Genomic DNA, 72,089 nt, shown 5'->3' on the forward strand with positions numbered 1-72,089 from the left:
ACCCAACTAAGGCACCCACGCGCCCCAAGAAATACATTTTATATGATAAAGACTTTACTTAAATATATTCTGGCTAAATGGTATCTGGACCGTCAAAGTACCATGAATTGTCAGTCTGCTTTATATTTTGTTCTCAGTTCATTTTGTTACACTTCAATTGGAATACTCAGCTTCTTATAAAGAATACATTTAAGTTCCTTACTGTTGATGATGATTTTTCTTATTCAGATTTCAGTTGAGAAAAAATACAATCAATAAACATTTAATTTAAGATCATAAAAGTAATAAAGTACATTATAAAAATTCAAACAGAAGAAATAGAGTAAAAAGTACAAGTCTCCCTTCACTCATATCCTAGCTTTCTCTCTCTTCCCTTGCAAAATTCCAGTCTCCCCAACATGAACATATAGAATTTATTGTGATACTGATTTACGTTTTGTTCTTGTTGCCATTTTTTTTCTCCCTTGCCTTCAGAAATGTTTACGTGGGTAAAGCAACAGAAGGGTTTGGGATGGGACGTGGAAGGAATGACCAAGTGGTTTCTTTAGGAGGATAAAACCTTAAACCCTGGTGTTTCCAGCCTTAGTATATTTTTTCAGGCTCAAAAATCGGGATTTAAGAGACCACCCACACATGGACAATAGGTATCTCAAGGTCAGTGAGACTGGAGGGCCTCCCTGGGAACATATGCTCACGATAACACAATGGATATCCTATCAGCCCAATGGGTAGGGGACCAGAATTAGACTGGAGATTATCCACATACAATTTTAGATACAACTTCCACGCATAGATCTATTTGTGGAGATGGATTTATAACCATACTAACCAATACTAGTAATACTTTAAATTTGTTTACCTTTACATTTTATTAAGGACTTTTACATATGCTCTATGCTTGATCCTCAGACAACAATTTCACAGAAGAGTATACTATAGCAGAGGCTGAGGCTTGTGCCAGAATACATGATTATTAAGTGACAGGACAGGTATTCTTAAAAAAAAACTGGATTCCTTCCCTTATACTTATTTGGGATGTATACACTTGACATGTATAGGCCTGATGCCTTTTTTGTTTTTTAAATGTTTATTTGTTTTGAGAGAGCGACTGGGGGAGGGGAAGAGAGAGAGGGAGACAGAGAGTCCCAAGCATGGGGATTGAATTCACGAATCATGAGATCACAACCTGAGCTGAAATCAAGAGTCAAATGCTTAATGGACTGAGCCACCTAGGTGCCCCAATGCCCTTCTTTATGCCACGTATATGTGGTACTCTTAGGATAATGCAGCCATGAAGGCTCTAAACACGAGTGATACTGTGTATATTCAAGCCAAGGCCTTGAAAGTTTCAAGGAGGTGAAGGTCATTAAAAGCTTGGGATGATTAAAACCCTGCACAGTCTTCTCTGAAAAGATTTTGGATATTATGAAATTATCAGTATCTCTCCCACCCTCCCTCTTTACATTTAGAGTCGGTAACTTCAAATAAAGAGACTTCTGCCTATGACCACGATGCCTGAGATGGGGCAGATCTATTCTTCGACCTGAAACGACGACACAGTGGAACCGCGTGCATGCTCTCAGACACTGGACACTGGCAGCACAGGACAGCTCCTGAAGAAGGAGAACAAACGAGGCGAGGTCTGCAAAGGCCCAGCTTACTGCGTGAAGGGAGCGTCCTGGCTGCAGTGCGGGGAGGGAGACCCCAGTGGAGCCCGCAGAGGAGACAGAGGCAGGACAGCCTGCGTCCGAAGAGGTTGAGGAGCTTACAATTCACAGAGCAGAGCATGAGAGAGCCGCACGGGGAGTGCCACAGACCTGCAGAGCCCCCCCCCACGCCCCCTACACCTCACCTCTTCGTGAGTACAAACCATCGGAAGCATGTGAGGGGAGTATGAACCACCAGAAAGGACCAGAAGGAACAATCGCTGGGGCTCACAAAGGGCTGGGAAGTTTGAGTTCCACTAGTCAGAGTGTAAAACCTCAGGATCCGGCAGGTGTCAGCTGGATTGCCCAGAATGTACTGCTTGAGTGGTGAGGCAAAATTAGTCCCAGAGAAATGCTGCTCTAAAACCTCCCCAGAAAGGAAGCCTGAAATGATCAAACTGTTTCTAAGTACTTTTCAGGTAATTTAATTGCATTCCGTGACACAGCTCGTATTGATAGAAATGCAAACGGTCTGGCACTTCATGAGGTAGAACTCCCCTCATTTGGGAGCTAATAAAGAATCATGAAGCACACTAAGAAGGCAAGAAAATATCATCCTTAATGAAAAGAGAAATTAACTGATAGAAACAAACCAACAAATGACAGAGATGATTGACTCAAGAATATTACAACTGTTTTTTTTTTTTTTTTCCAACGTTTATTTATTTTTGGGACAGAGAGAGACACAGCATGAACGGGGGAGGGGCAGAGAGAGAGGGAGACACAGAATGGGAAACAGGCTCCAGGCTCCGAGCCATCAGCCCAGAGCCTGACGCGGGGCTCGAACTCACGGACCGCGAGATCGTGACCTGGCTGAAGTCGGACGCTTAACCGACTGCGCCACCCAGGCGCCCCATTACAACTGTTTTTTAATTATGTCCCATATATTCAAGAAGGTGGAGAATAAGCACATTAAATATAAAATGCAACAAATAAAAGAAAATAGAACTTCTAGAGATGTGCAGTATCTGAGGTAAAAAATAAAGTGGATAGGATTAATAACAAATGAAACATTGCAGGACATCAATGAACTCAACAACACAGCAATAGAAACCATCCAAAATGAAATGCAGAATGAAAGAATGAAAAAAAAAAGGAAAACAAAAAAAAAAAAGGAAAAGGGAAGGAAAAAGGAATAATTATCAGTAAGCCTGAAGTCCCCAAAAAAGAGAAGAGCGAGAGACATAGATTTGAAAACGCTGTGGCCAAAATGTCTCTAAATTTGATGAAAACTATAAATCCACAGATCTAAAAAACAGAAACTCAACAAACTCCTGACACAAGGAAAATGGAGAAAACAACACCAAAGCGTGTCATAATCAAACTGCTTAAAACTAAAGATAAGGAAAATTATAAATGCAGCCAGGGGAAAAAAGATTAGAAAAACAGCAGAAGGGGCGCTGGGGTGGCTCAGTCAGTTGAGCCTCTGACTTCCACTCAGGTCATGATCTCACAGCTCATGAGTTCCAGCCCTGCATCGGGCTTTGTGCTGACAGCTCAGAGCCTGGAACCTGCTTCAGATGTCTCCCTCTTTCTCTGCCCCTCCTCCACTCACACTGTCTCTGTCTCTCTCTCAAAAATAAATAAACATTAAAAAAATTTTTAAAGAAAAACAACACAAAAAAATGCAAACTAGAACACAATAATGTAAGATCTTTAAGGTAATGAAAGTAAGGGGCACCTGGGTGGCTCAGTCAATTAAGCATCACGATCTCACGGTTCATGAGTTTGAGTCACGAGTTGGGCTCTGTGCTGACAGCCCAGAGCCTGGAGCCTGCTTCGGATTCTGTGTCTCCCTCTCTCTGTCCCTCCCCTCTTCTCTCTCTCTCTCTCAAAAACAAACGTTAAAAAAAATAATAATAAAATAATGAAAGGAAAAAAAACAAACCACCCTGTCAAACTAGAATTCTATGTATCTTTAAAAAACTGTAGGCAAAATAAGACTTTTTCAGCCATACATTGAAAGAATTTAATAGTGGCAGACCTGCATTATCATAAATGTTGAAGTATTTCAGGCAGAAGGAAAATGATAGCATATGGAAATCTGAAACCACATTAAGGAATGAAGGGCACTGAAGAAAAGTAAAAAAGAATGAAAGAAAGGTAAACCTCTTTAAAGGATAATTTAGTGGAGCTTCCAGCCACTGACATAATACAAGGAATGAATTTATTCTTTCATCTGAAACAACCAAAAGAAAAAAAAAAAGCCAAAATACTGGAAACAAACTTTTTCAAAATACTGGACATCAATCAGTAAAAGACGGTGTTCTCTGACAGAAAGGGAAGGAAACGAGGTGAGCTTTACAGATGGCCCCCGCTTGTTGCCTTGAGAGAGTTCCCAGGCCACAGAGCTGAGGGGGTGGAGCTTGGAGGACTCCTATGTTGAGAAGCAGAGCTAAGAGTCTGAGTAGATCAGCTTGGTTAGAGTTTGTAAGACAGTGTCCCAGGGAAGAGTACGTTACATGGAAGGAGAACTCCAGAGAACCAGGGATGGTGTACCTGGTTACTTAGAGCACTAATCACGACATGCATGTGAGGAGAGTATCTGAAACGAAAGAAACACCCAAAAAGATTAGAGGGAACCACAAGGATAAGAAACATGAAAAACCAGACCAATATATATCACAATCAAATTGTTCAAAATCAGTGATAAACTCTTAAAAACAGCAAAAGTAAAAAAACCAAAAAATTAGATGTAGAAGAACAAAGATAATAACAACAGATTTCCTGTGTGAAATAAAGTTAGCAAGAAGATAGTGGAACACCATGTTTAAAATACTGAAGAAAAGGGGTGCCTGGGTGGCTCAGTCGGTTAAGCGTCCGACTTCGGCTCAGGTCGTGATCTCACGGTTCGTGAGTTTGAGCCCTGCATCGGGCTCTGTGCTGACAGCTTGGAGGCTGGGGCCTGCTTTGGATTCTGTGTCTACTTCTCTCTGCCGCTTCCCAACTTGTGCTCTGTTTCTCTCTCTCTCTCTCTCTCTCTCTGTCTCTCAAAAATAAACATTAAAAAAAAAGTTAAAATACTGAAGAAAAAAATGTTAAGCCAGAATTTCATACCCAGTGAAAGTATCTTTTCAAAACTAATGCAAAATATAGGCTTTCCTAGACATATAAGCTGAAAGGATCCATTGCCAGCAGATTTGTACCGGAATTATTTAAAGGATGCCCTTCAGGCAGAATGAAAAGGATACCAGAAAGACGTATCAGCACAAAATAACTGCAGAGCACTGGAAGTGGTAACTACACAGGTATATATATAAGATTTTTTCGTCATTATTTAGGTTGATTTAAAGGAAAGCTGACTTTAAATAAGAGAGTAGTAATGTGTTGTGAGATTTATGGTACATGCTATTTATAAGTAAAGTGTGAAAAATAGCATAAAGACCAGGAAGGGGAAAATGGAAGGTTCTTGTACTAAGTGTGAGGTGTTTATAATAAACTCGTAGGTACACTGTCAAGAGATAAAAGAAATCTCCAGGCCCAGAAGGTTTCACTACAGAATTTCAACAAAAATTTAAAGTAAAAATTAATGCCAATTCTATACAATTTCTCCCAAAAAAACAGAAGAGGAGAAAACACCTCCCAATTCATTTTATGAGGTCAGTATTACCCTGATACCAAAACCAGACCAAAAAATGTACAAAACAAATTAAATAGCAAAACTTCAAGCCAATAACCTTCATGAATACAGATAAAACAGTAACACAAAATATGCTCTCTGGCCACAATGGATTTAAATCAGGAATCAATAATAAACACATCTAAAATATTCCTGAATATTTGGAAACAAAATAGGACACTTGTAAATAAAATGCCATGTTAAGCCTTTTCATGTTTTCTCATTGCTCTTACTTAAACCAACTTTACATTATTTTTAAAATTTAATCATTTAATTACTTAAAAGGTCTCCAAATATTTACAAATGTATCTGAAAAATAACACACAGATGTCTGTCTAAATTAATATTTACCATGAATAAGATGATGCTACTCTCTGTGGTGCTAAGCATTTCAATAACCAGTAAATAAGTCAGTAAACTTGATATTGTTTACTGATAATAATATTTTAATTATCACTTATCAAAGCATAATTTGGCAGTAAAAACCACTTTTCACAAAGACATTACAGGTAGGTCAACAAATCAATCTTGATTCATTCATTTTGCTTCTCCATTTCTCCTGGAAGCTTTTGAAGTATCCATGACTTCAGTTTTTCTAGCTCAGCTTTGCTTAGCTCATGGTAAACACCTGGGAGACTATGAAACTTCGTGCTCACTCTTAGGGACTTTAACACGGAGTTTGTCTCTTCACCCCAAGAATGAGGAACTAACTCATCTGCAGTGCCGTGACACTGGAATAATTCAGGGAGTACGCCATCACTTTCCTGAAGAGCCTGAAGAACAGGATGTACAAATGGAAAAGTTTAAGAAATTCATTGATGAACATCATTCTTGGAAATCAGACAGGGCAGAAAACTTCCAATATTTAAAGGGAAAAGAGGCAGTGGTGGTGTGGTCTAAGGTGCACACTGGTGGTCCTGGACTGGGGGCCCAGCTAGTCGCTGGCACCAATGAGCTATGGTTGTACATGACCAGCACTGACTCCATACAGGACCGTCTCAAACACAGTCGAAGCATTTCCTGAAGAAACCATGTGACTCTGTAAGACAAACTTCTTTACATAGAGAGTGGAGAGAGGGAGGAATGCAGGCACCATCAAGAGAAAAATTACATTCTAGTTTTCATTTCTGTATCTGCTGCTTCTAATTCTGGTATGAAGTTACAACACTATAGTATCGTTTCGTATATTAGCATATTGCTATGAGACAGGTGTCGGGAATGTAATTGGTCATTTGTTTCGATTATGTTCATGACATAAAAAAACAAAGCCTGGCTATAATCATCTCTATTTTTATTATGTGTAAGGGATACATATGATTTTTATCCTTTCCTCTTGGACACCATGCTTAATAATATTCTTTCTATGGTATTTCCTGAACATTAATGACCAGCTGGAATTAATATTCATTATGACTAATTGGGGATGGATTCCCAGGAGTGCTCTGGGCATCGATGCAATTGCTTCATGATCAATTTTGTTTTAGTTTCAATGTGTGATTATTTCACGCTTTTTTTTGGTTTTGTTTTGTTTTTAAAATCTGGAACTTACCTGGTACACAGCAGATGTTTTATTCAGAAAACTAGAAAGAGCAAATACTCCTGCCACATCTTGATGATTTCTGTACACTAAATGCATTGCCATGCACCCTCCCATAGAAAATCCTCCTAAAAGAAGCAAAAATTCACTTAATCAGAAAAAGCCAGAATCTATGCAACAATAATTCAGAACAAGATACATCTGGGCCAATATTCCATGCATGTTTTAAAATATTTGGAGACACAGTGCGAAAAAGAAATTTAGTCTACTTTAGATCTCATTAAAAAAAGGACCTGCAATGCGTAAACGACACGGGCTCATCTGTCATCACTGGTAAGGAGACTTGTTATAAAAAGAGCTGGAATTAAACAAAGAAATCATGTTCAACGAGTAAAAATATTTACCATAGTTCAAAATATGAGTCATAGTGCAAGTGTTATTTGTTTAAACATCTAGTGTCTACTTATATTTTGCTTATACTTGTGTTATAGGAGTCCTCACTGCAACTAGAATTAATAACATGCATCTTTCTGTCGTTCTTGCCAAGCCCTGAGCCCCATGAGGAGTTAAATTTCCAGTGTCTGCCATATAATAGGTGCTTAGCGACTTTTTAGGGAGGATGATCAAAAATCTGGTGAGCCAGTTAAAACATCTCTAAATTACAATATCGTTTTGGAAACTGATTTGTGATGGTATAATTAAAAACGTACTTACCTATATAAACTTTCTCAAAGTTAAAAAAATAATTTACTCATTTAACAGACTTTTATTGTCTTTTATGTGCCAAACACTGTGCTAGTCACTGGAGATATGCAGTCTAAAATACACGGTCCTGTGCTCCCTCCGGTAGCACATATATGAAAATCCACGGGCCCTTCTCCTCAAGGGGGCACCAGAGACGTCACAGGATATGGAGACAGGTACGTGACCTGGTGACGCAACTTCAGGGGAGAGACCAGGGATGCTAGTCCCCAGTTTGAGTGAGACTTAAAAGGCATCTTATTTACATTTTGTGAGAAATAAATATAGAAAGTGAATCACACAGCCACACTCTTATGGAAATACAAGAATATACACTGGTGCAGAATCCAGATCTCGCTTCCAGCCTCCTGCTTTATTTCACTTAACAAAGTGTAAAGCTGAGTCCTTAGAGACTATAAATTTGAATTTACCACAATCTACTTTTACAGATGAAATGAACGGAGGCCCCAGATTAGGTGACCTGCTTAAGGATGCACCCCTAATTTTAGTTGTAAACCAGGACTTTTGGAATCTAGATTGCTTGCAACAGACTTTAATGTGCTCTCTACTATCTTCTGGTATTTATTAGAATAGAACGGCTTTTAAATTTTATTTATGTATTTTTATATTTTATTTATTTACTTAATAATATTTAATAGTATTATTGGGCCAACTGACAGTATCATTTTGGACCCAGGATACAATGTGTGAGTGACGATTACGAGGCTTGCAAAGTCTAGATTTTTGAGAAGCACATAATATGTAAATAATTACAGTGTATGATAAATATTACATCTGTGGTTTTCAACATACCAGAGGGAAATAATAGGGTCTCGTCAGTAGCAGAAGTGCACCATGGATGAGAACCACTTGAAAGGCTCTTTCAAAATAGCCCCCACGCCAGCCACAGATGCAGATATGGTTAATTAGAGATCACAAATGGGCTTGGCAGGGGCAGAGGCAGCACGCACATTTTAAAACCGACTGTGAAAGTTGCATATGTGCCTCAAATTCCCAAAAAGGTTAAAAACCACTGGGTTCCGGGGTGCCTGGGTGGCTCAGACAGTTAAGTGTTTGACTCCTGATTTTGGCTCAGGTCCTGATCTCATAGTTCACGAGTTCAGGCAGAGTTGGGCTCTGCACTGACAGTGCAGAGCCTGCGTGGGATTCTCTCTCCCTCTCGCTCTGCCCCTCTCCTGTGGGCGTGTTCTCTCTCTCTCTCTCTCTCTCTCAAAATAAATAAACTTAAAAAAACAACACTGAGCTCCATTACCTACGAACGTGCACATTAATGAACCTTTGCCATGCTCCACGTGGATATGAAGACCTTACCACAGACAAGACTAGCGTTTCCGGTGAACATTCACTGTTAAGTAAGCAGAAAGAATTCTAAACTTCCTGGGTTGTGCCACCGTTCAAGTTACAGACTTGTCTTTGCTTCTCAAGATTTTCTATGTAATACAGTTACGTGGGTTATAAAGCAAACGCTTCTTGAAATACAACTGCTATCACGTTTTCATTTATTAAATATAAATTAGTTCTCTAGATTGGGCTTCATTAAGCATTTGCATATTACAGATTGAAAAACTGGTGGTGCAATCTTTGAGGGTAAGAAACGGTTCTTTCTTCCAGCATGACGTGGTGCTTGCGAGCTCATGAGGGAGATCAGCAAAGTGTCTCCACCGTCTGGTGCACACGTGCTGACAAGCTGGCCTCCCCACTGCACGTGCCCCCGTGGTGAGTACAGTGGCTGCTACATAGTGACAACTCAATAAAGTCTGTTCAGTTAGAAACCATGTATTACGGGGTGAAAATAATACAAAGTTTACACACGTCTCTTAAATTTATCGTATTTAAAAATTTGTTTTTAATGTTTTTATTTATTTTTGAGACAGAGAGAGACAGAGCATAAGCAGGGGAGGAGCAGAGAGAGAGGGAGACACAGAATCCGAAGCAGGCTCCAGGCTCTGAGCCGTCCGCACAGAGCCCGACGCGGGGCTCGAACCCACAGACGGTGAGATCATGACCTGAGCTGAAGTCGGACGTTTAACCGACTGAGGCACCCAGGTGCCCCAAATTTATCGTATTTAAAAGGACATGATGCATTTTCTAATTCAAAGTCTGGTGGGAGAGGACCACGTGGAAGTAAAGGAAACCGAGTTCTAATCCTACCAGTGACACTCTCGCCGAGTGTCTTTGGGTAAATTATTTAAAACCCAGGATCTCATTTCCAATAAGATTAGATAATTGCACTAGATGATCTCTAGGGTCTCCACCAAGTTTTTAAATCTATAATATGCTTCATAATCACGTGTAAAAGTCAAAACAGCAAGGACTTTCAAAGTTTACAGAGCTTCTGTAAAAACAGACGCCTACTTTAAGTTTGAGAGTAAGAATCCGTATCTTCCAGAACACAATTTCAGCCTTCTGTAAAGTTCACAGAACCAGACTTAGCAAATGCATTCTTTGCTTCATCCCTTCAGATCCCCCCCTTTCTCCAATTTACTTATAAAATGAAATTCAAGGTTGCTTATAATCAAACCCACTCTTAACAATAAAACTGCATCTCTAAAATGAGGGCGGAATGTGAGGGAGGCGAGATGGGGCTGCTGGAAGAATGAGAGATCAAGAACAAAAGAGAAGGAGGGACACAGACCGTGGTATGGGGGAGCAGCAGCAATTAGGGGAATGACTCGACTTCCAACTGCTCCCCTGTAGCAAGACAGCATTCTTTAACAGAAGCGATCATGCCAAATCATACTAGAAACTTTTCCTAGCACTGAACTCCTGGGTGGAATTTGTCAAGTAGGTCTTTATTGAACATAAAACTCAAAACCAGACATTTTACATACAGCCACTTCTGCTCTTGATTCTTTTATAAAAAGTCCGGGACATAAAGAAAACATTCAGTAGTCTAATAAGGTTCATGTGAACAGGGTTTTGTGTCTGTTTTATTCACTGATGTACCCTCCCTATGCTTAGAACAGTGCCTGGCACATAGTAGGCACTTAAATATTTTATCAAATCAGTGAATAAATGTAATTGTAGTCCCATAAGAATATTTCTGTAAGGGGACAAATTTATATCATCAGGAAATGTAGCTATCTGGTGACCGGACTTGATATAAAAGTAAAGCTTAGAAAATGCAGGAGTGAATTGTTAGTGCGCCCAGGCTAATGATTCCTAAATCTGGCTCCTTGAAAACAGAGATTCCCAGACTCAGCCCTAGACCCACTACCGCAATCCCAAAGCCTATTTCCAATTTTTAAAAGCTCTTATACCCATAAATCAAATGTATGAGAATCACAGTCTTAGAAAAAAATCAATAGCTGTAAGGCAGACCATTCAGCCTTAGGTAAAATGGGTAAGAACAGAAAGTGAAAATATGGCCACGATTTACAAGAAATCCCTATGTTATAGATACCAAGGCTGTAGGAACAAAGTTTTTATTTTTTGGAGTAATCCAAGAGCTTGAATTATATTTTTGCCAAATGTACCTAAGGAACGTATTAAATGTGACCAGCGTGACTAAGGAACTAAATGTTTAATTTTATTTAATTTTAACTAGTTTAAATTTAAGTTTAAATAGTCACATGTGGCTAAGGACTATCATATTGGACAATGAAGTTCTAGGTAATCTCAGCTGCACCAACAATCGAAAAAAGCTTCAAAATTCATAAATGGAGCAAAAAGAAAATATTTCATAAAAAATATTGAGGCTAGGATCATTAAATGTGAACTTTTAATATGATAAAGATTTAAAAATCACATCACAAGAAGGGTGCTTGTGTGGCTCAGCTGGTTAAGAGTCCGACTTCAGCTCAGGTCATGATCTCATGGTTTGTGAGTTCAAGCCCCGCATTGGGCTCTGTGCTGACAGGTTGGGCCTGGAGCCTGCTTCGGATTCTGTGTCTCCCTCTCTCTCTGCCCTTCCCCTGCGTCTCTGTGTCTCAAAAAATGAATAAACATTAAAAAAAAAACCGTTTTTGATAACAAAAATCACATCACAAGATAGAATTTGAACGTATGATAAGCGAAAACAACTTCATTGAAAAAATTTTACAGATTAAATTCCCCCCTCCATCATTTCATTTTTATTGATCAGAGAAACCTAATTACTTTGTGTGGTTTCAGAGCCCCCTAGATGAAACCAGTCTAGTAAGAATAAAACCAAAAGTAAGAAAGAAAACATTTTCTCACATATGATATATCATTATGAAGAAATATAAATGCATCCTGCAGACATTTAACCTCATGTTTAATACTCATAATTTACAATGAAAATAAATGTACTCATTGAAATCTTATTATTTAAAGATTTAATCTAAGTCCTTTACCCAATTATAATCTTGTGAGGTAATCTGCAATTTCTCACCAGCCATCTTTGACAATACAATCACCTTTAGCATCACATTTTACTATGAAAAGGGACTTTGTGTATTTTTTCCTAATAGAAGGAAATTTAACACAAAAGACTAGTTATTTGAATTCAATTTCCATCTAAATGACTAAAATGCAATATAAAATATACTGTTCAATAAGTAAATACCAAATAGTAAACTCATTGTAGGTAATGGTTATAATGTATATTTATAGTTGCTGGCAAGGTATTAAAACGTCAAGAGTTAACATTTCAACATACATTTAAGATTAACAAGCTGAATAAAACATGTTAAAAAAATAATAAACCTAGCTTTTATGAACTCTTTAAATAAAATAAAACAGAAACAATGTATAAAAAACTATACTGGGAAAACTAGTCTATCTGAAAACAAAATCCAGAGGAAAAAAATACTTATAATTCAAGTTTACCATCAATTGAATAGGATTTTTAAAATGTAATAAAATCTACCCTCCCTACAAATTTCAACAATTCTTCCATTTAAACTTATGTATTATAGTAATTCAGACTGAGCTATGATAAAGTCTCAAAGAATTGGGGAATATATATTTATTTGTAATTTTCCTCCAATACAAAATTTACAGGGTAAACAGAATACTTATCATCTTCCATAAAAAGCTGTTAGAACAGCAGTTACAAGCCTTTAAAGTTCTAATTGTTGTTGAAGAAACATAAGTTGTTTAATTAAGACACATATATGCTAAAAGAAAATAGAAAACTGCTATCATTCTCCAAGTGTTAGGTCAAGAAAGAGCTTCAGAAGAAACTTGTAGAAGGTCAGCCCAAAGGGAGCCTATAAATTCTGGTGCTAATCTTCATCTTGGTAATTCCAATTATCCCTTCATTTTTATTTTAAATATTGCAAAATTAATACATTGATATATACCCAGTATACAAAGTGTTTTCACCCTACAGACAGAAATGAGTCATCCAAAGTTTCACTCTTCATACATAATTTTAACATGTTTTTAAAAATTCACTTAACAGTTAAACCCTCTACATGTACCATTTTTTGTACCTTGCTTTTTCTTTCGTATCATACTGACTTGAAAGTCTTTCAACAGAATTATAAAATCCGTTATTTTATTAATTGAACACATACTTACAAAGTTCCTTCTATGTGTACATATAGCACTTAATAGTTACATAATATTCAATTATATTAATAGACCATAATTCCCTTAACCATTTCCCTCATGGTTGGCATTTAAAACATCCATGTAAATGACTCAGGTGTAATTTCAGGAGCACTTGATTCTCCCTGCTCCAAAATTCTGACAGTATGCTCATATTATCAAAATTCTTATTATCTGGTTATATCAGTTTTTAGGTTCTATACATCCTAGATCGAAGTTAAACCTAAATTTTGTCAGTTTTGTCTTAACAAATTATCACCACCTAGTGGCCAAAAAAGGAATCCCATCCTAGTACGAAAGGAACCAAGTCAAAGGGTCTGGGTTCTAGTCCCAACTCAATTTTATGTTAGCTAGTAACCTGTTTGATTTTTAGTTTAACATCTGAAATGAGAATAATAATTTCCTGTTCTACCTATCACAAGGCTCAAAAGAGATATTGTGCATGAAAGCAACCTCATAATTTAAACACTATCTAAAAATAAAACATTATGATGTATAGTAACAGCAATTTAAAAACTGTCAAGTGTAATATAAATGCCAACAATTTTAGTAGTATTACTACTATATACACTTTTAAAGCACAACAGTACACATGGGAAAAATTTTATACCTTTCTCCATTTTGATTTCTCACATTATACAGAAACATAGGAAATGAGTTTTAAGACAGATAGTAACAGAGATACAGATGTTAATAAAATAAGATGTTAATATGTTAATAAAATAAGAATTAGACAGGATGATCTAGCATTACTAATAATTTTCTCAGCATAGAAGATCTGATCCCAGGGCTTATTAATAACTCTCTTGTCAAAAATCAGAAAGTGATTTAAAATCACTGTTCTGCTGCCTTTCTCCTAATTTTTGTCATACCCTCTGTGGAATCATGTGTGGTATAAATATATAAAATCAAATAAATAACTACGTTTTTAAAGTTTATTTATTTATTTTTGAGGGAGAGAGAGAGAGAGAGAGAGAGAGAGCGTGCCAGAGTGCGTGAGCGAGCATGGGGGGAGGGGCAGAGAGAGACTGGGAGAGAAAATCTGGAGCAGACTCTGCCCTAGTATGGGGTCTGCTCAGGATTCCCTCTCTCTCTCTCTCTCTCCCCTCTCAGCATTCCCGTGCTCTTTCTCTAAGATAAAAATAAAATAAAAAGAAAGCAATATATTTCCACTGATGACTAGAAAACCAAGATTTTGCTTTCATAGCTAACATTTGCAGTTGACTATAATGTCCTCAAGTATAATCTTACTCATCTTCATGTTCCCTAAATCCTGAAACTGTGTGTTAGTTGCCGTCATTCCCTTGCATCTATTGCTGTTCTCCTGGCCTTCAGACTGGCCAACCGTCTATGGCGTTATCAGCATAAGCCTTCTGAAATGTACACTTGATCACATCATTCTCTGCATCTAATCTGATAATCCTAGGGGACTGGATGGCATACTAAACTAGCATTTTCTGAGAGATTCTGGTGTGCCCCTTGCTTTCTTTCCCTCTCTGTTTACCAGTCATATTTTAACTCATTCGTTAAAACTCAGTTGGAGCCATCTCTTCTAAGAAGCAGTCCCTAACTCCTCCCAAAAGATTTACTTGTTCTTTCCTCACTGCTCACATTGTACCTTGTATACACTTTTACAATACACTGTATTAGAACACCTTACTTCTGTACCTTCCTCATCAGGCTATAAACGTTTTGATAGTTTTCTCGGTACTCCAAGACTTAAAATTTTTATTAACAATTTGGAGATCAAATTTAGTATGAGAACTATCATTTTTGACCTGAGCAAACTAGATAGACTAACCCCAAATAGTTGCAAAACATACATTATATAAGCAATTGTCCTTAAAACTAAGCTTAATAAAACACCACTAATTAAAATAAAACCACAGACACAGAACAGGCTCCCATCCACTCAAATAGAGAGAATAGTGTTGTTTTATAAAGCTTACACTGGTTGCAGTTATAATCTCAGAGATAAGAGCTCCAGGAGCACATATTATATGATACTAAGTCAGAAATGTTATCACATGTTAAACAAAATCAATAAGGATAACAATTAAAAATGTTTTACCTATTATCTCCATGTTTTTCCTTTTCAATATTAAAATTTTCTAAATTTTCCTTTTACAATGAATTTTTAAAAATAACCCAACCTCACTGTAGTGCACTGTGTTTGTGTGTACTAAAAATTGGTCAGAGGGGCGCCTGGGTGGCGCAGTCGGGTAAGCGTCCGACTTCAGCCAGGTCACGATCTCGCGTTCCGTGAGTTCGAGCCCCGCGTCAGGCTCTGGGCTGATGGCTCAGAGCCTGGAGCCTGTTTCCGATTCTGTGTCTCCCTCTCTCTCTGCCCCTCGCCCATTCATGCTCTGTCTCTCTCTGTCCCAAAAATAAATAAACGTTGAAAAAAAAATTTTTTTTTTAAAAAATTGGTCAGAATCTTAAATGCATCTTTCTTTGACTTCCCACGGAATCCCTCCTTCATTAACAGTTACAAATAGCACTTAAATCTTACTCCACTTAAAATGTACTATCATAGATACTACAAAAGCACAAAAACCAGTTGGAAGTTATTAAGCAGTAACTTCCTTTTAAATAATGCATGAAAAAGAAAGCAAGAAATCCAGCATGTACACCATTGAGGAGAAAGAAAACAGATGATGGGGAAGAAGTGGTGAGCCGTCTAAAGGTCTCCCAGGGGCGGCCGTGGCCTTAGTAGGGCCCTTCTGCTCTTTGGAGTGACCATAGCATAAAGACTGTTTAATAACAGGAAGAAAACGGTCTCAAAATTACATGCCAGACACATTCCTAAGTATTTTGACTAACTCAACTATCACATCTGTAAGATAGGTATATTATTATCGCCCAAGCACAGAGGTTAAGGAGATCCTATGCCTACAAAGTAGTGAATCTAGGATTAGAAGCTAACCCACGTAAAGAAGACGGCAAACAAAAAAGGGGAGGTATTATGATCAATGTTTTGTCATAGTATAAGAGGTCAAGAATCATGTATGTTTTGGGGTACATGTAATGTTATAGACTGTTATTGAAGATTTATGTTCACTGACTAGTTAAATAACAATACAGGTAACAAGAACAAAGCACACTGCGTCTGTGCTCTGTGGTCTCTTTCACATTGTAAGCTAAGAAAGAGGCTTTATTGAAGCTAATCAGCTCATCTCAAAAATTCTAAAAAAAAATCTTCCTTTCCCAGCGTTTTGTATTCAAAAAATAATATATACCTATTATATATAACATATTAATATGGCTTTGTCATAAATTTCAATTTTTTAAATTTTGCAATGTAATAATCTACAAAGCTTCCACAGAGAAATTTTGTTGTTACAGATTCAATGGCGTTTTGATAAAATACTGACCATATTACTGATGGCTTTATAAAAAGACTTTTTTTGTTTGTTTGTTTGAGAGAGAGATAGAGGGCATGAGTGAGGTGAGGGGCAGAGAGAGAGAAAGAGAGAGAGAGGGAGAGAAAATCTTAAGCAGGCTCCACACTCAGCACAGAGCCTAATGTGGGCTCGACCCCACAACCCTTGGGATCACAACCTCAGTTGAAATCGAGAATGGAATGCTCAACTGAGCCACCTAAAGCCCCTAAATAAGACTATACTTTAACAAGGCTCTCTTGGTACTTTAGAAAATATTAAAATCTCCATGATATGGTAAAAAGCAAATAAAATAAATTCCAGATGAATCAAAGAAGTACAGGGAAAAAATAAATCACATATAGAAAACCAGTAGAAAACCTATCTGAATATTTATCCAAGTTCTAGAGACTTTCTCACACTAAGACATTATTTGGGAAAAGAAAATCATAAAAGGAAAGAGTAACAGACAACTAAGAAAAGCCTTCCTGTGTTAAAATACAACAAAAAGAAGTAGATGGAGAATAACAAAATAAGTATGAATTAATTACGACTTTTCATTTACTTATTTTTAGCAAATATTTTTCAAGGCAATATTATTCAGTGACGATGCAGTAAGACGGACATTCTAATAGGAGTGGGAGAAGTACCAACTGGTACAATTTTTTGGTGAAAGGAATTCGAAAATATGTATTAAAAGTCTTAAAAATGTTTAAATTGAATGGGAGAATCATGGGCTTTGAAATGAAGTAAACCTCAATTCCAGCTTTTTTTTTTTTTTTTTTTTTTTTTACAGTTTATTCATTTATTTCGAGATAGAGTGAAAGCGTGAGTTGGGGAGGGGCAGAGAGAGAGGGAGAGACAGAGAATCCCAAGCAGGCTACGCACTGTCAGTGCAGAGCCCGATCTGGGGCTTGAATGCAGGAACCGCGAGATCATGACCAGGCACCCAGGTGCCCCAATTCAAAACTCTTATTAGCTCTTTGACCTTACAACAGTCCCCACGGCCTCTTTCCAGAGATGAGTAATACGAAGTAGCTGATGGATGTGGGGAAGGGAAGAGGTGGGGACGGAAGGAGACGAGCAGATGGCAGTTATCGGTCAACATGACAGAATCTTTAGCTCATATACATTGAGTACTAATCAGAATATTTTCTACTTTTTTACGTACAAAGATTTTGCAGTTTTATCTTAAAGCAAATTCTTATCCTAATCTTTGGTTTTCCCACTGTCATCACATTACTTTGGAATCTCTGGTATCAATCACTTTGGAATCAACTACTGAATTGATCAATTACTGAATTGGTTTCCCCCACACACAACTTCGCATCTGTTCACATAACCCTCCTGCCAGATTAGTTTTCCTGACACACAGTTCTAATGAGCTGCATGACTCACAGACCTTCTTTGATCATCCCTCACCAATCATCCACAGAATAAAGGACAGAAGGGGAACCGGAAAGAATTCGAGAGCCTAGAATGAGCCAAGTATTTTACAAACACCAACTCCCAGGAAAACAGATGTTGTATTGTTATTCCCACACAGGTGAGGCAGCAGAAAAGTAGTGTAGGTAATATGTGGTGGTAACAAGGCAGACGTCACATTTGAACCTGTATCTGTCACTATACCATCCTGCTCTGCAGTCTCTTAGCACAGCCATCAGAGTCAACAAGGCATTTTCCTTGGACAACAGACTTTCTGCTAAAGCCATCTAACGTCCAGACAGATAAAAACAAGCACTACTTTTTCTAGTTCATATCATTCTTTATGCCTAGACCTCTACACTACAATAGATAAAACTATTTATGTGTGCATCTCAAATCTCAAATGCCACTGCTACCTTCCTATTAATTCTTGAATAGCCTCAAGGTATGATCTCTGCTTTCATTTCCTGTCGTACTTAATTACTTAAGTCAGCAATTCACTGACCAGGTCATGCCATTCATTATAAATTTCCTAAGCATTTGCTCTGTGCCAGGAATTGTGATGGGTCCTGGGAAGAAGTAATAAATGCACGTGATCATTCTCTTTGAAGAGCCAGCAGGTACATTGCTTTAGGTCACTTATCACAGGCTTGCTGGCATTACAGTAATCACTGTAAGTACCTAATGGCTCTTCCAGGTTGTTAACATTTGTGAGACAGATCCTTTTTTATTGATCTGTGTGTCCCTTTGAGCATCTAACATGCCTGGCACACAGTAGGAACTTAGAAAATATTTGCTAAATGATTGAATGACAGACTTTGTCATACATTCCCACATTTTGGATTCTGTTTTGTAACTGTTTTATAATTTACCCCTACACTGAGTTGTGTGCCTTTCCTCATGGTCTTCCCAGCACTCCCATTATGTTTTAAAACAAACTGTGTTTTTGAGAGAGTGAGTGCAAGTGAGGGAGGCACAGAGAGAGAGGGAGACAGAGGAGCCTAAGCAGGCTCTGTGCTGGGCTCAATCTCAAGAATCACAAGATCATGACCTGAGCCCAACCTGGAGGCTTAACTGACTGAGCCACCCAGGCACCCCCTTATGTTTTGTATTTAGATGCTGAAACAGAGGACCAGGAAGGTGATGTTACTGGACTGGAGGGCTCACTGCTTTTAATTAACAAAAGTGGAAGTTGAAGGCAAGGCAGAAGACAATGGATTTTATTCATCATATTATACTGCTTCTCAACTCAATGACTAGTTCAGTACTTCAATAAACACAAAGGAAGTTTACTAATTTACCAAATTGTGTCTATACAAGATCTCAATGTGCATTTTATGGTTATTTAGAATATGATAGAGCTAATTTGCTTTATAATTTCATCATTAAATGCAAGTCATTTTAAATTGAATAGTTGTATTTGAAAATAAAACTCATTCACCAAAATATATTCAGTACCATCCACATTCTACCCAGCCAATCTCACTTTCCTATGTATTATATAAATAGAGATTTTAATAGTTTATGTATTTGATGATTACAGAAAAAGGAAAGGGCATTAAGTAGAATAAACAGCTTATATAAAGGTATATATATCCCCTTGGGAAGAGAGATTGCTGAAGACATGTTTAATAAAAGTTTATAAATGCCTTATTCCTGCGACACTAACTCTGAAAGGTATACTTTTCATTAATTTTATATTATATTTTGATTGTATACTCTATCTTAATCACGGTAACAGTAGTTTAAGCATATTTATAAAACTCAAGCTAATTAAAATAAAATGTTTTAAAAACTGAAATGAATAATCTTTTAATTGAATATTAAACATGGAATTCTCAAGTTAAGTTATTATTAAAGAAAATGAATTAAAGTTTCAGGAGCTGTTAATTTCAATATTTTTAAAACCTTCAATATGTAAACTCATATTTGAAACAATGAACAGGTCAAGTGATATACAGGTGTTTCTAAATAATATTCCAAGTAAAGTTCAATGTATAGAAATAGGCAAAAGTGAAAGAAATTTACTAACATTTAAAGGTCTTACCTACTAATATTCTATTCTTCTTGATGCCACTTTTTACTTCATCATCAATCAAATCTGTGAGCACTTTACACATTACATTGATTGATTCAAGGTGTTCTGGGCAGTCATTAGATATTTTAAATCTGTCAAACCATACATTGGAGATTCCTCCTTTCATAGGAGTATATGGCCTGTTTAAAACCAGAAAAAAAAAAGAAGAAAAAAAAAAAGGAAAAGGGAATGTTATTAAAAATGAATGTTTCAATTTCTAAAATACTAGTGTGTTGAATAATTTCATTTTCCTCCAAGTTTTAAAAGTTAAAGAATTCATATTAAAAGCAGCCTCAGGCATACTGCATTAACTTGCCTATAATTACATTGATTCCATTAACATTTACTAATAGTCAACTCATCATCTTTCCTTATTCTCTCCATCTTTTCATATTGATAAATTCTCCAGAAAATCCCCATGAAAAAAGGAATTATATATAAATTAATATATATATTCACAAATTAATTATAAAATTAATAAATACATAGTGTACATGCATATATTTTCTTCTGCTCAATTTAAATGACTGATTATTCAGGTCTATTTTTTTTTAATTTGTTTTGATTTGCCTTAGGCCCTTTCTCACCCTCTTGTCCCCCTGTAAATATAGGGTCAATATTTTAGTATCCATAGCTAAGTGAATAATTTTTATCTCTGCAAAAAGTTTAACACCTCAAGAGTGGAAAAAAAGATTCACCAAAATGCTTTTAAAAAGTGGTTAATTTGTAGCACTTAAGTATGAAAGATGAGTTCATAATTTAAGAGCTTTCTTGATCTCATCCAGATCATTCTTAGAATGGGGGCTAAATTTTTGTTTAATCAAGAGTTGGAACTTTTATTTTTATCTTCTCAGGAAACTTGAAATCAGAGTTGATCAGGAAACTTGAAATCAGAGTTGAATGGGGGTACAAGTAATCTTTGGAAGCACATGATCATACAGATATTCCATACTGTTTGCATCATTTGGGTCTCAGGTTGGGTGCCTCGTTGGACTCACGTTTTATGCGAGAAGATACTGTAGTTGGGTGCTCTGAATAAAACTGATCTTACATGATGCTTTATATTTACGTATAAGGTTGGGATGGTTACAATATTAGTGAAGCTTATTCATTGTGTCAAGGTATTCCAAATGTTCTGTTTTAACCAATTACAGTGGGATTAAGGGTTCCTGTGTTCATGTCCTATGTTGGTAAAGGTAAATGAAGGGAAATGAAAACAATCTTACACGCTCCTCTAAACAAACACAGAGGTACCCAAGGATCTATAAGAATAAACATGGAGGAACAAAGGTTTTCCAAAGATGAGGGATAAGAGGATTTGATAAAAGAAACTGTTTTCCACTTGGCCAAATGTTCTTTCCCCTTACATGACAGTGAAAATAGGATTTATGTTCCATGCAAGAAAGCCCTAGAAAACACAACCAGTGCTAAACCTACCCATCATAGGGACTCCTGGGTGGCTCAATTGGTTAAGCATCTGACTCTTGATTTCAGCTGAGATCATGACCTCACGGTTTTTGAGTTTGAGCCCTGTGTTGGACTCTGCACTGACAGTGTGGAGCCTGCTTGGATTCTCTATTTCCCTCTCTATTTGTCCCCTCTCCAGTTCAAGGGCATGCATGCACGTGCGTGCTCCCTCTCGCAAGAATAAACTCAAAAAAAATAATTCAAGCACCCATCATAACAAGAAATCTAAACCAATAATGATCACAGATGCAGAATTCCTCCTATATTTACCACTTTGCCCAACTCAGAGTTAGCTGTTTACTCTCACCCTCCAAAGTGAGTGAAATAAAAGTATGAAATATACAGGTAGAACAACAACAACAAAACGGAAGGCTGAAAGACACTGAGACCTGTATGTTCCACCAAGTGGAACCTCAGTAAACCCTAAAAGCTAGTTAGATTCAATCTTTATTTTCTTATCCACTGGATCAAAAGGACCCCAATGCCTCTGCAGATCTGTCCTTGGGTAATACCCACTCTTTGGGACCAATGGGTGGTACTGAAGACAACAGAACTCATTTTTCTATACTGATCATACCACTCCAAAATAAACCGACATACACTTTCGGTGCCTGGAAACCAAGAGGATTATATTTGGAAAGTTTCTCAGAGAAACTGAAAGCAATCTAAAAACAGGAGCTCATCTACAAAGGGCCTTGTTTATTTACAAAAACAGAAGACTGTTATAAATGTTACTTTGCAATACACTATCTAAAATCTGAATGTATATTTTGAATATCCCTCTAAGACAGTACATAAAAACCTACATTTTCTCCTTGTTTATGAAGGTATATGATATTTTGCAAATATGGGAAAGTACATGTGTGTGCTGTTTTGAGGGTTTTCATATAAATCTTACTGATTCTGTGCGCCACTCCACCTCCCCACTGCCCCTCCCCCACATCCTGCCCTTCACACTAAGTAAACCATGTTTAGATCTGGAATATACAACCCCGAAGGTGTTTCTTGCACATACATTAAAACATATATCTTTATAGGATATGTTTTACGGCACTATTTTCTTTTCAAATATGAAATAGCCTATTGGCTTTTCTTATGTGCATCATGCTTCCTCCCTTAACAAGACCTTATGGATATCCTTCCATCTGATATAGTTGGAACTCATCCTTTTAAATGGCTGTATAATTAATACTGACGCTCCACAGTGTCATCAGCCATTCCCCTACTAATGGGCATTTGGTCCTCATGTTTTAGCCACTAAGAACAGTGTGGCATTAAACATATTTGCATATATATTTTTATGTACTAGGACTTTTATTCCTATGAAAAAGTCCAAGTAACAGAGCTGCTGGATTGAAAGATACAATTTTTATCTTATTAGATGTTTCAAAGTTACTCCCATTAAGGCTGTAAAAAATTCACCTTTATGCAAGAAAAGAGAACATCCTTTTGTCCATAGCCCTAACTGCAATAGGTGCTAACATCCTTTAAAATATTTAAGGGTATCAGCTACAGTTTTAAATCAACTTTCTTGAGGTATAATTCACATACATAAAAGTACATGTTTAAGTATACAAGTCAAAGACCAAACAATGTAATCATCTCCACAATGACACAGAACATTCCCTTTCCCTCAGAAAATTCCATCATGGTCCTTTGCCAGCAATTCCCATTTACTTCCCAGGCAAATGCTGAGGGATTTTTATCACGAAAGAATAGTGTTTTCTGTTCTAGAACTCAACATAAATGGAATTACCTATTTGTATCATTTGCTATTTTTTTCTACTGTGGTTTAGATTTTATTACTTTAGAAGAGCACTTGGTCTATAATTGACACTTAAATAGTTGTCATTTGTACTTTAAGTATTTTGTCACATCTATTTTTACATATTGACATTATGTATTTATGGTGTCTTTTTAAAAATCAGATAAAAGTAACTGCATTTGATATAGTCTGTCCTTAAAAAACAAAAAAACAACTAAAATTTATAGGTCTCCTGATTTAAGAGGGCTCTTTTCTAATCCATACATGTTTACATATGGAATTCAAAATTTTCTTCTATGATTTTCGTTTTCACTTTTATATTTAAGTCTTGAAATTTCCTGGAATTTATTTCATATATGAAGTGTCATAAGAGTTCAAGTTTGGGGCGCCTGGGTGGCTCAGTCGGTTGAGTGTCCGACTTCGGCTCAGGTCATGATCTCACAGTCTGTGAGTTGGAGCCCCGCGTCAGGCTCTGTGCCGGCAGCTCAGAGCCTGGAGCCTGTTTCGGATTCTGTGTCTCCCTCTCTCTCTCTCTGACCCTCCTCCGTTCGTGCTCTGTCTCTCTGTCTCAAAAAAATAAATAAACATTAAAAAAAATAAAAAAAAAAGAGTTCAAGTTCATTTTCTCCCATATGGATAATCAATTGCGTCTGTACTACTACTACTAAAAGAAGAAAAAACATCTTTCACAAAGGTGAAATTCCACTTTTTCCATATATTTAATTTTATAGTTCTGACTTATCTAATCTCTCAAACTAGGTTCTGTGAGAGTTAAGTCCTGATGTCTAACGCGTACTATATATAATAAATGGACTTCTCTCCAATGGATCTGGAATGGTACTAGTTCTGTATTATCCTTGGGGAAATCAAGAAAACAATAACTGAAACCATTTCCTGTGCTTTGTGATTCAGGTGAAGAACCCTGGTGGAGAAAGGCTCTATTTTGTTCTACTGATGTATTTACCCATCCTGTGTTAGGATCCTATTGAGTGTATTGAAGTGGCTTTACAGGATGCTCTGAAGTTGAGTAATGCAGTTACTCTCTATCATCATCAAAACCAGTCTCCTTTTCAGACTTGCCCTGCCTCTTCTCAGGCATCCATTCTTTCTCACTTATCTAAGAAATTAATCAAATATTTTGTAATTTTTAAAATGATTTCAAATACTCCTTAAAAGTCCTTGTGGGATTTTAATTAACATTGCATTATTCTATGGGAATTAACACTTGATGACATAAATCTGACATAAGGGAAGATTTTTGCAGACTGAGCTCTTCCCAGGAATTGCCACATTCATACAGGGCTTCTCCTGCATTGTCCTCCAAGCTTTCAATGGGTGCACAGGAGATAAAGTTTTCCATCACATTTCTACTAGCACTCCAATAGAACCTACCTCCGCCCTCATTCTGCAAGGCTTCTGACCTCAGAAGCTGCTTGGCTCGAGAGAGGTAAATAAATTGGAATCAGAAGGGGAGAGAACACAGAAAGCATTCAAGCCTCCCACCTCCCAGAATCCCTTTCTGTTATTTAAGAATAACTTTCTTAAAGTACTCTGAAAATGAAAGCAGGTGGTTTCTACTAGTATTAATGTCAGTGTAAGACAAAATGAAATCCCAAACTGTATTCAATTTGTCATTGAAATCAGTGTTCTGAATGAAAACTGAATACACAACACTCACTTTAAAGCTTGAGTTAGACTGTTACTCTTTGGAATTATTTCTACTTCCCTTTTCATTTTATTCTGCTGTTTCTCTAAGTATTTATTTGTCTGTCTAAATACTTAAATAAGGATGATATCATAGGCTAAAATCTGAATCATTCTGGGAACTCAGCCATTAATAGAAAAAAATGACACTCACTTAACTTTTTCTCTTTGACAGGGCCTTCCTTAATCAGAGATAGATGCTCCATGGAGGAGGACTCCCAACGTAAATTTCACCAATACAGTAGTTTTTTATTCTCCCAATTCTCTAAGAAAATTGCAATTTGTTTGAAGGAGATAATTGGGAAAATTTAATGAGATAAATAATAATTTAGAACTTTTTTGTTAAGAAAACGTTACTAAAAATGCATAATTCTATTAATGTTAGAATAACTTTTAAATAAAGCATAAGAGATTGTTTCCTAAAACAGCTAAACAAACTGGCACATATGTTATACTCATTCACCTTTTCCCTCAAATAAATCACTTTATTAGCTGGTATAAGACAGCTCAGACATTACCACAATAAATACATATGCTCGGCAAAGAACATCTGTGTGGCCCTTCAATCAATCAATCAATCAATCAATCAAACACACTGGTAACGTATGAAGCTGGAATAAAATGTCCAAAGTGAAAAAACGAAAGAGCTGACATTCAGCTTGATACCAAGTTCTGTTTTGATCTGTGGTCTCTAAAAGTCATAAAATCAAAAGGTCATTCATGGGGCGCCTGGGTGGCTCAGTCGGTTAAACGTCCGACTTCGGCTCAGGTTATGATCTCGCGGTTCGTGAGTTCAAGCCCCACGTCCGGACATGTGCTGACAGCTCAGAGTCTGGAGCCTGTTTGAGATTCTATGTCTCCCTCCCTCTCTGACCTTCCTCCATTCATGCTCTGTCTCTCTCTGTCTCAAAAATAAACATCAAAAAAAAAAAAAAAGACGGTCATTCATAACCTTTAAGATAACACTGCCTGGTCCTGTCCTCCTGTGTGTCATGCCACAGCACTTCTGCAGCAATCACCAGGATCACCGGGACCAGTCACATTTCCCTCTGAGTTTTCTCCTGAAAGGACAGCCTCATTATTGATCCAGAGGCTTTGCATCTGATATTCCCTCTACCTGGAACACTCTGTGCCCCATTTCTGCACGGTGGGCTCCCAATGATCATTTAGGTCTCAGCTCAAATGTCCCCTCCTTAGGGAAGCCTTCTTTGACCCTACAATTTAAAGTGTACCTCCTCTCTACCCTACAACACACACCCACACACACACACTCTCTCTCTCTCCCTCTCTCTCTCCCTGTCTCCCTCTATCCCATTATCCTATTTAATGGTCTTAACAGAATTTATCACTATTTGAAATTTATAGATTTAGTTGTTCTTTTATTTTCCAGTTATCTTTTCCACAGCAATCCCCTCAGTGCTAAGAACAAGCATTTGTTGAATGATGAATGTCAATAATCATTTGTGACACTAGGGTAATGTGGGTCAGCTAGAAATAAGAGAATACCTAAAATCAGTTTATTTTTCTCTGAATATCTTTTAACTTTAATTCTTATAAAATCCATATTGCAATTTCTAGTAAAAGGTCAAATTTTTCTTTAGGTGCTTAAAAAAAAAAAAAAGAGTTTCTAAGAAAAAGCTTTTACATACTAATGGGTATTTAAATGTACTGTTGAAAATAATTACCAAAGAAGTAAAACTATTTCTTCAAAATAGCTGTTTTGAGTAGGGTTCCTTATCAGTAAAGTGTACTTCAAGTACATATCTCCTGGTATCAGGAGAGTGATCTTCATACTGGGCTTCAGACAGGAATCGAATCCCAAGTGATAGAGTAAAAATGAATCTACTGTTATCTACACCTAAATCAAAAGTACTAGTTTTGGAATACATTTAATAAAAAATATAAACATACACTTCATTGGAAAAATAGTAATCAAAAAGTAGAAGCACTATGCAAATCTTATTATTTTTAGAATTTTTCAAAACACCAAGAGCAATTTATATCATCATATGAGTCATTAATTGGCTTGTTAAAAAATTGCTATTATTTTTAAGATGGAAATTCTAATAGTAAGCCCCAAACCAAGAAAACCTCTAATTACAAATACAACTAAAGTATGTTACAGAAACAAAAATCTTTATTGAGCACTTCAATTAAACAGAGTCCAAATTAATAATGAAAAAAAAAATGAAGCAATATTTTCCATTTAAATCAACACAGCAAGTTAATTGCTGGCTTTTACTTAATATGCCCCTAACTTAGCTGATTAAAAACATCTATTAAATAGGGTTGAGGAGAAGGACTATGTTATAGTCAAATGGCAATTTACAATTTAATCAAAACATACTGACATGCTGTAATAGACCACAACTTGGTAAATATAATAGACTATTGTTCTCCTCTCAAGCTCTTTAAAATATGCATCACTGTTGAAAACAAAAATTATAACCATGTTTTGATAGAGTTTTCAATGTACATAAATGAAATACATATGACAGGCATAACAAGCAGGAGAGATAAAGGAAACTATATGGTTGTAAGCTCCCTGCATTTCATATAAACTGGAAAGAATCTAACTAGGTGAAGTTTGGTATGTATTTTGTAATCCCTAGAGCAATCAGGAAAAATAAAAATAGATAAATAAAATGGAATATTAAAATAATTCAAATTATCTATAAAGAAGAAAGCACAGGGGAAAAGAGGAACAAAAGCTATAGACTTAAATTCAAACATTATCATTACATTAAATGTAAATGGTCTAAACAAATCGCTTAAAAGACAGAAACTATCACATTGGTTAGAGAGAAAAAACAAAGCTCAAAAACATGATGTCTGTGGGAAACCCACTTTAAATATGGATTGGTTAAAAGTAATACAAAGGTAAAAAAATACATATTATAATATTGTTTGTTGTGAGTACATAAAAATACAGTTTATCTTAGTATCTTGCTTTTGCATCCTACTGTCTTCTCAAATTCACTTATTTCTAGTAGTTATTTAGATTCTTCGTGATGTTTGTGTAAACAGCCATATTATCTGAGAATAAAGGCAGTGTTACTTTTCTCTCTCAACCTTTATTCTTTTTATTTCATTGTCTTGCCTTATTGTACATGTTTGAACACCCATACAATGTTGAACAGAATCAAGGACCTCCTTCCTGTGTAATCTTAGAAGGGAAGGATTCAGTATTTCATCATTAAGTATGATGGTGGTTGCAAGAGTTTTTCTATGCACCTTTTATTATGTTGAGGAAATTTCATTCTTTGCCTAATTAGCTAAGGGTTTTCTTTATGAATTGGTTACATGTTTCTTCCGTATCCTTTAAGATAAACACAGTTTTTTAATCTTTCATTTTGTTAACACAGTGATTACACTGATGGATTTTCAAATGTTCCTCTGATAAACCCCACCTGGTCATAATGTATTATCCATTTTATACGTAGCTGAATTTGATTTGCTAGTGTTATTTTAAGTTAAGTTAAATTAAGGAATTCTATATGTTCATGAGGGATATTGATTTGTAGTTTTCTTTTCTTTAACATATTTGTAAAGTTTTGTTATCAGAGCGATAATGGTCTCTTAATATGTGTTACAAAATGTTCCCATTTCCTGAGTTTGTGTTATTTTTCCTTCAATTGGTCAATAAAATTTATTAGTGGAATTATCTGGACCTGAAGTTTTCTTGTGTGAAGGTTCTAATAATGAATTCAATTTTTTTTTATGAGAGTATTCAGACTTTTTGTTTCAGTTTTGATCATTTGTGTTTTTCATGGAACTTGTATCTTTTCTCTAATTGTTCAACTTTACTGCCATAAAGTTATTCAGGATAATTCCTTTCATTGCCTTCAGAATTTATATTGATATCCTTTATTTCATTTCATATTTAGCAATTTTGTTAATATCCAAATGTTTTGGAGTATTATAGTTATCTTATTGCTGCTAATTTCTAATTCCATTCCATTCCTGCCACAGAAAATATTCTGTACAATTTCAGTCTTTTGATACTTATTGGTACTTATATTATGGTCTTCCATATAATCTCTTGGTGACTATCCTACGAGCATTTTTGTGGAGTTCTATAATGTCAATGTTCAAGGTGGTTATAGTACTAATTAAATTTTATATCCACTTAGCCATTATTTTTCTAAGTTGTTATTAGATCCTGAAGAATGGGTATTAAAATCTGCAACCAAGATTGTAGATTAATCTACTTCTTCCTTTAGTTCTGTCAGTTATAAACAATATTATTAAGTACATGCCCATGCAGGATTATTGTCTTCCTCCTTAATAGCTACTTTTCGCTTATAAATGTTCATTTTTATAACTGATAATGTCTTGAAGTATACTTTATTTAATAATAATATAGTATGTAACCTTCCCAACGTTTATTGTGTATTCAGCTGTCTTTTCCCCTCCTTTTACTTTCTTTCAATTAGTGTTTTTTTCAAAACTTAAAAAAAATTAGTATCTCAAATAATCTCAAGCACGTAAGTAAGAAAGGTATTTTAAAAAGTTATGTCCTGCAAAACTGTTTTTAAAAATCCATTTCAATTTAACCTACATTTTCCAAAGTAATAGCTTTCAAATTCTGATGCAGAAAAACTAGAGAGAGTCAGGTCACACCCAAAAATTTGCTTCAGTCTTCAGAAGTGGGAAGGAAGATTCTATAATCTTTCTTTTCCCCACAAACATGATAGTACACTTGAGTACAGATGGCTGGTACACACTTTAGATCTACCTCATCAAAAGTAGTGCTCCTTAAAATGCAAATTACGATCTCTATCTCCTACCTACTCAATCCGAATCTAAAAGGTCATAACCTAAAAACCCACATTTTAATAACTGCCCAGATGATTCTTATCGTGAACAATGTATTTTAAAAACAACTGCCTTCCAGTTTAGACTTCCAATTTTCAATTTAACTGTAGAGTTTTAAAAAAATCCTTCTAAATGGGTGCTAACTCATGAACAGCAGGCTAGTATGCTAAATTTAAAATGCCCCACACAAAACACATTTGCATGTTCAATCTCTACAATTTTCTCAGATTCCCTACCTTCACATCACCACCTTCTCCCTTCCCCTAATTTTCAATATTTCCCAGTCTCTGCTCTGTGAATTTCTCTTGAATTGACTGCTTGTGTTACATTTCCCCCACAGTGACCTTGTTCAGACTTTTATGATTGCTAGACCAGAGGATCTCACCTTTGGCTGCGTACGAGAATCAGAAATGAAGCTTTTAAAAATCTTTCTGCTTTGGCCACATCCCAAACCAATTAAGTCAAACTCTCCGGGGGTAACAACCAGATGGAGTTGCAGATAAAATACAGGACACCAATTAAATTTTAATTTCAGATAAACAATAAATACTTTTTCAGTATAAGTATGTCCCAGATATTGTTTCTATATTTGGTAAATAATTCTGGCAACTCCACACTCTAGCATCTGTAAGACTTTAATTGCTGAAATGTAGGTACAGGATCAAGTCAAATATATAACCTATTGTGAGTTGGGGTTTAAAAATTCTGACGGGTGCCTGGATGGCTCAGTCAGTTGAGTGTCTTGACTTCAGCTTAGGTCATGATCTCCCGGTTCGTGGGTTCAAGCCCCGCATCAGGCTCTGTGCTGACAGCTCAGAGCCTGAAGCCTGCTTCAGATTCTGTGTCTCCCCCTCTCTCTGTGCCTCCCTGCTCATGCTCTGTCTCTCTCAAGAATAAACATTAAACAATTTTTTTTAATTAAAAAAAATAAAAAATTCTGAAAGCTATTCCTTTAGATCAGGGGTCAGCAAACTTTTCCTGTAAAAGCCATAGAGTAAATACCTTAGGCTCTGTGGATCATATAGTCTCTTTGGCAACTACTGTACTCTGCTTTATAGTACAAAAGTAACCAGTGACAAAGTGTTAATGAGAGTGTGGCTGTGTTCCAATAAAACTTTATTTATAAAAATAGGGGGTTGGCCATATTTAACTCACAGGCTGTAGTTTGCTGACTCTATTCTAGACTATCAGATCATTTCAGATCTCCACTTTGTTATTCAATATATTCATTATTTTTCTCAGCTTTACATCACCTGGAAATTTGAACAGTATGAAAATAAAAGTCACGTGTATGAAAATAAAACTAACTCAAATAGTCCTTGAAAATACAACCCAGAAGCATACGTCTGGAAAATTTCTTCAAGGATTATCAGTAATTAATTCTTTGGATGATATTTCTACATCCTGCCACAAGGATATCATAGACTACTATTAATAACGTTTATTGAGTGCTTATTTTATGTCAGACATCATGTTGAGAAATTTACATACATATTCAATAACATTATATATTCTCACAATGACTCCTTGAGGTAGATACAATTATGACCTCCATTTTGCACGTCAGGAAATTGGGACACAATTAAAGAAGTGAAATACCTTGCTCAAGATCTTAGAGCATTAAGTAGAGAAATCTAGATTCAAACATAGGTCTGCCTAATCCAAAGATCAGATTCTTAACTACTGTACCACAGTAATTCCATCTATCCTTAATAGGCTACTTATTTTGCATAGTTCTCTGACCTACTGGTCTAACACTGCAGCAAAAAATCTGAGTATTACATTACTGGTTCTTATCTACACTGCATAAAATCTGAAGGGAACTAAAATTCAAAAAGTTAATGACTGTAAGGGATTTTAGAGTCTAATCCAATCTGTTCATTTTAGACCTGTGAAAATTAAGACCCAGAACTGATGAATTCTTCACTGACAGCCTTAACAATTTTACTTTAAATAGGAATTAGATGACATATTTTTTTTTAATTTTGTTAACGTTTATTTACTTTTTGAGGGACAGAGCATGAGATGGGGAGGGGACAAAGAGAGAGGGGGAGTCACAGATTCCGAAGCAGGCTCTAGGCTCCGTGAGCTGTCAGCACAGAGCCTGACGTGGGGCTCAAACTCATGAACCACGAGATCATGACCTGAGCCAAAGTCAGATGCTTAACCGACTGAGCCACCCAGGCACCACTAGATGACATATTTCTAAAAGTCTTCACTTTTCCTCCTTAACCGAAGTATTGGTTTCTCAAAGATTCCACATTGTATATAGCATTCATCAGAATGTTAATTCAAAGTAATCAGAAGGAATAACAAGCAGATTTATTGTTTACTTATTACTGTTTTTGTCACTCAATGTAACATAACCTTTACTTTTATTAATATGTAATACATTTAAATATAAATGGCACAAAAAATGAATAAAACATAAATGTGACTATACTTATATTTCCAAAGCTTATATCCATTAATGAACCTCAGAATCAATCGACAGATTAGTACTCTGTTCCTGTTTTGATACTTCTCTATGTTTTTCTTTTTAGTTTGTTACCTTTTAAGAGGCTGTTAAATTATAAAGTAGATATCATTGTAAAGACAACAATTTTGTGATCAAGAAAAAATATTTAAAGAATTCTGAGTTGGGGGGCACCTGGGTGGCTCAGTTGATTGAGCCTCTGATTCTTGATTTCAGCTCAGGTCATGACCTTGTGGTTCATGAGATCCAGCCTTGCACTGGGCTCTGCACTGACAGCACAGAGCCTGCTTGGGATTCTCTCTCTTCCTCTCTGCTCCACCTCGCTCGTGCTCGCTCTCTCTCTTTCTCTCTCTCTCAAAATAAATAAACTTAAAAAAATAAAGAGAAAAAAAAGAATTTTAAGTGTACAAGGGAAAAAAATCACATAGCTCTCTTCTTATCTAAACACATTAGGTGAGTAAACAGCTAAGCTGAATTAGTGATATTGAAAGCACTGTTTATTGGATAGCTGTTAACCGTTAGAGACTCTCAGTAATAAAATTAGAATCTGTTTTTAAAATAAATGAATGCTTGCAAGTGTTAGTTGAAATGGGCATCCTGATACACTGCTGGTAATGATGCAAACTGTCTATTCTTAGAATACAACTTAGGAGAATTAATCCCCTAAACAAAAAGGAATTGGCTTTAAGGCCAAAATGTTCCTCTAGGACAAATTTTTATTAACTATATTTATACACAATCACCACTAATAGTCCTAATATCTGAGGGCATTATGGCTGGACATTCTGAACAGTGTGGAAAAGGGATACCAAAAAGAGGCCAGATTGTGAATAGGAGAGAATACATAACTACCAAATATAATTTCATGGGAAAAAAACTAAGAAATGATAATTCGTGTGACAGAAGAGTAAGTCTAAAAGTATGAAAACGCTTAAAATGTATTACATTTTAATTCACCATGAAACTAAGAAAGCATCATCACCAATTCCAATACAAGATAATAAAATATTATTGAATTGTAAACACTATCTGATGTCTTAACTACCTCAATACAATGCCTTTAATACCTATGTACTTAAGTAAAAATAATCTTGAAATACATTAAAACAGAAGGAAAATGGCACCAACCAAAACTGCAATAAGATGTAAGGTGAACTCAGATTGCAAAATCCTCAGTCAACAGAGATGTGGTTCATGCTTTAAAATTAAAAATAAAATTTATCAAAATGAATAAAGTTTCTAATTGCTCTGGGTTTCTGAGACAACTAGAATTAAAACTTGCTGATATCTGCACTATCATAGACTAAAAGAAAAATGATTTCACAAGTAATGTTGAAACAGATTTTCTAATATGATAAAATATTGAACCAGTTCTTGCTTGTAATACTTGCTTGTTATAAGAGCCCTTCCAACATTTAGAAGATCACAAAGTCAAAAGGTTTGGAGCCATTGGTAATCCTTGATCATGTGACATTGGATTTCCAATATGGAAAAGGACCAATGAAATACAGCAGAGCTACAGAATGTACAACTTGCCAAATATTTAAACAAAATAACTTCACTAGGTTGGTTGAGAGTGCTGGTATTCATGATTGAAAGCAATAAACATATTTTACAAACTTACTTGATTTTTAAATTGATAGCAAATTAAATGGCATTACTATCCTTAATTACATATGTCTCACTTCACTGTTTAATTTGATACCTCTAATCATGAATAGGGGTCTGAAATGTAATACTCCACAATGCAGACATATATATTCTTTCTGAAAATTGTTTGAAAAGCTCCTTAATTCCTTAATAGGAAATTGCAAATTGTATTTAATTGTGAGGTTTTTATTTCTTCATCTTAGGAATCCTAGAACTAGTGAAAACAAGGAAGCAAAACTTCACAATTCCATGCTCTCAATCAGGAGTAAATTTTGAAGAAAAGGAATTTTGTATTTAATGTTTCTGACCTTGAGTAATTAAATCTAAAAATAAAGAAAGCCTAGTACATAAAGACCTGTTCTTAGGTACAATCTCAACTTCTTTTTGTATTGATTCAAAGACAATGATGCCATTCATACTTTAAGTACCTCAGATATTTGTTTTTCTAAAATATAAACAGCTGATCACAGTGCAACATTATTTTTTTTCCTAACAGAGAACCAGGATACTAATCATCTAGTGTAAGTGGGACAGAGGTGTAATTTAAAGCAGGGTTTCTCAACCTAGGCACCCCTGAGATTTGGGGCTGGCTAATGCTCTGTCATGGGGTCTGTCCCATGCAGTAGAAGGTGTATAGCAGTAACCCTGGCCTCTATCCAGGAGATGTCAGTAGCCTCTTATGCTGCTCCTCCCGCCAGCTGTGACCACCAAAAAACGTCTCCCAACATCGCAAATGTTCTCTGAGGGAGAGTCATCCTTGCTTGAGAATGAATAATTTAAATCACCTCATCATTAAAAAAAAGGAAATCTTACAAGTTCAAGAACTGTCAGTCATGAGAAATTTAGGTAAAAATGAATTGATCTAGAACAGTTGCCCCTAGCATACTATAAACGTATGGGAACTCCTTTTAAAAGTCTAAAATTACATTGTCCAAAATGGTAGCTCCTAGACACATATACCTATAGAGCATTTAAAAATGTAGCTAGTGTAACCAGTTACTGAACTTTTACGTTTATTTAATATAATGTTTTATTTAAGTATAACTAACATACAGTGTTATATCCATTTCAGGTACGCAACATGATTCAACAATTCTATACATTACTCATGGTAAGTGCGGTCACCATCTGTCATTAAATGTTATTACATTATTGGCTATATTCCCTATGTTGTACTTTTCATCTCTGTGACTTATTTATTTTATAACTGGAAATTAGTACCTTTTAATCCCATTTATCTATGTCACAGACCCTCCACCCACCTCCCCTCTGTATTTAAGAGTCTGTTTTTTGGTTTCTTTGTTTTTTTTTTTTTTTTTAATTTTTTTTTCAACGTTTTTTATTTATTTTTGGGACAGAGAGAGGCAGAGCATGAACGGGGGAGGGGCAGAGAGAGAGGGAGACACAGAATCGGAAACAGGCTCCAGGCTCTGAGCCATCAGCCCAGAGCCCGACGCGGGGCTCGAACTCACGGACCGCGAGATCGTGACCTGGCTGAAGTCGGACGCTTAACCGACTGCGCCACCCAGGCGCCCCTCTTTTTTTTTTTTAATGTTTATTTATTTATTTTGAGAGAGAGAGAGAGAAAGAAAGCATGTGTGCAGAAACGTGAGAGATATTGTGGGGGAGGGACAGGGAGAGAGAATCCCAACCAGGTTCCATGTGCAGCACAAATCCCAACACTGGGCTCAATCCCACAACCATGAGATCGTTACAATCTGAGCTGATATCAGTCAACTGAATGGGCCACCCAGGCACCCCCCGTTTGTTTTTTATATTCTACATGTAAGTGAAATCATATGGTATTTGTCTTTCTCTGACTTATTTCACTTAGCATAATACCCTCTAGGTCCATCCACGTTGTTGCAAATGGCATGATTTCGTTCTTTTTTTATGGCTGAGTAATATTCCTGGTTGTGTGTGTGTGTGTGTGTGTGTGTGTATGTGTGTGTGTACACACACACATACACACCACATCTTTATCCACTAATCTATTGATGGCACTTGGGTTGTTTCCATATCTTGACTATTGTAAATAATGTTGCAATAATAAACATAGAAGCACATATATCTTCTCAAATTAGTGTTTTTGTTTTCTTTGAGTCAATAATTATTTAATGTAAATTTATCAGTATTCAAATTGAGATGTGTTACACATGTAAAATACACACCAGATTTGAAAGATTTAGAATGAATAAAAGAATGCAAATTATCACTTTAATAATTTTATATACATTATGTGTTGAAATGATAATATTCTGGATATAATGGGTTGAATAAAATATGTTATTAAAATTAATTTACTTATTTCTTTTTTTCTTTTCTTAATGTGGTATCAAGAAAATTTAAATTTATATTTGTAACTCCTATTACATTTCATGGTTAGCATGGTCTAAAATGTTTGATGATCTGTCCAAATATGTACTGACTATTAAGATATATAATACCAAAAAGTTATTATGAATTCAGTGAAATATTTCAGTGATTTTAGATTTTACTTAAACACAACAGCACCCACAAACAATACTTAGATTGTTGTATTCTTAGAACTATCTCCAGCCTAAAGTCTGAGATACACTTATCTGTAAACATATATCAAAACTGGTGATGATGTAAATTCATAAACTGAAAAGTACTGACTCTAGAATCTGTTTCCAATGATCTTCCATTCAATTTTATTAATTATGCTTATATTTACGCTGAAATGAACTTATCTTTTCTGTCTCTGTAGGAATACCATTGTCTTTCTTCTTCCCAACTTCACTACAAACCAATAGCAAATAACAAAGCTCTTCTGACATTTCAAAGACATTCAACTTACAGCACAAAAATAACCTCTTGGTCATTAGGTCTTTTTTCTTTTTTCTTTTTTTTAAATGTTTATTCATTTTGAGGGAGAGTGAGGGAGAGAGAGAGAATCCCAAGCACACTTTGTGCTGTCAGTTCAGAGCCCAATGCGGGGCTTGATCTCACAAATGTGAGATCATGACCTGAGCTGAAATCAAGAGTAGGATGCTCAAACAACTGAGCCACCCAGGCGCCCTGGTCATTAGGCCTTTCATTTGCCCTACCAAACTACTAAACTCTTCTAAAATTATATTAAAATAACTTTTTTTGTCTCTTTTTATGACAAAATTATCATTATTTTGTTCTACCATTTTCAATTCTATCAGCTAAGGTAAGTAAAACCTTAATTGCATTCAAAAGGGTCCTTGCACTTCTGGTTCTGATTCTCATTAATATTAAATTAATAGAAAAATAAAAATCATATTTGCATAAGCACACAGTGTCATTAATAAGAATAAACCAAGAACAGATAATGAGAAATTAGTGGATTGTACAGCTCAGCACATTATTTTGCTTACCCAAAAAAGTATTTGGAAACCCCAGTTTAAAGCATGTGCTCAGGATAAAAGCTTATGGAGATGCTAATTTAATAATTATAAAAAGCGGTTTGACTTCAAAACTGTATCAATCTCATGACTCTGCATTTTGTTAAACACATCTATAGGTTGCATAATCTATTTAGTAAGTAGCCAATTCCACATTCCTATTCTGGTTTACGGATTCAAAAAGCTTAATATTATTTCCAAAATTTTTTAAGTGTAGAAACAATGCCACAAAACCTTTTTCCAGAGTTTATCAATTGTGGCATAACTAAATTATTAGAAAGTTTATGCTTCTTGGAGTTTCTTTTGGGGTAAAAAAAAAGTTTCTTTTGGAGTTTCTTTTTTGGGGAAAAAGAGAATCTGAAAGACAGCAATCTGCAGGGTTAGAGGAAGTTGAGTTCAGCAGACTATTCTTTAGGACAAAGTTTAAGTTAAAAGCTTCAGGGAATGCTTTACAAAAAGGCAATAAGTTATTCATCTAGCAAAACTTGGCTGAATCATAAAACTGAAAAAATAAAAAGTTCTGGAAAAAAAGTACCCCAATTCAAATACACAATTAAGTTTAAAGAACATTTAGCTGGTACATCTATTTATATACATTTTATGCTACAGTTATACTGGGCAGTGAGATAAATTACTGCATACCTGGGAGGAGCTGTTGGATAAATAATTTTTATGTGCTGGAATGTTAAATCTTGATTTAAAACCTGCTTGATCCATGTTCTCAATCCTTGTCCAGAATCACCTGATGGATCACAAAATCTAGGTTAAGATAAAACATTTTGACAACACAGTGTATTTAAAAGCAGTCTATAACTCTCATATCACACAGAGGCTGGAACAGGGAATAAAAAAAATTTCCATAAATAAAAATAACTGCACAGAAACCAATTTATCAACATGAATTAACTGGTCAGGTATAAACAGCCAAAAATAATTTAGATTACTTTACTCGTAACTTCAGCACTGATCACTTTATGAGTTTTAAGTTTCTCCTTTGTTTAAGGGTACAACAGCAACAAATACATGAAGTAAATTATTTTTTCTAAAAAAAAATTCTTTATCTGATTTTAAACACTGCCATTTTTTATCTTACCCTTAAAAAGAGTAAATTTTTAAAGTGTATATAAACTTTTGTACTTGGAACAACCTAAAACACTTTTCTTGGTTAAAGCAATAAAATCTATCAAAGGGATAGTTAGCATACTTTTAACTTAAAGAAATCTAAGTTTAATTTCGATAACCTGTTTACATGATGTAAAATAATGATTATACGCCCGAAGGCTGAAAAGTAACCGAAATCCATGCAAGAATTAAGGTATGGATATTTCCATTAAAAAAAAAATGGAAGAAAATATAGGTCCATCTTCTGTAGTCCTGAAGAGGAAATTTTAAAGGTGACAACTTTTAATTTCTTTTAAATCAGTTCATTAAGACATCAATTCAAAATATATCTAGGAATGCACATCAATGTGTCAGGCAGTGAGGGCAAGATGAGGAAGAAAAGAGTCCCTGCTCTCACTGAGTATACAGTTTATTGTGAGGAGTGGACAGTAGCCGAGTAACCATACGTAAACATTAAAGGCCAATGTAACCACTGTAACCATGAGACCCTTGGTGCTGCCAGGGTTTATGGTACTCAGAACTGCCTCAGCGAAGGAGTTCAGGGATAACATTACCCGAATGTAAGCTCTGCAGAGCAAAGGCCACTTTGCACTTTATCCCCTGAGTTATTTGTTCACATAAGGCCTAGCGCACAACTGACACAAGCCGACACAAAGTTTTAAGGTCCATGGGCTGGTGAAAAGGGAAGGGCACAAGGAAAGAGCATCTCGGACAGGATATGGCGAATGCGAAGATCCTTCATTGGAAGGAGCAGGATGACGTCGAAGAATTGAGAGAAAGAGCAGGGAGTGCAAGATAAGGCTAGAGAAATCCTCAGAGCCTGGAGCTAGCTGCTTTTTGGCAGAAAGGTGGCCATCTTTTAAGGGGCACTCTGGCAGCTGTGTGAAGGGAGGGACAAAAGTGGGCGTGAGGAGATCAATAAGGAGGCGACTGTTCAGGTGACCGATGCTTAAGTTAGGGTTCTAGCAATGAAATGTACAGAGATACTTAGGAGATAAAATTAACAGACATTGGCGATAGGTTAGTTATGAGGGGTCAATGGTGGAAGGTTTCAAGGACGATGGTGGGGTTTTTGGCCAGGATAACTGAGTGAGCAATGGAACTACACACACTGAGATAGGAAATGCATGAATCAGCAGGTTTATACTCGCTGAGTGTGAGGTACTCTTCAGAATGCATACAAGTCCTCTAGCTGGGGTTGAGCAAACTATAGCCAGCTGGAAGACAAAAACCATAAGAACGACTGTAACAGTTTTTAAAGTTTATTTTATTTATTTTGAGAGAGCGAGAAAGAGACAGAACAAGCAAGAGAGGGGCAGAGGGAGAGAGACAGAATCCCAAGCAGGTTCCACGCTGTCAGGGCAGAGCCTGACTCAAGGCTCGATCTCAGGAACCATGAGATCATGACCTGAGCCGAAAGCAACAGTTGGACACATAACCAGCTGAGCCACCTAGGCTCCCCCAATTTTTACATTTTTTTAAGAATCATTTTAAGAAAATGAAGGAAAAGAAAGGAGAAGAGGGAAGCAGAAAAGAAGCCATTACGTGGCCCACAAGAGCTACAATGGTTGCTATCTGAGCCTTTACAGAAAGTTTGCCAACCCCTGCCCCACACCGCCTGTGCCAGCACCCTTTTGGATATCCTGGCCTACTCCTCTCACTCCAGACAAACACGCCTGACTGCTGTTCCATGTCGGAGAACCTACCTCAGACCCTCTCTCCTGGCTTTTCCCTGTCTGCAACAGTCTAGCCCAAAACCTACACGATTGCCTCACTCAAGTCTAACTTCTGAAGTGTCACCACTGTAGTGAGACCTACTCTGACCACCTTATCTAAAATTATCACCCCCTATACCTCCCATCCTCCTTGCCCTTAGAATTTACTACTATCCACTCACTCTATAATATTTCCTCCACTAGAATGTAAGTTCCACGACAGAAGGGAATTTTGTTTGTTTCGTTCATTACTATATGCCTGGAGCCTAGAACAGTGCCTTGCACAGTGGCCATATAATAGATATTTCTTGAATGAATGGGTTAATGAATGAGTGATTATTAGGCCTCTGGAAAAACACATCCAGAGCTCAAAGGAAACTTAGAGACACACATATATATCACCATACAGAGGAAAAAACAGAATCCTTGGGCATATATGCACATTAGCTGGGGAGAAAAAAAAAACAAAATGAAAAAAAAAATAGGACCAAATTCTGAGGAACCCCAAAATTAATGGATAGAAGAGAATGCAAAATACACCAAAAGGAGCAAACAGGTAAAAAGAATCAAGAAAGCGTTTCAAGAACACCAAATGCTGATGGGGCCCCTGGGTGGCTCAGTCAGCTAAGCCTCCGAGACTTCAGCTCAGGTCATGATCTCACATTGGTGGGTTCAAGTCCCACACTGGGTTCTGAGCTGATAGCTAAGGCCTGGAGCCTGCAGCCTGCTTCGGATTCTGTCTTTCCCTCTCTCTGTGCCCTTCGCCTGCCTGTCTCTGTCTCTGTCTCTCAAAACTAAATAAACATTAAAAAAACATTAACAGTTGCTTCCTGTACTGGCCTTACTCTTCAAAAAAAAAAAAAAAAAAAAAAAAGAATACTGAATGCTGCTGCTAACAGTTGAAATAATGAGATAAGAGGATGACTGAAGAATGTTTATTACATTTAGCAACACACAGGTTACTGGTGACTTTACTAAGAGCCAACTCAGTTCGCAGACACTTACTGCAGGAGGAGAAAGCAAGGCACGCGTGGTTTGTGTGAACCTTATAGCGCAGTGTGGAATACAGACCTTAAATTAAGTAATTACAAATATGAATACCATTAAAGGAGCATCCAACAGAGTGAATTAATCTAAGCCGGGAAACCAAACAAAGCTAATTAAACTATTACTTGTGCTTATCATCCTGAAAGAAGATACTTCTTTTGTATTTTAGGAGTAGGAAAGGCTCAGATGAAGCTGGCTATGTATTACTCACATTCCCCTATATTCTTCGATCGCTGGCATATCCTAGAAAAGGTCAGACTTTAAAAAAAAAAAAAGCTTCTGGGGCGCCTGGGTGGCACAGTCGGTTAAGCGTCCGACTTCAGCCAGGTAACGATCTCGCGGTCCGTGAGTTTGAGCCCCGCGTCAGGCTCTGAGCTGATGGCCCAGAGACTGGAGCCTGTTTCTGATTCTGTGTCTCCCTCTCTCTCTGCCCCTCCCCCATTCATGCTCTCTCTCTGTCCCAAAAATAAATAAACGTTGAAAAAAAATTTAAAAAAAAAGCTTCTAAATTCACTTCTTCAATCTTAAAAAGCAAAACTTAATGCCACAAAGCAACATCCATTCATCCATTCACAAGGTCTGCTTTTTAAAAAGTTGGCACTTTATTCTAACAGCAAGGTAAAATTGTTACAATTGGTTTATATTGTAGTATATATGTAGTAACATATTTGGAGTAACCAGAACCCAAACATCTCCTATAACATAACCACATATAGTAAAGTCTAAGTCTAATATAAAATCATACTTTCAATAAGGGTCTTATTTACTACAATGGAGCTCTAACTATATAGGAATTGCATTACATTTGCATAATTAGCAGAATTCTTTGGATAAATTCTTTGTTCCAAAGTACAAAAGAAAAAAATAATACATACTTTTATATTGTACAAATCTGGATTTACAATTTATGAAAACATCGGTAATTTGAAATTGAAAAGAGTAAGGATAGACGTTAAGCAAAGCGACCCATGGAAAAAAGAAACGTCCAGGAGTATTTCCTAAAAATATTATTAACTAATTAACTTATTTATTAAAAAGATTATGGTATTGGGGAATTTCTGGATGCTTATAAATGAACACCCTTGGAGCCCAAAATAGTACCAGTAACAGTCTCTTAATTGGAAAGCACTGGTGTCATCTTAGACACCCCACCTCACCTTCTAAATATATCTCAGCAGCCAAATTTCCCTTTCAACACGTTTGGCCAGTTTCTTCCTATTTCCAAAGTGATACATCCTAGCTCAGAGTTTTTCCATGTTACCCCTTCTGAAGTCAGAGAGATCTGAGTGCGAATCCTAATTCCATGACCACTCACAGTAATAGCCAAGTGACCTTGGGCAAACTTCAGCCTATTGGGACTCATTCTTAAAACGAGAATACTTCCCACAATAGCCCATTTCCAGGTTTCCACCCAGTACCTTTCCAATCCCCTTCACTATCCAATCACCATCTCTTTACGCCTACCAAAGTCTCAGCTCAAAGCCCACGTTCTCGGTCAAATCTGACAAGCTCTTCATCTTCCAAATGCCTTAATATGCCTAACCACAGTTTTTTCCTTACAATTCTCTTGGCAGTAAATCATGTACCATCTTGTGATCTCCCGTCCACTGCTGACTCAAACTAATTGAATTGTTTTTGTTTTTAACTTTAGGTAGGCGCCCTGAGGACACCGGCTGCATCTCATTTCTTTAAAAAAATATTTCCCAAGAACTTATTCTGGGCCAAGCACTAGGGATGCAAAGATTAAAACAAGGGTCCTTACTCTTGAGGAAGGGAAAGTGAAGTGAGAAAGACAGACGTAAGTAATTACAGATGAGTGGAAGAAATGCTATACCGAATTAAGCACACGTCACTAAAGGCGGGCAGTACAAGGAGAAGATCTACCCCTGGGACTGAGAGCTGACTCGGTGCTGTATCTTGGGGGCTTAATGACAAGAGAGGGAAAGAGGAAAAAGAAAGAAGGGGGAGCAGGAAAGTGAGGAAAGGGAGAAAGGCACTCCAGCCCTGGCGCAGTGCCTCACAGAAAGTATTAATAAATATTAAGTTAACTGTCTGAAATGTCTACAGTAGTATGGGAGACTGGAAAAAGAAAAGCAATGGCAAACAATCCAATGCTGTTGAAAACCCAAATCACTAATAGCTGGCCCTGGAAAGTACTAAATAATTTATTTGTCTCTAGCAGAGAACTTACCTTACTAACTTGCTCTGTTTAAACTTGAGGGAGAACAATGGTGGGGTAGGGGAGGGTAGCAAGGGTTGCAAAGAAGAGTATATTGTAGATGGAAGGATGGCCGAGGGGCGGGACACAGGGGCCATCAGCGAGGGCGGTGGGCCAGTGACCACAAGATAGAAAAAGGGAACACACGGTGGGGAAGGCTGGGAACAGATTACCAGGCCCGTGTGTCCCCAGCCACAGGGCTAGCGAACGGAGGAGGGTCGCCCTCTCCGAGTCCACCGAGCCCTAATGGGCCCAGCGCCTCCTCCACTAGGGCAACACTGGGGGACCCGAGGGGAGGACGATTCCCAAGCAGAAAACTAGGACGTGAAACTGTAATCCACCTGAGCCGTGCAGGAAGATCAGCGAGGCGCTGTGCCTCCCAGCTGGCGACACCATGCAACGCTGCACGCGAATTGAACCCGACGCAGCCGCCATCGCTGCCGCCCGAGGAGTTTCGTGGGCCCCGCCCCTCCACCGCCCCGCGGGCCCGCGCACGTAGGCACGCAGGGCGCGCGCCCGAAGACGCGCCTGCGCGGTAGGGCTGGTGCTGTCGCGCTTCTGGGTCAAATCTGAGGCAGGTCCTGTTTCCGTGAGAGTTTTCGGTTTTGCTGAGGGTGGTATTGTAAAGGTGACAGCTTCGCTAAGCCTAATGGGTATATTTGTTTGCTGTGGGATTTTTAGCTGCAATCCTAAAAGTCAGGATTGCCTTTTTATTTGGAGAAATAAGGGTGTTGTTCTGTTGAAAATTTAACAGATACAATCATACTTCACCTTCTTTGGGACTTGAACAGGATGTGTGTGGCTTTTTATATGCAAAATAAGACAGCTATATAATAAATCTGTAGTTTTAAAAAACAGTTTACACAGCAGATCTAAGGAGGTACCGTTTCACACCCATTAAGATGGTTATTATTCGGAAAACAAAATATATGTTGGTGATGATGTGGAGAAATTGAAATCCTGGCGCATTGCTGATGGGAATGTAAAAATGGCGCAGCAGCTGTGGAAACAGTTTAGTTTTTCCTCGAAAAGTTAAACAATTACCATATGAGCTAGTGATTCTACTCTGGTATAGATGCAAAAGAAATGAAAGCATGAGCTCAAACCAGTATTTTGTACACCAGTGTTCATTATTCACAAAAGCCAAAAGGCGGAAGCAACCCAAATGTCCTTCAGGGGATGGATGGTAAACAAATTGTAGACACATAAGATGGAATCCCTGTGATGGAATGTTATTCAGCCTTAAAAAGGAATGTAATTCTGATACGTGCTACAACATACATGAACCTTGAAAACAGTATGCCACGTGAAATAAGTCAGACACAGAAAGACAAATATTGTGTGATTCCACTTAGATGAGGTATCTGAAAAGTAGAGGAGGGATTACCAAAAGCAGAGGGGAAGAGGGAATGGGGATATGTTGTTTCATGGGTGTAGAGTTTCTGTTTGTGATGATGAAAAATTTCTGGAAATCGTGATGACGGTTGCACAACATTGTGAATGTCCTTACTGTCACTGAGCTCTACGTTAAAAATGGTTGAAATGGTAAATTGTATGTTATATACATTTTATCACAATTTAAAATTTTTTTTTAATGTTTATTTTTGAAGGAGAGAAAGAGACAGAGCATGAGTGGGGGAGGGGCAGAGAACAAGGGTGGCATAGAATCCCAAGCAGGCTCCAGGCTCAGGGCTGTCAGCACAGAGCCCCATTAGGGACTTGAACCCACGAGCCATGATATCATGACCTGAGCCAAAGTCGGATGTCCAACCTACTGAGCCACCCAGGCACCCCGTCACAATTTTTAAAATACTAAAAATAAATGGAACTACCTTCTATCTGAAGACCTAACCATAGACATCTTCTAACACTGAAGTCTGTAGACCCAACAGGTGGCTCTTTCTTCGTGTAAAATTCAACAAACAACCCAGTGGAACTTTAAGTGCCATTAAACACCAGCCTTCCGTTCATTGTAGTTGCCATCATATTTAAGCAATTACAACTTACCTTTTATTTGTTCATGGTACTCACCCTACTCCCAAGTGGCTAAGTTGCTTAACATCATGAGCCAGTTGCCAAGATAAGCTCTGTGCTATCACAGTGTTGGACCAATGCTGTCCATGGGAATGGTCCTACATGCTTTTAGTTGACCAGATGCAAAAGGAACTTCGAGTCATTTCACTCAAGACTATAGATCGTCAGCTGAGAGTACTGAGAATGAAGTCATTAGAAAGGACAGACTGGGATGGACCTCTGATAACCAATTCTTAAAAAATACTTCTGTCTTCAGGCCTGCCTTCCCCACATGAATTCTCAATAACTTTGAAGAGCAAAGTGAGAAGAGGGCAGTGTTACACTGGGAGAAACCACTTGGAGGTGTGCCAGGTAAGGCGTTGAGTTCTACTCTTAGAACTCTATTACTGCCAGAGAACCTGGCTGCGCATCACCGTGTTCTTCGAGATAGCGGAAAATCAGGAGCGTAATTATTTGCTAAAGTAATACAGCTAATATAGCTAATGTAATATAGCTATATCACTATTGTTAACAGTGATACTAAACAGCCGAAATTCATTGGGACTTAGTAGGGTGCCCAGTGCTGTCATAACTAAATTCCCATAAAAGTCTGTACTATTGCTATCTGTTTCTGCCAGTGAAGCTCAAAGAAGTCAAGACCCGGCTCAAGAGCATACTGCCAGTTATCCATAAAGCCTGGGCTCACGTATTAGGCCTGACTCCAAAGTCCAGGTCCTTAACCGTTACACATTTACACATTAGCTCACAAAAATAAGACAGGATATACCCCAGCTATTTTAATTCAAAAACAAAAAACCCTCCCCCGCCCCCAACACACAAGCCCCAAAATACTTCTGGTATTTGGACGGTAGCCCTTTAGAGTCTCTACTGATTAGGAGTTCTTATATTTTCAGATTTCCCCACGTCTCCTGGTATTAGTTCCCGGTTTGTTCCTTAATGTGATTGAAAACCATTTTGAGCAGACGGAAGAGCAATACCGGAAGGCTGGGATTCTGAGTTTCACCTAGAACGTGAGTCTTCCCAGATTCGGGATCATTGTTAGAATAAACTAGATTTTTTCTAAACCCAATCAAAGTGCTCTTTTATTCCCAGTGATTTAAATGCTTAGATATTATTGCTATTCCTTTCATCTTTATTTATAGAACAAACAGAAGGTTTTAGATTACTATATTTAGAAATGCCATCTGGTAGGCAAACTATTGAACAAAAACGTTTTGTTCCTTTCATGTAACTGCATTACTTTGAAATGTAATTAAGTTTCAGGATGGTTGTTTGCTTCTTTTATGGTGGATCTTTTGCCCTATTGAACTTGGGGAAAAATTCTCCCTCGAAGATTTTTATTCAGGCATTCTTTTACTCTTTGTGTAGCTCTTAATTTTTTGTTGTTACTCATTTGCTCTCAGACAGTCTATTTGCCCATTATATTTGATGTACCCTGTTTTTGGTAACTTCAGTGTCTAAACTAAGAAAATCTAGTAAACGAAATAAAAACAAAAAATAATCTCCCTTTTTGTAGGGTTTCAACATCTTCTGAAATCTAAAGATATAAATGGCAAGGTCGGAATTTAGTTTGCTCTCCTCCTGTGAGCTTAGAAGTTCTTTAGGGCACACTTGCTGGCTTTAAAAAAATGGTTGCAAGATTAGTCATTGAGAGTAATATATTAGATACTTTCAAACGATTACAGTTAAGCTCACATTAGTCATGCAGACAATGCACAGTTACGCATCTTGTTTTCCTCAATCTTGAGCATCAAGTTGTATCCCCTCCATTTTTTATCTGTTGAATTATTTAAAGGGACAGAGAAATACATGAACGTAAATAATACATACACATTAAACGAAATGGCCCAGTGGTAGATAATTTGTTAAATTTTGTGAATTAACCAAGTAAGGTCCTTTATATCCATTTATGGAAGAAAAAGTAGAAAAAACTTAAGTATCTTATAAATATCTTCTAAAACAGTAAAACTAAACTCTTTAGAAAGGAATAGTTATATGAGTTTATAAACTTTAATATAGCCATCTCCTCAGTTCTTGGGAGCTTCAACTTGCATTTGTCATTCTAGATACAGTCCTTTTAGGTACAGGTGAGAGGAGTCCCCCTACTTCATCCCACGAGTCCTACTAGATATGCACGGCATAGATGGGGTCTTTTTAGAATAGATGGGTCACCTGAGGCATTGTGAGCTGGGCTGAGGCAGCACTGGGAAGGTGGACACATGAATCACTCAAATATAGGCTAAATGCAGTTTTGGTTTTGGAGCATGGGTATTTGTCACTTCGGCTTTACTATTAACAGTCAAAGTAATTCCCACCAAAACAGTGTGCAGGCCCAGGGTGAGGACTGTGGAAGTCCCTCCTTTGAACATAGGCTGGGTGGTCAGTATAAACGCCTGGACACCGGAACATGTGATTTGCATTGCCATATGACTCTTATTTAGTAAAGGGATTTTCTTCCTTTTGAACACCTCCCCTGACCAGTTCTCATATTCCCAAGCTACTCTCTGGAAATATTTCTTAATCAACTTTCTCCAAGTCCTTATAGTAGTCTTGGGGTCCCTCCATCGGTCTTCATATTGCCTGTGTACTTACTCTAGAATCCATTCTTTGTTTTCCTTCAGTAGACCTTGATAGCTCTTCAAATTCAGAACAATAACTATTAGCAACTCCTAACCAGATCCTGTTTCCCTGAGGGCATTGAAGGTTAAATCTTCAAACTCTCCCATTTGCTGAGGGGACTGTTGGATTCCATACATCTATTACATAGACAGGGAAGTAAAGCAAAAAGAGTAATTTCCCTGTCAATACAGTCTGAACATCTATATCCTGATACATTCAGTTAAGAGAAGATGAACTATGTATGTAATCGTAACAGTATACAATGAAAAGAATATTGAAATGGTACTAAGGAGTTCTTCCAGCTTTAGGAATAACAAGGTGACATTAAACAGGCCATTTAATCTCTTCAATGTGTTTCTCTAACTGTGAAATCAGGGAGTAGGGCTTGATAAGCTTACCAGTTCTATGATTCTAGGATCACGAAAGTTTAAATATGGAACACTTGCTATTTTTATACATGTACCTCTTCTATTTAATTCTGCTCATAAAATTATGGCTCAAAACTCTTAATTGTACTGCACAAACTCCTATTTAGTAGTATCAGAAAGACCAGCAATTATCATTTTCCTCCTTCCTTGTATGACAGACTGACTTAGAAACCTTACTCTCCCTTCCTACTTTTTCTTGTTGTTTAGTAAAGGCCAGTAAAGGCAAAAAAAGAGTTAAAAAGAATCTTTTAAAAAGATAATCAGATAATACAAAATCAGTCTTTCCATGTAAAAAGTAAATGCAATTTATTCCAAAGTGGACTATGTTAAGGATATATATATATATATATATATATATATATATATATATTCTGTGTTGAAAACCTGAAAACCCACACACAATTCTAAACTGATTGTAGACAAAGTTATGAGTGTTCTGTGGTGGAAGGTGCAGTAGATTTGAGGTAAGAAACCTAAGTTTGAATACTTATCCTGCTAACCCTGTGGTCTAGTAAGTTTCAATTTCTTAAGGGCAAGAACTGTTTTATTGATCTTTGTATTCTCCTGAAATACCCACAAAAGAATTGTAAATATTACTTGTTGGAATTAAATTATGCTTTTAATTGAGTTATATTTAGAGGAAAAAAGAGTGAATAAAGGGTGAAATTCCGTACTCCTTCCAACACCTGCCATAATGCCATTGGCCATATTGGGAGTCTCCAGGAAGAGCTAGGGGTGGATGGGCCAAGACTTGGAGGAAACAAAGCCAGGGCCAGGATCACAATATTAGGACTGGTTTCCACCTTCCCTTAGGAAGCAGAATTCTTTGAAAAAAATAAAACCCATTATCAAGAAATCTTGTGGTGGGAATCAGACAAAACTGACATGACACTGAGTGAAAAGAAGAGCTAGGTCATAAAGGACAAGGTAAACAAAGAGCCATAATCCAGGAAAGCCAGTTGCTTAAAATGTGGCATGTGTGATTGGAGCACTACAGTCAGCCAGCCCACGAAGAAAGGATATTGTTCTATGGTAAGTCTATTAATTCAGTGATGGTGAGGATGGTAAGGGTATGTTCATGGTGTCCTTTAAGATTCAGCTAAAGTTAAGGACCATTTCAAAAGAAAGGGACACCAATGCACGTGCACACACACACAGACACACACACGCACACACACACACCATTTTGAACGCACTTTAGAGGTATTGCGAACTCACTAAAGGATTCCCTACAAATGTATGGATCTCAGGTGTGACCCTCCTTCTTGCTTGTATGTTTTTGAAAGCAACATCATGTATGATTAATGGCCACAGGTTCATTCAAATTCCCAATAAAAAAGGCTTTACAGTTTTTTTTAGTGTTTATTCATTTTTTGAGAGAGAGGGACAGAGCATAAGTGGCAGAGGGGCAGAGAGAGAGGGAGACACAGAATCTGAAGCAGGCTCCAGGCTCTGAGCTGTCAGCACAGAGCCCAACGCAGGCTCAAATTCATGAACCATGAGATTATGACCTGGCCGAAGTCGAGCAGTTAAATCACCTGAGCCAATCAGGCACTCCTAAACAAGGCTTTTAGATGCCCCTTTTCTTTATACCCTCAATGAAACCAAAACAATTATGTTTACCTGGTGTTAGCTACCTTGTCATCCAGTTTAGTGGGTAGGAGAAAAATAATAATTAACTTGTATAGTATATGGTAATTGTCTCCAAAATATTTCCAATGTATGCCCTATCAGTAAAAAGTTTTTTATATTTTATATGTGCATATTTATTTATTTATAAATTATATGAATGAACTATACAGACACAAAACATAAACAAAAGTAGAAATTTAAAAGTGTGGGATAAAAACAAGATATCAACAAGCTTTAATATTTTCTTTCTACATTCCAAAGAATTGTCTTGCCTTACATACTCTTGAAGTAAAGTTATCCTATTTAGAAAACACTGTCCTTTAGGATAATTCTTGCAAATCCAAGCCTGGAAACAAGCAAATGGGGTCATTTTTATAGGAATGCCTCATTTTATATATGCATCTATATATGCATCTATATATGCATAGATGTATATCTATATATGTATATATATCATAGTATGATATGCATCTCAAAGTCTAAATTTCCAAGATAAATTAAATATGGTATAATTTATATTTCAGTGAGTGTCTATTTCTTTGATCTTCTTGAAGCCAAACTGGATTTTTTTTATCATTATATTCCCAGTGCCTAGACTGTATGAAAGGATTCTTCCCAGAATTTTTTTTTAAAGATATTTTTGATATCTGATATAAGGTTTGACTTCACAAAACCAGTTTTCAAAAAACTGTTCAGTTCCCTGTTTATTTCTAGAGACAACCAGCCTCCTGCTCTGTTTCTTCATCATGTTGAACTCCAAGAATTCTCCCGATGTGCTGTGCTGCCTCTTGCCCCTGTGCCTTTGCCCATTTGGCCAGGAGTAACTTTCTCCTCTCCCATCCTTTACTTGCCTACTTACCTGCCAAAACTTAAGTCTATCTTCTCCTCCTTTGATTTGTCTTCATTGAGCCCAAATGCCCTTTACACCTGCTCCTCCAGTAAGCACAGCCACCACAAAAGTAGCATTTGCACAACTGACCATTTACTTCTCTGTCTTTCCCACTTCCCACTCTAAACTATGGTCCTAAAAACAGTATTAACAAAAATAAAGAGCCTCCACTTAATGTGGCCCCTGGGCTAAGTTCTTTGCAATTATTTTCTCACTTGAAGGCAAGGCTGAAAGGGTGTGCGTGTGTGTGTGTGCATGCATGTGTGTGCACGTGCATATGCATGTATGGGTGTGTTTGTAAAAGAATTTTCACTTAATTCTTTTCCCATATTCTCCACTAGTTTATATTTACATGGTCATTATAGAATGCATGATAGACAGAGGATGTTCAAAAATCTCATTAACTACAGCTGTGTCAATAGGAAAAGTACATGATGACTGAGCAATCTACTCAATACTTTACATTTTTAAAAAACATTAAACATCAGCTTTTGGAACTTTAATTAACAATCTCAACTTCTTGCATCAATTTGCGCCCATGGCGGTCTTTGAAAACCTGTTTATCACGGTAGTTTATTTCTCTCTTCTAGCAATTTGTATATTCTTCTTACTAGCATTGAAGTCTAAATGGAAAAACATTAATAATATTTTGTTTATGAAGACAAGTGGGTTGACTCTAATAAAAATATTGACTCATGTCTTGCTTCTCAGTGAGAAATGCCACCCATGAAGCCTGCTGACACTTCTAATAATAATATAATTTTAAGAAAGTCAGAAATAGTACATACCTTCACTTGCAGAAGTGTGAATTATTTATTTTTCTTCACACAAAAGATATGTAAAATGCATCAATGTTCAATGTTAGCTGAAAACAATTTAAGCCAATTTTTACCTAGACTATGTAAAACGTTAAAAGGGCTTGCCATACTTAACATAGACTATAAGAATGTATATCCCTTTCTATAAAGCATGGATATAAGACTTAAAATCTAAAATAAAAAAAGTAAAGCATTAAAATATAAATAGTAATCAGCTTTCATCTACTTATTTCTTCTTTTTTGTAACAAAAGAATAGATCCACATATGCCATACAGATTTAAATCTGTCCCTTCTCCACAAAAAAGTATCCTAATGTAGGTGTTTTACATCATGCAAGTAGAGCTGATAGACAAAAAAGTGTGTTTCATAGTTATTAAAATCACTGCATATACTAACAGTTTCCCCTCTCTTGCCAGTTTCCTCAGAGAGGAGTTCTGTTTAGTCACATGGTTAAAATCTGGAAGCCACTCGGGGAAGTAATTACCATCAATTTGTTGCTTATTCAGAGAAGACATGCTAAAATGGAAGTAGAGAAGGCAAATCCCATTCTCCTTTGATACACACACACACACACACACACACACATAGACATAGACTCCAATGTCATTATTGTCTTAAGACATTCAGTAGACCACAGCAAAGACTGAAGTATCAACAAATATGTTCTTTGTCTTAAAGCAAGCTTCCGGAAGACATAAAAATGCACAGCAAGTGAAATCTCTTGACTATTTCAGTTCACACAGGACACAATTTTGATTTTGACCCATGGTGCTGGCTATAAACAAAAGGTGCTTACATTTTTTCCAAGTTGTGCTTTGTCAAGCACCAAGTTTCTCTCATAACATCACTAAGGAGACTTGTTCATTTCTGAGTAAGGAAAGAAGGAGAAGGAAAATACAGAGTGTGATATTAAAAGTTCACTGAGGCGCCTGGGTAACTCAGTCAGTTGAGCATCCAACTCTTGATTTTGGCTCAGTGATCCCAGGTTCCTGGGATCGAGCCCCGAATCAGGCTCTGAGCTGAGCCTACTTAAGATTCTCTCAATCTCTCTCTCTCTCTCTGTCTCTCTCTCTCTGTCCCTCTCTCCTCTCCCCTGCTTGTGCACATGTGCTCTCTCTCTCTCTAAAAAAAAAAAAAAAAAAAAAAAATCTCAGCCGTATTCTTTGTACTCAACAGCAATCTTTTTTTTTAAGTTTACTTATTTATTTTGAGGGAGAGAGAGAGATACAGAGACAGGGGGACGGAGGGAGGGAGGGAGAGAGAGAGAGAGAAGAACCCCAAGCAGCTCTGCACAGAGACCAATGTGGGACTCGAACTCACGATCATGACCTGAGCTGAAATTAAGATTTGGGCACTTAACTGACTGAACCACCAAGGTGCCCCAACAGCAACCATTTCTTAACTGTTCCACAGATCTCTGAGATCTTTCCAATAAGGTCAATCCAAGATGCTTCTCTAGGGATTTCATTAAAAGATTTGTATGGGCTCCAAAAGGAAAACAAGGACACACAAATAGTGTAAAGAACCATTTTTTTTCTTTTAAATTATATCACAAGGTAGAAAAGAAAGACCATTCTTTACGTTCAAAGATTATGCTAATCATGGGAATTATTTTGGGCTCTGAAGCCTAAAATGAAGTCCTTTGAAGAGAGAACTTTAATTTGTGGGTATGGCTATTGTTCTCAGAGGTTGTCATTGGTTATAATTATTGTCTTTTTTGACCTGTGGCTGACTAAATCCTTTCCTCAAACGATGTCACCACATTCCACATTACTACATTCCAAGTTTTTCTGCTGAAGTTTCTTGCCCACCTCCCACGTTGTTTGAAGAAGGGCTTCCTTGCAGCTCTATGAGCACTTCTGTCAGGCCCTGCTGTTTGCAGTTGATTTACTTTAAGCTCATGTAAGCCTTTTGGGTGTTTTGTGCCTAGCCCAGTGAAGTTTTACTGCAGTGACCATCATTTGAATTCAAGTGGATGAAAAAAAATCTCATTGTCAGTGATACAAAATCAGTGATTACTCACATATCCAGATGTCTCATGTTAATGTAAAATTGTCCAAACTTGACCACTTTCCAAATCTGAACAGTCCAAATCTTAAAAAAAACCAAAACAAACAAACAAACAAAACTAATAATCTCTCTTCCACAGTGAAATCAGAATCAATGCTGCCTTCCTAGATGGGACCTGGAGATGTGGTGAACTGCCTTCCCATATTTAGTTATCCTGAAAGTTCAATCAGATACCAAAATCTTAGTACCTATTACCTTAGGATTGGTAGCAGAAACTTTTCATTAAACTGAGCCAAATTAGATAAAATGCTAATAGAACTGATAGATTGACAGTTTTGTATTCTTAAAGAACTTATATTTTCCTTTCTGTAGCTCAGAGTATATAGCAGCAGGATGATGAGGAAAAAAGATATATTTTATAGCCATTTGCTATACGGTAGTTAGAACCCACTGTAGTTAACCAAAATCCTTCTTATTCTTACCATTTTGGTGTATGTAATTGTAAACTGACTAGTAATTCAGCAGTAATAATGACAGGGGAATAGATTCATTCTTGAAAACCATCTGCCATTTGCAGAATTTGCATTTGTTTGTGAGGAAAAGACTCCAGTGATGCATTATATTATATTATGGAACAAAAAATGGTAATATGACTTAGCTCATGTAATTGTAGTCTTAAATTTATCCTACAAAATATACTGAAATACTTTTGGGGATTTGAAGAAGGTCACTTTTCTGTGGCTTCTTCACATAATTGCACATTTTAAAAGCTGTAATCAGAATTCCCTCGTTTCACCCTATTATTTATTAATCAACTGAAATGGGACTTCTCCCAAACGTTAAGCATGCCTTTTTGTTTTCTCAATTTTCTTTACTTATGACTACAATAAATATTATTTGGTGCTATGAGTATTTGATTATGTATAATGTACTATGCTAAATACTGTTGGTAAATTAAAGATACATAAGACATTGGTCCTACCCTTAAGGAGCTTACATTTAGTAGAGAGACAAAAGGTGTATACTTATAAGGTAAATACTAATAACTACTATAAAAAGGTTATAGGTTAAATTTTAGCAAGGTCAGAGGAGAGAGAATGTTTCTAGGTATGGAAAATCAGGAAGGCATAGCAGAACAGACAACCACTGTTCCTTAAATATTACAAGCAGAAATTCCCAGCCACTGGACTCTTAACACCTAGAAGCCTGAAGATCAGGCCTTGAGCTGCTCTCTCCTCCTGTTTTCACTGAAGTTCAATATGTTTCTCTACAGGGAAAGAATGTTCCTGACAAGGCACCCTCTTGTCTCTCTTTTTTTACTTACCTTGTTCTGTCTCTACCAAGTTAACTTTTAGCCCCTGAATAAAGGGATTTCTGCTCATGATAAATTTAGGATATTCACTGTAATGGCAGAGTTTTCATGATTTAATAGACCTATGTGACTTGGAAATGGTAAATTTGCAATAGATGTTTAGTGATTGAGTGTTGAATGAATAGCGAGTGAGTGATGAGTGAGTGAGAGTAAATGGTCATCAGCTAGGAAACAAACCAGCCCAAGAAAAACAACTGGATTCTGATTATATTATTTAATGTAAATTACCGAAGAGCACTTAACATTACTCTTTAAACTTTATTATAGTTATTTAATAATGGGGCACCTGGGTGGCTCAGTTGGTTAAGCATCCAACTTCAGCTCAGGTCATGATCTCACGGTTCATGGGTTCAAGCCCTGCATTGGACTCTGTGCTGACAGCTCAGAGCCTGGGGTCTGCTTCGGATTCTGTGTTCCCCTCTCTCTTTGCCTCTCCCCTGTTCATGCTCTGTCTCTCTCTCTCTCTCTCAAAAAAATAAACATTTAAAAATAAATAAATAAGTAAATAAGTACTTATTGAACGCTCAATTTGTACATTCATATTACGGTATTTATACTGTTGGGGAAAGCTCAGTCTCCTTGTAAAAGGGATAATCCTGTTTCACTACTGGATAAATAGATCATTATGCAGTGTTTCCAACAGCTTTCCTAGAAATGACCCCTTTGAGGTTCAAAAAGGAACAAAAAGTGATTAGATTTTATAAATGTTAGGCCACTTCTTATTACATATAGTATTCAATAAAAAGAAAATCCCACAAGACAATTCTGTTTGCCCCATGGGTCCAATCCCATAAAGTCTTATTCTTACAGCATCTCCATTTTGGCATTTGTTTGTCGAAAGTGGGGTGGAGGTAAAAGTAATCTTTTTGCCAGTTTATGTGATGCCATAAAGCAGCATTTTTCATTTTTCAACACTTATTAGCTCAGCTCCCCAGCTGTGTAGCACCACGCCCTGGTGTGAAACCGAGAGGGAGAACACTGACAAGTTTATATTGGCCTAAATTTATAGCTTTTCTTTAAAGTGGGGGAGGGTGTCTTTTTTTTTTTTAAGAGGACATTATAGTTTTATGATTTTTGTTTCCACAAAACTTCTATAACATGGAATAATGTCTTATGAAAATGACTATCAGTATATCATGTTTGGCTCCCCTAAACAGATGTTAGGTCAGAGGAGAAGTGAAGCAGAAGGTTAATTAATTAGTTAATCATCTGATTGACCCATTTAATCCAAGTGTTTTTCTATCCTGCAAAATATAGATAGCTCAGGGCCTTCCATGACAAATACGCTCGAAATGGTGAGCCAGTAGAGAAAAATACAAGCTCAAACTCTACTTCAGTAGTTGGATTTTGATGTAATTATTTGTACAGTTGCCCCCCATCTTTATGTCCCTCATTTTCTCAAGAGCAGTTTCAAAAGAACAAAGTAAACTGATTTCACAGAAAGGCAGAAATGGGTTAAAACAATTACTGTGGGATGATGCAGCACATTAAAATGAAGTGATTGACTACAAGCTAAAAATTTTAAGATAAACAAACTTAATCCTTGGCTTCTTCTTTCCTGCTCTCACACACACCCTAACACATGACAAACTAGGGGAAGATTCTTAAAGCATTTTTAAGATCCATCTTGAGTGAGACAGTACAAGTAAACTCAGATAAAGCTCTTGATATTTATGTTGTGCGAAAGGCTTAAAAATCAACACAGGCTTAAAAATCAGAAAGCCTGAATCAGGCTTTCAGTCTTCTAAGTAATGCTTTACGTTGGAAGCCAGAAGAGCCTTTACAAATCTTAAACAACGGTTTGAAAAAAAAAAAAATGCTTGATTCTTCCAGCCATGGTGGGAGGGGAGATCCATGTGTTAAGACTTGCACGATGCCCAGCCTGGCACTGACAGTGAATAAGAACCTTCTTGAGCTGTCAGAGAAAACTGGAAGCAGCTTTAATTGGCTTGATGGTTTTGTTTGCACATGTAAAAGGCAAACCAACAATTGTAAATCTTCAAAAATAATCCTGAAAATCCAGGGCCATCTTCAATTAGGTCAGTTCCTTTAATCCTTATAATCTTATTCCAGATGGGAAGCCAGGACCCTGGACATTGCAGAGAACATTTTAAAAGTGACATTACTTTTATTGTCAAGTGAAAGGACTTTTCTGTAGAAATAAATGAAGTATCTTTAAGAGAGCCTATTGACGCCCAAATTCCATCTTTTAACCATGGCTGTGAGATACAATTGAACTGCCACAGCAGGCTGGTCAGGCTGGTATGTAACCACTGATGAGGAGAGACCCTTTTTGGAGCAGAGGGAATTGCATCTGGAAAGAGGAAGAATTGGTTTCACAGATAGCACCTGGGCCTTTGAACAATAGAAGAAAATGGGAACCGTCTCTCAAATAAAAACCACATGGGCAAAAGTTACACACTGGGCTTCTCAACCAGACTTTATATGTAGACCTTATTTTACCTTGGGAAGACAAAAGACAGGCTAGTTTTTAAAACATATTTCAGATCAGAGTTAATTTTTTTTTGTTTAATAGAGAAGTGACATGGTCATGTACGTAAGAAGGTAGCTCTGGCAACATAGAAATAATTTTAGGGCTGACATATTAAGTAGATTGAAAGATGGAGGGACTCCTTATAAAGGGACCCGTAAGAAGTCTTTGTCAATGGACTAGGGAAATACAAGAATTACCTGAATTTAGGTTGTCAGGATGGGGATGAGGGCATATTGGAAAGGTAGAATGGGTTAAGACCTGGTTACCCACTAGACCCGGATGTGCAGTATATGAAATACTCTCAAATGACTATCTCCAAGTGTTCTATGCGGCTATTAACAAAGATAAAGAATATAGAGGAAGGAGCAAGTGTCGAATGAAAACAATGAGTTCAACTTTTTGCCAGCTCTTTGAGATGTCAGCAGAAATTTGGTGACTGCTAGAAATAAGTCTAAAGTTTAGATTGGGGGTGGAAGTAAATTTTTAGAATCATCAGTGTTTAGAAATCAGATCAATCATAGGACTTATCCTGTGATAAATCCAGAGGAAGCAAAGAAACCATTTTGAGAGAAAAGTAGTAATAGGAAGAAAGAGGACGTAGGAATAATTTTGTAAAAGACCGACATTTAGAGGCTAGGCCAAGGAAGAGCGATCAGCGAAAAACCATCAGGAGGAATCATGAAGGTAGAAAGAAGCATGGAGGTGGTCATGAAAACAAGAATGTAGGTAAACAACTGTGAGGGGCTATCTGAGGATGAAATAAGACTATTGGATTTGGCAGGTAGCAGGGGGGTGACTAGCAATATTTTTGGTTTTCTTTTTCTTTTAGTTTTATTGAGATACAATTGATGTACAGCAATGTGTAAATTTAAAGCATACAGCCTAATGGCTTGACTTGCATCTATTGTGAAATGATTGCCACAGTAAGTTTCGTTAATAGCCATCATCTCATATAGGTACAAAAAAAAATCCCCCCTTTTTTCTTGTGATGAGAACTGTTAGGATTTACTCTCTTAGGAACTTTTAAATATACCATACAGCAGTGTTATCTATAGGCATCATGTCATGCATTACATCCCACTACTAATTTATCTTATAACTGGAAGTTTGCTCCTTTCGATAGCCTTCATCCAATTCCCCCATTCCCCACCCCTGGTAATCACAAATCTAATCTGCTTTTCTATGAGTTTGTTTGTTTTTAGATTCCACTTATAAGTGAGATCATGCAGTATTTGTCTTTCTCTGGCTGACTTATTTCACTTTGCATAATGCCCTCAAGGTCCATCCATGTGGTTGCAAATAGCAGGATTCCTTTCTTTTTTTTTTTTTTTTTTTTTGTGGCTTGATAGTATTCCATCGTGTGCATATGCTTGTTTTTGAGAGCAGTTTCGGTAGAGCAGTGGAGTATGAGTCAGATTGCAGTGGCTCAGCTTGGGAATGGAGAGTAAAAAAGTGAACATGGCTATTCCTTGAACAAATTTACTTGTAAAGCCAAGAAGGGCACAGGGTGGAAAGAAAAAGGACACTTAAAAATATGGGGATGCTTTGAGCATGTTATGAATTGACAGAAGAAGCCAAGGGAAGTGGTGAACTAGAACAATGGAACTCCAAACGATGGAAGGGGAGGGAATGGGAGCCGTGGAGAATAGGGGCACTCTTCCTCTAAGACCCGAAAGAAATCTAGGCAAATCTGAATGTGATGAGGGCACCTGGGTGGTTCAGTCAGTTAAGCATCTGACTCTTAGTTTCATCTCAGGTCATGATCTCATGGTTCATGGGATCGAGCCCCACGTTGGGATCTGTGCTGACAGCGAGGAGCCTGCTTGGAATTTTCTCTCTCCCTCTCTCTCTGCCTCTCCCCCATGTTTTCTCTCTCTCTCAAAATAAATACATAAACAAAAAATTGTGAATGTGGTGATAGTGACACTGAACAAGATTATACTTTCTAATGGCCATTTGCTAAGAATGAAAGGAATAGGGAAGAGGTTAAGCACTTAAGAAACTCCATAAACGCTTAAAGAAAAAGGAAGCTGAATTAGATTGGGGAAGAATTACTAAATAGCCATACATGCATGTAGAAAGTTCAAAGGAGCTAATCTGCATCATCATCAAATTTGTACCAGTAGCTACAGAAAAGAAACAGAAGAAATAAACAAGTTATTAATCAGTATTAGAGATAGCAAGGCTGAAGGTCAAGGTGAGACAGGACTATTGATTATATCGATGAGGATGTGACACCATATAGGCTGAGCAAGGAAAGAAGTCCAGAAAAGGCAGATAGATGGAGAAATAAGGAGAGGAAAAAGCCTGCAGGTCTCCAACCCAGTCTCTGAGCCAATTTAGTTGAGCATGAGGAAATGTGAGAAAAGGAAGGGGAGAAAGTTACGTATACAAAAAGGATGGGGGTTAATTATTTCAGAGGTGGAATATTATTATGTAGAGTAGTGTAAGAAGACTCCCTGAGGAAGTAGGACTGAGCAGGACTTTAAGAGTTGGTAGTTTTAACACTGGGTAAGAGGAGTGACATTCTGTGCCCACAGTCGAAGGGGAACCTGGGACAGGCTGAAACAGTAACCGTGAGGCCTGGAGAAGGAAGAGGTACAGCTAGAAAGGAAGCAGTATGGATACTGACCTGTCTGGAACAGTAGCTCTATTGGAGTTTACAAGAAAGATGGATACATAAATTGAACGACATTGTAGAGGGGTCTGAAAACTTATTGTGGGATTAGTGCTTTTATCTAGTGGACAGTTGGCAACCCAAACAAAATAGTAAGCAGGGGAATGCCATGAAGAAAGTCATGTTTCAGGAATATTTACGTGGAAGGAGAATATGTGAGGGATTCCAGCAGGGAGGAGTCTGTGCCCAAGGGTGTCACTCAGGTGACAGGAAATGGGAAATCTGAGAGCTGAAGCGGTGACACAAATGGACACAGTTTCAGTTTTGATGACATATTAGATGCAGGGAACACACAGAAGGAAGCATTAAAGTTTTCAGGCCAGGCCACCAGAACACAATCCTGCTACTGAGGGATGTGGAGAAACTGGAAAGGAGGGCCAGAGTGAGGATGGGAGAGAGAGAGAGAGGTATTTGTACAGAGGAGAGAGCAGATCCACCCAATGCTTCCTGTTTGTGCCGTGAAAAACCAAATTTCTGATGAAGCCGCGGGCTGTCAAAAGCTTACAAACTGAGTTATTTTCATGTTACTTTCTTTATTAAAACTGACATGGGACAGAGTGGGTACACTGTTGAGAGACGTCAGTAGCAGGCATCAACCTGGCAAGAAGAAGCAGAAGTTGGGTGGCTCCTGTCGTCACTTAGAGCAAAGACTTCTGGTGAACAGGCTCTGTTAATGATGGCTGTGTTCCAATTAAAAAACCTTTAAGAGAGGATAATATGAAAAAGACCTTTTAATCACACCTTGAACTTTTTCATTCACAGCTGCACATGGGTAGCAGGCACCGTGCTGGGAGCACTACCTTTGATTGCAAAGCGTAAAATTTTTACAGGCTTTTTTTTCCTAATAAGTGAAAATTTGGGGTCTCGTCTATGTTTCATTTGGGTAATAATCCAGGACAAAATAGTCCAAAGTGCATAAATGGACCCAGTTAAAATATGTTTAAAAAAATCATCTTTGATGGTTTAGGTTGTGGAAAAATGTGGATTAGTGAATATTTTAAATGAACTTTACTGTGTAATAGATTTAAAACAGGGCTAGATAGATCAGTAGTAACCAAAAGTAATGAAAATATTTCTTGAAATAGTTGTTTGATGGCAGAAATATGACAGTGTTTCATTATATTCTTGGAATTAATTTTTTTCTAAAATATTTCCTTTAGGTTTATTTTTGTAGAACATATTTTTTTAAGAGCATGCTGTTTTATAATTATGTACAAGTATGCTACACAAGGGAAAAAAGTCTCTCAACTGTAAGTAGATTTTGTTCTCATTATTGGACCATCAAAAGTGAAAATAAATGTTGCCAGTAACGGCTTGTGTTTTCTGTATGTGAAGTATGATTAGCATAATTTTTTCCGCAGGCAGAGTATGATTTACAGAATTTTAAACTTAGTTCTTTATTTAGAATCTCTGATTCTTTAGTGAACTCTAAGGTCATTGAAATGCCTTTTTCTAATTCTTTATAGAATAAGCAGTAGGAGAGGTGCCCTAATTCCCTAGGGCCACTGTAACAAATCACCACAAACTGGGTTGCTTAAAAAGACAAAATTTATTGTCTCGCAAATTTGACGGCCATAGGTCTGAAATCAAAGTGGGAGCCATCCCCCCTACCAAGGGTCTAGGGAAGAATTGTTCTGTGAATCTTACAGCTCCTGATGGCCCTGGTGATCCTTGGTGTTTCTTGATTTGTTCTGCATCACTCCAATCTCTGCCTCTATCTTCCCATGGCATCCTTGCCTGTATCTCTGTCTCCTCTGTGCCTGGGTGTCTCTGTGCCCAAATCTTCCTCTCTTTTCTTTGGTAAGGACCGCCCTTCATTGGATTTCATGTCCACTCTAAATCCAGGATAATTTCATCTCAGAATGTTTAATTAATTACATCTGCATAGATCCTATTTCCAAATAAAGATACCAGAAGGACAATATTCAACCCTCTACAGGTGGTAATGCTAATGTCTCAGGCTTGCATTGTTTCACACCTTAAAAGTTGTTACCCAGACCAGCTACAGAGGGTGAGTGCCTGCTGGCTGGCCAAAAATGTGGGGCCTCAGCAGATGGCAAAGGAAAGGATCTGCCAGTGGAGCCATTCCTTGGGTCTTGTGTGACATGGCAGAATTATTGGATAGACCCACAGTAGTCTTCATGGCCTTGCATCAATCTTGCCGCATCTCCTCTTATATTCATGGGAAAGTAATCAGCAAGTTATATTTTGATATCAAAACCTAATAGACCACAGAAAGGGTAAAGCAAGAGCAGAACAAACCACATTAACTATTTATTTGAGGATAGCATTTGTTTCTTAATGGATACCACTAATGGCCCATTACACCTGTACAAAATGTGTTTTCTCCCTGAGGTTCATACACATCTGTCAGGTGGGGGGGGGGGGGGCGGGTTCAGAGACTTGTGACAGAACATGCTGCTCATCAATGAGTTTAGCAGAGTGTTTCACGAGTATGTGTTTGGTTCCAGGCTCTGTCTATGAGGTCTCTGAAACCAGACACAGAGTGAGGGTTTGCTGACTACTGCTACATTGCTATTAATTATATCATACATTATATGCATTACTGACCATGAAGTGGGGTCTCTGGGCCTAGAATCTCAGTTCCTCTAGTGACCTCTCTGAGCCTCAGATATCTGTATGTAGAATGGGAATAGTAATAGCAACTCTTTCATAGGCTTTGGTAAAGATATGATAAAGATTAAATCAGTTTACACAAGCGTTTAGAACAGTGCCCAATGCCTAGCAAGTGTTTAATAATGTCTAGTTATTACTACTATACACAGGATACTTCAGTTGGACAAGTATGTCTATGATCCTTAACCTCAGAAAGATGATTATTGTTATTGATACTAACATACTTGCATGGTGCTTGCAATTTTCAAGAATCTTCATACAATCCTTTCAAAACGCCTTCAATTTAGTCAATATAGTTACAAGTTAGAAAAAAAATGGATTTGAGAGAACTCAGGTGACTTATTTGGGAACACAGAGTTAATGGCAGAGTTGTGCACTCAAATCTAGGTTACCTTGACCTAGAGGGCGCACTTTATATATTAAAGGAGAGGAGGCAAAAAGTTGGGGTCAATGTGCAGTAACTCTGTAAGCAGCCTTTAGTGATATGGAAAACTGAACTGGCAAGCATCCAGTGTAATAGAAAATATACTGATTTAAAAGTCAGAAAACCTGTGTTTTAGCCTCTTCTCTGCCATTTGAGCTGGGAAATGATGTCCATGCCTTTGCAAAGTGTACTGTTAACGAGATGCATCCTAACTCCTCAAGCCCATGTGATATATTTCAAGTGGTAGAGCTCTGAGTCACAACATGCAAATCCCTTCTTCATTTGCTGGGCTTGTATTTTCTGGAAGGCTACTAACTTGTGGAACAAACGTGTTTGTGTAACGTGTTGGTTGCCATATGTTCAGGAGATGGTCCCATGTGCTATTGTTGATGCAACATGAGTGGGGCTTTTAAATGTTGATACTGTGAAAATGTTGGGGCGCCTGGGTGGCTCAGTTGGTTAAGCATCCGACTTCAGCTCAGGTCATGATCTCACCGTCTGTGAGTTCAAGCCCCCCGTCGGGCTCTGTGCTGACAGCTCAGAGCCTGGAGCCTGCTTCAGATTCTGTGTCTCCCTCTCTCTCTGACCCTCCCCCGTTCATGCTCTGTCTCTCTCTGTCTCAAAAATAAATAAACATTAAAAAAAATTAAAAAAAAAAAAAGAAAATGTAGTGTGATTGGATTCGGACAGGTGCCTGAACCCGACCACCCGTCACATTTATTTTGCTGCCAAACAGGTCAAACAAATTCAGTTGAAGGGCTTTGAACTTCCTTGATAATGAATAATTCACATTTCATTTTGAATGCATGCTGAGTTATATTGAAATATTCATGCTGAAAGCTACTTTTTGGTGCATATTTTTCAAAGACCTTTCCCCTTTGTCAAGTTTATGTTTAGTATTTGGTTTAAAAAAACATCCTAGGGACGCCTGGGTGGCTCAGTTTGTTGAGCACCTGACTCTTTTGATTTTGGCTCAGGTCATGATCTCACGATTGTGAGATGGAGCCCCACATTGGGCTCCACTGGGCGTGAAGCCTGCTTGAGATTCTTTCTCTCCCTCTCCCTGTGACCCTCCCCTGCTCTCTGTCTATCTCTCCCTCAAAAAAAAAAAAATCCTACCTTGTTGAGGGAAAAAGAATACTTTTTCTCTCTCTTTTTAAAAACCTTACCATGGGACTCTAATCAGTGTCCAAGGGCATCCCTCAGAAGAATGATCTATTTTATGTGCTTTCTTGTGTTTGTTCACCAGATCTAGTGAGCAGAATCTGGCTTATTCCCATTACTTCTTGCCCTATTAGATACTTTTCCACATCACTTGCAGGAAATGCTCCTACTGGAGACTAACATTATGCCCGCATATAGTAGGCATTCAAAAAATGCTTGATGACTAGAAGCGTGTGTCCATCTCGATAACACAGATAATTCTGGGTGTTAGTTCTCTTCTATACCCGTTCCCCTTGTCTACCGAGATCAAAGTTCCTTATATCTCATGGAAAGGAAACAGAGCACCGTGAAGCTGCCTCAGAAGTGCATATTTGGCATTATATCCCTCTTGTTGATGACAATTGGGTATTGCAACCAGAGCAGAAAAGAAAGTGAATGGGTCTTAGCCTTTCCTTGTCAGAGAGGACTGAGGTGTGAAGAGCCTGTCAGCACCTCCTCTGGCTGTACAACTACCCTAAACCCAAGTCAGGGACTCAAGTCAGGGACTTTTCCCAGCCTCCAGGAAACTGCATGAGAAATGACTTGGTCTGGAGAAATATTTCCATATTCCTTTCATTTTGATAAATCTCATATAACCTGGGCCAACATCAAGGTATACGAGAAATTCTTTGCTCTCACTTTCAATGTGTCCACAGTGAAGAATATATTAATTTATGTTTTTCTTTTTTTTTATGTTTATTTATTTTTGAGAGACAAAGAGAGACAGAGCATGAGGAGGGAGGCACAGAGAGAGGGGGAGACACAGAATCTGAAGCAGGCTCCAGGCTCTGAGCTGTCAGCACAGAGCCTGATGCACGGCCTGAACCCAAAAACCGTGAGATCATGACCTGAGCCAAAGTCAGATGCGCAACCAACTGAGCCACCTAGGCACCCTATTAATTTATGTTTTTCTAAAATTACACTTCTATTTATACCCTACATGGAATCTTTAATTCCACTTAGATATCTGGTCTTTTGTCTGAACTTCCCTATAACTCTTAAACTTTCCCCACACTGAGAACCCAGGTCCCCTGGGCGACAGCTCATACTAAGATCGGCCGGGGCCATCAACTCCCAAGAATGACATTGGTGATTGGAGTGTATTGGGTATGTGAATAGCTAAGCAACTGCTGTTCAAGAAAAGGCCATCAAATCATATCTTCACAGAGGGTTTCAATAGCTCGCAGTCACAGAAGCACATCATTAATTTTTTCTCTGATAGAAGACTTCTTTTTCTGGCAGCACAGTGATCTCTTTCTCCCTTGAACTCCTTATAACTTTGTTCTCCCCACCTTCTCCTGTCAGGCAGTTTAATCTACTGGTTAAGTGTGTGGACTTGAGAACCGCATTGCCTGGGTTTGAATCCAGGCTCTACCATTTACTCATTGTGTGACCATGGGCAAGTTACTTACCCTTTTTTGTTATCTTATCAGTAAAATGGACCTGTTAATGGTACCTAATAAATAAGGATTCATATGAAGATTAAATAAATACACTTATATAAAACATGCTTTAAACAAAACCTGGCATGTCACAAGTACTCAATACATTATAACCATTATTACAGTCACTATTTCAGTTGGTCCCTAACCCTGTACCACTACACTAAGATCCTTACTGTCAAATGACTACATCGACATTGCTTTTGGTCAGTTGTTCCCAAATGTTGCATGCCCACAATCTCTTGGTGAGCTTATTAATGAGAGATTCAATAGGTTTGAAGTGGAGCCCAATAAAGTACATTTAAATAAGTCCTCAAAAGAGCAAATGATTCAAATGGTCCACAGATTACATTTTGGGAAAGCTCTTCTGGGTTTTAGAAAGGTACTGCTCTCCTCTTGCACATTCATTCACTCATTCAGTATATGTTTTGAGCATCTGCTCTGTGAAAAATATCATGATTGGCACTTTGAAGGATCCAAGGTGAATTAAACACTGGGGAACGTGTGTGGCTCAGTTGGTTGAGTGTCCAACTCTGGATTTTTGCTCAGGTCGTGATCCCAGGGTTGTGGGATCAAACCCTCCGTTGGGCTCTATACTTAGTGCTCAATCTCTCTCTCAAATAAAAAAAAAAAAGACTTCAAAATAAATTCAAAATAAACACTGATTTTTCTTTTTAAGAAATGAAAGATATAGTATGAGAAATATGTCATATAAAGATCTTTTACTTTTGAAAGGAAATGAATGAAATATATGCCATGTTATTTATAGTTGACCAGTATAGTTAGAGGGTAGGCCTTGATCAACTGAACATAAGCAGTGGCTTTTTGAACTCACAAGGGATACATTTAAGAATCTCTATTTAAGAAAAGGAATTGTAATAATTTAAGAAAATGGCTTTGAATAAACCATAAAATCCAAAAAGTTCTGTATAGTAGAAATATGAAGATGCAACTAAGGAAGGCCTAGAAGAATAGTTATCAAAGCTGGCTCTAAATTATGTTGTTGTTTTTTCTTCATCTTCAACCGGTGAATCTTCATTTGCTCCCAACTTATGACCATTAAGAACTTTTCTTATGCTGTGTGCATAAGTTATGCCCATAAACTTACCACCAGGCAAGTCCTGAGAAGGAGATGGTGTTGTATCCAACATGTAAGCATTTAGTAGAGTAGACTGGAGCTTTGACTGGTGTCCTCGTTATAAAAGTGAGAATAGAAGATTTCAATTTGTTTTTTTTTACTGTTATACTTGGTGACAATCTTGTTCACCCTTACAACCTGTTCGGTTGCAAGTCACTATGAATTTCAAGTTATTGGTTTTAGCAAACGTGTGTACAACACATGACTAGCATTTTGCCAATAGGGACGTCAGGCAGTGTCTAATTTAATATTGAAATTTTACATGGAGATTCCGAGACATAAGTGAGTTGTCCAGGGGAAAGCAGCTACATGGTAACAGGTCTGGACCTATGCCCCAGCTCCAGAATGACCAGTCCAGGATTCACTTCTATGTCAGTCAGCTCCAAACATATTTTGATTATGCATCCCCACTAGTCAAACAAAACAAAATAAAGGACATATTGAGGCTGTTCATTCAATATCTGTGTATTTATCTGTAAAATCTACATATGTGCTACACAACTAGTGTGTTGTTCACATTGTATAATATATTTTCAGAGAGAGCTTTAGAAGATGAGGTTGAAAGTAAAAAAGTATATAGAAGTCCTAGGAATTTCTTCCTTTCCCCCTGGAGAGTGAGGCCATGCAGACTTTGTACCTTCATAAGGCAGAATAATTTATACAAACAGGGGAATAAAAAAGTCCTTAATGATTATAAGTGACAGGTCACACACTTCCATCTAATGCCTTGTTTTCTATAATACCTCAGTCCAGAAATGTTTCTAAATCAGTGGCTCAGGACCTATTTCCCCACAGTTTTCTTTCACTGTATTTTTTCCCCTGATAAGTTAAACCCCTGTAGTTTGATAAAAGATCAGGACTTTTGCTTCTGAAATTTAGAAGGTAGATTTTATGCTCTGTGTTGAAAAGCACATTTCTTTTCCTTCAAATACCACACATATCTGCTTCATCTACCTCTAATCCCAGAGCGAGTTGATGAAAGGGAGCTGTTCTTCTCCTTAGGCATTTCCTTCGGATTATTCTGATTTTGGCATGCTAATCCTCTGTTTTTAAGTTTCTTCTACAGAAATCACATATATCTCATAGCCAGAGGATTCTTATTTCTAATTTGCAATGAGTAGCAGAAAGAAAGGAATGCCTCTAGACCTAAGATCTTGTTTCCAAAGGAGTCCTTAGAAGAAACAGAGAAGGTGTGGGGTTGGGTAATGAGGGGTAGTGGGGGTAGGTGGAGGGAAAGTACACATCAGTGTAAGCAGATTATCTCTAATGTTTTACAGAGTGTTAAGGTCTTTATAAATACAAACCACAGGGTAACTGGGATCTGACAGCTCTTGGAGGAATGCCCGTGAAGAAGGAGGAGGAACAGGAGGTGTGGTTGCTAAGTTCCAAAAAACAAGATGTCAGCCATTTTAGAGAGAAAAATAAAACCCCACGGGGTGATAAGCTAATGGCAGAGAGCAACTAGTCAGAATGTTGGGACTACACATTTTTTATTAAATACTCAGACCTAGACTTTAGTGTATGTTTTCCCAAGTAGAGAAAGAGAATGGATGTGTTCCTATGCTTTCTCAAAGATGCTGGGGTTAGACTAGAAAACTGAGGAATAAATAGGTTGGTGAAAAGAGTCATTGAATAGATAATTTTATGCTTGTTCCCCCACATCCTGGAGAAGGTCAGGTAAAATTTTCTTTTTCTCTTTCCACATAAATAAACAAGTTGTAGTGGGTGGGTCATGGCAGATTACAGAATTACACTGCTTGCTACTCTTAATTTACTACTGAGAGAGAAAAACCTTCCTTTCGGACTCCAGCTGAAGAGCAGGGTCTCTGGGCAGTTACTGCACTTACCTAGGCCTGAGTAAGCAAACAGCTGATGGGGTGTCATCTAGTCTTGACTCAGACACGTTTTGTACCATCAAAGGTTTATATTCTCTAAAATACAAGTGACAAGAAATAGAGTAAACTATCAAAATAATTCTTCTCAGCTGCAAGATTTGGAACGAGGTGCTGTCAAAGGCAAAGTGTGCCTGACCCAGTTAAGAACTCTGTCATTCTTTATGGAATTTGAGTGTTAAATGAAGCCCCGAGATTTCTGGGTTCAGATTCCAGTTGTTTACTAACTAAAATAAAAGAGCCCACAAAAACTGTTCATGGGGCTTTGTGCTTCAAATCATTTTTACCAAACATGTTGATGAGTTAAGTATAAATGAATCAGAAACATACGGTTCACATTTCTTTGGAAATCCACAGGGTATATTAAGGGAATTAAAGGGAAATGTGTTAGGCCAAACATATTTAAGAATTTAACAAAACCAAAATCCACCAAAAAAGTTTAACATTTTCTAGTGAGTCTGTTCCAGTTTATTCTCCTTTAATGGTGTATTTTCTCTGTTGTATTAAACTTACATTTTTATGTGATGTGACAGATCCATAAATAAGTATAATATATTGCAATGAATTTACTAATCTTGCTCATTATATAAATACCAAGTAATGAAATTTATCTCAACTAATGATGCCATAGTTAGACATAATTCAAATTTATTAAAAACTACAGGGACTCTTGATTTTGGCTCAGGTCATGATCTCGCAGTTTGTTGGGTCGAGCCCTGAGTCAAGCTTTGCCCTGGCAGCACTGAACCTACTTAGGATACTCTCTCTCCCTCTCTCTCTCTCCCCTCCATGTGTTCTCTCTCTCTCTCTTTCTTTCTCAAAATAATTAAATAAACTTAAAAAAAAAAACTATAGGGAATTTGGACCAATTACAAAGAAGCTAAATTGTGGAATGGTGAAGTTAAAGTTATACAATATATTGAATTTAAATTCTTTCAAGTATATGAACTATTTTGATTTAGGCATCAGTATTTAGTATTGTTTAAAGTAGTGTCCACAGATGTTTTGGGCAGACAAATGTAAAATATAAGTAAAACAGACATATATCATGCTCTCATGGAGTGTACAAGACTTCAATTTAGCCCATGCTAAATTATAAACTCAGAAGATTGGTATTTTTTACTATACAGCTTAAAGCAATTTTATAGAATTTCTTCATAAAGCAACTCTTCTAAAGTGGAGAAGAGTCTATTACCCCAAAAAAGCATGGGCAGAAATGACACAAGTTCCTAACCCTCTCTCCTTCCCCTCATGCAGTTTGCTATGCCTTCCTCTGTCCTCATTCCATGCTTTTCATGAAGTTGGGTCAAAACTAATTTGGTATCAGTCTCAAAACTCATTGTCCAGTTCTGTTTATTTGGGACACCAGTTATGCACTAGAACATTAAATATAAACTCTTTTTAGAGGGAATTCTAAAGCATTTCAAGAAAACTATTTCATTGAGAATATGAATCATTGTTTAAGAAGTAAAGAAAAAAAGACCCCAATGATTTTGAGTCTCTATGAGAGACTAACGGATTTAGGAGTTAGCAGTCTAATCCATTTTAATAATGTAGAGTTAGTTCATTATATTGCTGTCTGTATTTGTATTCATATTTATTTCATTAAAGATTCTGTGAGAAAATAGACCATAATATGGTATTTTTTAAATGACCAAATAACTTAAAAACAGATTATAAGAACATACACGCTAAGGGAAACAAAGAGAACGGTGTTCAGTAGGCAGATAGAATATTTTTAAGGCTGGATTACACAGATAGGATATAAAAGAAACCTGAATTTTTGAAATTTCTGTCTCTGTGCAGTTTAGACTGGCCAAATATTTAATCTCTTTACTTTTTGGTAAAATCAAAATATTTGGAATTTGAAGTGATCAGCTATCCTGATGAAATTTAATCTACCTCCAGGACACCAATCAGTTATAATCTCTTAGAGTTAATGTGAAAATCTGCTTCACTTGAAGGGAATACATTTTTGGCTTCAGATTAAGAAGGATAAATTTGCATAGGACAACTCACTTTGCAGCGAGTTTGCAAAACAAAAAAGTTAATTTACATGCTTTTGTTTGTATACTAGTAACATTTAAGTATCTGTAATCTCCCATTCTCCAAATGTGTGTTCTCTCCTGCCATGTTTATGCCTGCAAGAAATGTCCTTCTCCTTACATAAATGAATTCCTACTTAACTTTCAAAGACTTTCCTAACCCTCCCTCACTCTTACCACACAATTAGATATACCTTCCTTTGCCCTCATCCCATGGCTTCCATGCTTTGAACAGAGAGATTTTATAAGTGTATGTATCTCCCTGTTTATTTGATGGCTGAATAACAGTAGGTAGGAGACCATGGACACCAGACAACCTAGATTCAAATAAAAGCTACTGGCTCTGCAATTTTGGGCAATTCAGTCTAATCTTGGAACCTTTATGTTCTTACTTATAAGATGGGGATGCTAACAAAATTTACCTTACAGCCTTTTTGTAAGGAATAAGTAAGTTGATATATATGGAAAGGGTTTAGATGTGTGAGTATTTTCTGTCTATTCTTCATCATGTCCATAGAATTTAATGTATATTTGTGTAATATGCATTCCATTTCATAATTTATTGGTACACATACTGCTGAAATATCTTATGCTATATTCATAAAGCACAAAGTGGAAACTTGGCAATACATAGTTAAATATTATAGAAAGATAATTTTTACTAGTACAAGTTAAAAAAAGATTTGGAGGCTATGCATGTTAAACAAATTAACCAGAAAACTGCCAGATCTTCAGTACGTACTGCCTGGGCTCCTTTGCTTTTAAATTCCCAACCTTTAGAAACATAATGTTTACCTCTGTTTTGAATTCTTACTAATCTAATCTAGCAAAAGAGACCTACACAGACTTACATCTTAACTATTTTTTCTTCATTTCCTTTAAAACATATGGTATATGTTTGCTTTATTGTTTTAAAGAGTTGTTTTATTGATCTTTT

The 72,089-nt window shown here is 37.2% G+C and overlaps 1 protein-coding gene across 1 annotated transcript; it reads right to left on the reverse strand.

The window, feature by feature from the left end:
* Positions 1 to 4,677: 4,677 nt before the first annotated feature.
* LYPLAL1 (lysophospholipase like 1) lies at positions 4,678 to 43,840 on the reverse strand. Its single transcript, XM_047076556.1, has 5 exons — positions 43,739 to 43,840; positions 37,938 to 38,037; positions 19,994 to 20,163; positions 6,875 to 6,990; positions 4,678 to 6,098 (listed from the first exon to the last, which is right to left on the reverse strand). The coding sequence occupies exons 1-5, from the start codon at positions 43,830 to 43,832 to the stop codon at positions 5,859 to 5,861; spliced, it is 720 nt and encodes a 239-aa protein (XP_046932512.1). The 5' UTR covers positions 43,833 to 43,840; the 3' UTR covers positions 4,678 to 5,858.
* Positions 43,841 to 72,089: the final 28,249 nt, after the last annotated feature.

The sequence above is a fragment of the Lynx rufus genome, unplaced genomic scaffold (genome assembly GCF_022079265.1).
Source record: "Lynx rufus isolate CCGP_SWC_20201006 ecotype Redwood Valley unplaced genomic scaffold, mLynRuf1.p SCAF_15, whole genome shotgun sequence".
NCBI classification, from domain to species: domain Eukaryota; kingdom Metazoa; phylum Chordata; class Mammalia; order Carnivora; family Felidae; genus Lynx; species Lynx rufus.

Bases quoted from the DNA above. Each gene is read 5' to 3' on its own strand.
- LYPLAL1 (XM_047076556.1), bottom strand. From the start codon at position 43,832: ATGGCGGCTGCGTCGGGTTCAATTCGCGTGCAGCGTTGCATGGTGTCG. The intron at 38,038-43,738 runs GTGGATTACAGT...GTGATCCATCAG, and splicing joins GATCTTCCTGCACGGCTCAG to GTGATTCTGGACAAGGATTG. The intron at 20,164-37,937 runs GTATGCAGTAAT...GGTTTTAAACAG, and splicing joins TATCCAACAGCTCCTCCCAG to GCCATATACTCCTATGAAAG.